General features: G+C 40.0%; 1 protein-coding gene across 7 annotated transcripts; it reads left to right on the forward strand.

Annotated features, from left to right (window-relative positions):
• Nucleotides 1-31,551: 31,551 nt before the first annotated feature.
• On the forward strand, nucleotides 31,552-60,213 carry LOC121853320 (tetraspanin-5-like). 7 transcript variants are annotated; one of them, XM_042347372.1, is made up of 10 exons: nucleotides 31,552-31,755; nucleotides 34,158-34,278; nucleotides 37,035-37,108; nucleotides 38,301-38,375; nucleotides 40,656-40,754; nucleotides 43,410-43,538; nucleotides 44,587-44,637; nucleotides 48,185-48,310; nucleotides 48,818-48,931; nucleotides 56,370-60,213. In XM_042347372.1, exons 1-10 carry the CDS (start codon nucleotides 31,669-31,671, stop codon nucleotides 56,436-56,438), a joined length of 945 nt encoding a protein of 314 aa, XP_042203306.1. In that variant the 5' UTR covers nucleotides 31,552-31,668; the 3' UTR covers nucleotides 56,439-60,213. The 7 variants fall into 7 exon arrangements, with proteins under 7 accessions (XP_042203306.1, XP_042203307.1, XP_042203313.1 ...); XM_042347373.1 differs by having other exon boundaries at nucleotides 48,194-48,310; XM_042347379.1 differs by lacking the exon at nucleotides 48,818-48,931 and having other exon boundaries at nucleotides 48,185-48,387.
• Nucleotides 60,214-70,758: the final 10,545 nt, after the last annotated feature.

The following is a 70,758-nucleotide window of genomic DNA, read 5'->3' on the forward strand; positions in this document are numbered from 1 at the left end:
ATATTCCAGCCTAAATAAGGTATAAATAAATTATACAAATAAAACCGCAGCAAGACTTGATAAACTATTAATTTATGCTTAACAAAATGAGTGGCAAGGCTGCACTTCTTGATGATGTCTCTACTATACTGTACTGTACATTATTCCCTCTTAGTTTGTTTATACTGGGACTCCCGTTTGCGTCTCTCCTTACTTTTTTAAAAACACTTCGCCTCCACTGTAGTGCTTCATGTCTACCATAACTCACTCACACCTTAATAGTTCCAGCCTTCTCATTGTGAGGGAATTACTTTATCACCAAGACGACATTCTTCTGCAAGATAAAGCACAAGAGTTTACATCACTGGCGGCCTCTGGCTACACTGTAGTAGACATTTCGGAGATCTTCATTAAATCGTGACCTTACATCCCCTACATGACCACACCCAAACCTCTTATCAGGAAGGGTAGAGCGACAAGCTATTTGGGGGGGGGGGGCGACACCTGCTGATACTAACTTACTAATAAGGTAGTGGCAGGTTATCTTTTCCTACCCCAAGAAAGTGTTACCCTCCTGAAATCAGTGACCATTTTATTTCTCTCATTTTCTAGTATATACATCAGGTAAGTATCATTTCCTATATAATGTTAATGTAAGTCAATTTTCAGCACATATTATCCACATTGAACAGCATCCTTTATCCCTTGTCCATCTTAAACCTTTTCACGGTGATGAGTAAGATTGTATTCTTCAGATCTATTTCCTCTTTCCAGATGTGTCATTCGTTTTTTAAAGGTATTTATTTTTTTCTCATCAGTTAAGTGGGTACTGGATTTGCTGGATGATTCATGGCAGCAAATTGTAAAAATATATATATATATATATATATATATATATATATATATATATATATATATATATATATATATATATATATATATATATATATATATATATATATATATATATATATATATATATATATATATATATATATATATATATATATATATATATATATATATATATATATATATATATATATATATATATATATATATATATATATATATATATATATATATATATATATATATATATATATATATATATATATATATATATATATTGGTTTTGTAGTCATAAAATCACCTTCAGCAATGAGATTGATCAAGTTTGACCCATTATCAGGGGTATTTGTCACGTCATGGGTAAACAACACAATTTTGCAGTCGTGAGCTTAAAAATTCTGGGAGTTGCGTCGCGAGCAAATAACACCCGAGTTAAATAGCAAATGATATAAGCAATTTACTTATCATTTATGAATTAGAAAGATAACAACGCTTTTCTCCATAAGAGAATTCAATACAAATCTTCGAACAAGTGTTGTGTTGTCTTATCACTGCGTCAACAAGTTGTGTAGTGTGACCATAACAGCGCGCTATAATGTCCCACAACAACTTATATCAAAGCAGAATCCCTTCCCTCCTGAGCCGGCCAAGGACCAGGGGAAGACAGGGATCAGGATGAATCAATGGGGTCCCCAGAGAGATATATAACCTGAGAGGCCTCGTAAAGACAGCCTGAAAACGTTAAGAGTGGTGGGACGTGGTCAACAGTCCTAAATATAACGATAAAACGCTGATACCATGAACCCAGTCGCGTAGTCGCCACTAATGTAAGCAAGTGTCAGTCTTTTATAAGCGATGTTTCTTTTAATCAGTCATTTTCACTTAACCGTGTACACGATTCATTTTATAGTCTGCTTATTGCATCACTGTTCACCGTCTGCAGGTTACAGTACTTGGCTGTCTGAAACCATTTGATAACACCAGCTGTCACCATACTCCTTCCTCTCACTTATCTAATTAAACATCTTTCAAACCTTTCCTCTTCAGCCCTCAACGTCCCTACAACACCATGTACCTCCTCCCTCCTTGCCTCATAAACAACACCTCCCTCCTCCTCCTCCTCCTCCAGGCAATACAAGAATTAAACACTCAATCCTCTGTAAGACACAAGTGGAGAGCATTACACAGGCCTCGAGGCGTTGATGTAATATAACTCAACCAGAAATAACTCCTCCTCGCGCGTTGTTTTCACCTGAAATTTGGGAATTTTTCTCATTAACTTTCTAGTAAATCACCTTTTAGCATTCAAAGTTGATTAGGGAACTGTTATGATGGGTTTGTTCTTCTCTTTAGTGATTTAATAGTTGGTAAATTATCACAGTTTTCTCTCTCTCTCTCTCTCTCTCTCTCTCTCTCTCTCGCTCTCTCTCTCTATAGCTCTCTCTCTTCTCTGTTTGGCTCTCTCTTTTCTCTCTATTCTGCGCACGCTTAAACATAACAAGAGATGGAGTCAACAGCCTTAAAGGTGAGCGACCAGGTAGGTAGGTAGGTAGGTACTCTCCCGCACACCAGCAGATAACAGGGAGGTCAGGTGAGGCGTGAGACAGGCAGGAAGACATTATGTAAGATGGTGACTCTGGGTTAAATAATACACACACAAAAAAAAAACATTGTATCACCAGAAATAGTTTAGCTCCCTAGCTTAGTCTACCTTAAGATTAGCCTTGTCAATCCTAACCTAACCTAACCAGTCATGGGGGAACAACCAGAGTCAGAGAAGGAACAAGGAGGAACAACCAGATGATGTTACTTGGCGGATACAGGGAGGTTCACGTTGGAGGGGTGGTCGGATGTGAGGGAAAACAATAACCTGAGGTCAAGTAATGGACAAAGCCGAGGTCAAAGGTTAGGTTAGGAGGATTTTAGTTTAGTAAAGGTGATGAGGACAGGGACAATCCGGGGTTAAGATCAACCAACCAGGACTCACAGGTGAACGAGCTATAGAGGTCACTAGAGGTCAAAGATAAGACACACACAGGAGTAGACGTTTGCTGTCCCGACAGGTATTAATCAGGTGTGAGAGGGAAGCATATAAATAAATATAGGAAGTATAAGAGACAGGAGGAGGAAGAGGAGGAAGGATACAAGCGACTAACCCAGTTCTCAAACACTATATTCCCTTAAACTGCCAAACCAGTCAGTACTCAAGTGAGAAAATCAATACTGTACCTTGAACCTAATGACAGGATTGCCACTATATACAAAGTCATTATATCTTTTTTCGTGCAAATTTAAGAAACTTCCTGATCGCCAATTAAACCAAATTCATTTAGGGAAAATGAGAGTTTCTCTTACGCTCAAGGTAATAGCGAATCCGGGTCGTGAACAGCGATTGGTTGACGAGGGGTGACGTCACGCGCGTGGGAGGGTTCATTCACAAATCGTGACGCAGGCAGAGGCGGGAGTAATGACGTCAGCAGAGTGATCAATACAGCATAGGACCCAGACGAGGGAACGCAGCAAGACCCACATTCTACTACCCCCTACAACACCCTTTTCTTTCATTCTTTTACATTTCACTCCCCCAGACCTGACTTCCCTTCTTTCCTTCACAATTGAGATACAGTTCTCCTTTTTTCCCTCCCTCCATATAGGTCCAGATTTCTGTTCCACATTATTTGTTTTATCCTTTCTTCTCTCTCTCTCTCTCTCCACACCACGACTCCACGTTCTCCAGTACACCTTTCTCTCTTCTTTACTTTACCTGTTCTTACTCTTGTTTCCCCTCATCCCCATCAGCAGTTATCATGAACACCTCCATAAGTGTCCGGGTTGGGAGTACGTTACCGGGGTCTTGGCATTACCTAACACCCACAACAACAACGTGACATCACATCCGGGTCAACCCCCTTCAGTACCCTCCTGAACCTGTGCGGCGGAGGTATACAGGGTGGCGTTCCTCTCCTCCGTCAGTGTACAAGTAATATCTGGGAAATACATAATAAGTATCAACATTGGAAATACTGCCTGGGACAAATCGCCATAATCCGTAATATTGGAAATTATATTTTTAAAAGGTGGCGCGCGCACACACACACATATCCGGGGCTAAATCTTTGATGGTTGCCACTTGTTCGACGACAAAAAACGCTCGTCCTGGACTTTGGGGCTTCCGGAATCTCCTCAACTCTTTCACAATTTGTTATAAGTTATCATTATTATTTGGGGTGGACAGGTTAAGTTATTTTGGATGGAGAGGTGACTCCTTCATACGCAAGTGGGTGACTCATTTACGCAATTACGCATCCTCATACACCTCGCTACCTATCCATTTGTTCCCTATACCTCACTACCTACGTGTCTGTTCGTTATAAACTTTCACCCACAAGTGACCCAAGTGAGTGTTTCAACGCAGGTTAGGACGACGGAGGGGAGGTGGGCAGTGTGGCTTTGACCTTTGACCACAGTATTTGTGAATGGACGGTAGCAGCGTCACGATCCTCCCATGTTACTAGGCTTTGTGTGTGTGGGATGGGGGGGGGGGGATTAAGGGGTTGTGCAGTGTGTGTTTTCATTCTTTACTTCATTCATTCATGTTCGCCTCACGTGTGTCCATGTATCAGTCAAAGGTCTTTTCCGGATATTTAATGATTCCCATTACTAGTTTCATTTCTTAATCTTTTGTTCTACTTCCATATATGTTTTAATAACAAGTCTCAGTCCTCTGGCGTCTCCTTTAAGCTGCAATGAGGAGGCCAGTCTTTGGTGTGTTCAGTGATGCTATACAGTACAGTAATATAATTATAACAATAATGAGATAATGATGATGACCAAGGCAATAAAAACATCATGACCTGTACTGTACTGTACCGTACTATACTGTGCCGTACCGTACAGTACAAAGTAGAACTCGGGTTGTGGACGGATCCCAGAGTTTTCTCCAGCACACAGTAAGACTCAACGTTAGTCCGAGATTATTGATTTAGACAAGTCGACAGATATAAGCCTGACCAACAATGTTTTGGTCTAAGACAAGGAGACATACCATAGCTTAGGGTACAGTATACTACTGCACCACTGTAGCTTAGGGTACAGTATACTACTGCACCACTGTAGCTTAGGGTACAGTATACTACCGCACCACTGTAGCTTAGTGAGGCACTATTAATTCTATCAGCAGCTACACACTTCTTGTGCTTCAGTTACTTATTTTTGACAGCCTACAAATTCCATCGTCCCCACAAAATACTACGACAAAGACAACAGAATATTTTTTTTTAATAAGATGTGACGTGAAACATAAACTGTAGTATTGTAACAACACTGAAGTCGACTAAAGGTGCACGTCACCCACACATTTCCCCTCAGGCAGTTGCGTGAACAAGCTCTCTGCATGACGACTTGTGATGGTCAAGGTCACTCGAGCTCTACACACAATATTGTTTGGAGTTCACGTTAATCATATCTAAGATGGACCAGTCAGTGTTACCCGTGATGTGAACAAGAATGGGTCACCATAGCTCCTAAAGTTAACCCCATCAACATGACACGTTAGTTTTACCCTGACTAGATTAACAGTTCACTTTTAACCAAAGCGAAAGACTTACAACATAACACACAACCTTCTCATTGTGTGTCAGTGTTACCCAGATTAAGTTATTACAGTTCATTGAAGAGCAGAGCCTGGCTTACTCCATACGGGCGGGAGGGGCACATGAAACTATCCACTGCAGTAACCTAAAGGGAAACACTCTAAACCCTTACATGCGACAGTCTGGTTTAGAAGAGAAAAAACGCAAAACGAGAAAGTGTGGAAATAGCCTAAATGACGCGGTAAACACACGGGTATAAACTAGTGCAATATTGAGGAGAAAAAACCGAATGAGACCAACACTGCTACTGAGGATTATACGCAGGTTCCTCATTATCATCATCATCAGCCACCTCACCCGCCATAGCAACGTCCGGAGAAAGGGCAGAGTTGAGCGGGTGCCATGAGTTGAAGGTGAGAGATGAGCGTGAAGAGTGGCGCAAGGTGTGGGTGGGTGGGGGAACGAGGTGACGAATGTAGGTGGGTGGGTGAGGGGCAGGGGGACAGGTATTGGTGGTGGTGTACGGGATGATAGATGAAGGCAGAGGTGAAGGGACACGAGGCCAGCTGTTGGTGTAGGTGGAGGAAGTGGTTGACAGGAATAGGTGAGGAAGAACTCGGGGGAAGGGAAGAGGTTTGAGTGCCCGACGTGGATTTATAACATGGGGGATATACATGAATGGAGACGCTGGAAGAGGCGTGGGTGTGAAGCATGGGTAGGCGCGTGTGTGTGTGTTGAGACGTGGATGAAGAACAACGTGAGGCAACAGAAACGAAGGAAGTACAGCAGTAGTGAGAAGCGTGAAGGAGAGGAACAGTATCCCAGTCAGATATAATGGTGAAGGTGGAGTTAATTTGTGGGTGTGGATTGAGGTTATGAGAGTTGGCACGAGTCAGGTACATATGGTTAAGGGGTTCGGCAGGCTGATTAAAAGTAGAGAGTGTAGCTGGCGGCGGGGGAGGAACCAAGGTGAGACAAGGTCATGATGAGAGTATAACATGATGCGCAGGAAACTAGATAGCTGGAAGCATCTACCCGTAACAAGCTTATCGCCTATAATCCTACTTTGCCTTATTATGCTTCCATTACTGAACCAAACATCTCTTCACTTAGAAATGATAACTGTAACGAAAAGTAAAAAAAATAAGAGAGTTGTTTACACTACAGAGAAGCAATAACAATAACAATATCTCACCAGAGAGTAACGAAAACAACCCTAAAACTAAGAACCTTCCCAGTTAAAGTTCTAGAATCAGTTCATGATTAAGAAGTAGAATATATATTACAAAGTGTACATTGATGGCAACAAATTTAAAGGTAGGACAAGGGTTATACACGACACACTAGTTTACTATTAGAAAAAATAAATAAATAAACAGTGGAAATTATTCAGCCCAAACGAGGTCCTCTGAGGGCAATAAAGGTCTAAGTACTGCCCCAAGGAATTAAAAATAAATAAATTAATAAATAAATAAATAATCTTGGTAAGCTTCGGAGGCCAGCCAACCCACGGATGGAAACCTGCGATGGAAATGAGAAGAAAAATAAATCTGATAATTCATTAAAATAAGAAAAAACCTCAAAACTATATATAAATGACTTCCTGGGACCTTCTTATTAAGTCTTAAGTAATATTCTCAGTAATATTTTGTGGATGATTCGTGTGATGTTTCCAGTAATATCTTGTGGGTTTTTCGTGTGGTATTTGATTCGTGTAATATTCCCAGTGAGCTCTTGTGGGTGATTCGCATGGTATTCACAGCCAACTCTCATTGGCGATTCGTATGTGAAAAGAACTGACCTTATTGGCTTCACAGATACCTTACAACAAGACTGCAGCTGAACAGATTATAAATAAATAAATAAAAGTAATAAATTAATATATAAATCCCTCATTAACCTGAAAGGTTGCGGGTCAAGATCCATATTATCAAAAAATGAATAAGGTTCTTCATTCAATAATTATAACATACAACATTTGACCGTGAACTTTTTAACAACATACTGACTGACAATATCTATGTTAAATACTGTACAGTCACACCCAAAGCTTAAAGAATCTGGTGAAAACTTTCAGGTAAATTTGACATGTATACATCACATTGAATGTAAATGGAAGTGTTTACTGTATTCCATGTAGCAATTGTAATGGAAATTATGTAGGACAGACAGGGAAAGCATTGCAACTCAGAATTAAACAGCATAAGTACAATATTAGAACAGCATGTGAAAGCAGTGCCCTGTTCGTTCATAACCCTGTATAAGGAACAATAATCATCCCATTGATTGGGAAAGCAGTTTAGAAGTGTATAAATCTTCATGTGTCACAGAAAGACTTCTAGTTGAACCAAGTTTGATGAGAGAAATATATTCTTTAAACCTTAGTGATGGTCAGTACAAAACTGATAATATGTTACACAAATTTATTTGTCAGTGGCCCAAGGTTAAAAATGCTTTGAAAGCACGTAAGGTAGATGTATGATAGATGATTAGTGGGTCTCATATTTTTTTTACCTGAGGTGACATGACTAGTTATGTCGCCCGTTCTAATAATATCTTCTTATGTTTGCTGTGTGGATTAGTGAATGTCATGTTTTTTGACCTGACCTCATGTTTTGTAAGGTCACCCTGTGTACATAAGTTCTCTCTGAAGATGTCTTGAATAAAGACGAAAGGTAAGGTTCTCCATTGTTTCCCTTTTCCCTGTGTGATTTTATCAAGATTTATCTTATCCACGTTTCCATTGTGGATATATATATATATATATATATATATATATATATATATATATATATATATATATATATATATATATATATATATATATATATATATATATTCAAGAATCTTGAATAAAGAATGAAAGCTAAGGTGCTCCGTTGTTTCCCTTTTCCGTGTGATTTTATTATATATATATATATATATATATATATATATATATATATATATATATATATATATATATATATATATATATATATATATATATATATATATATATATATATATATATATATATATATATATATATATATATATATATATATATATATATATATATATATATATATATATATATATATATATATATATATATATATATATATTTATATATATATATATATTTATATATATATATATATATATATATATATATTAGTGCTTAAAACTCCAACTCGGTTTGGTTAGTTTAGGTAAATTTACTGGTAACATAGATAATACTGCACTCAATGTGACAGACAGACACTAACTCTGAGAGGCTGTGATACTGTACCCGCCATCAATTCATCTCCCCTAGAGGATGGAAATATCAAACACAATGACACAGTATGCTCAGGAAGGGAAAAAATGGTGATCGTGGAAGGAGTTAACGGCGAAAGAGGACAAAGGTCCGAGGGATTATCAGAGGTTGGGGGAGTATGGGGCGGTCGTTATAATCCCTTAAAGAGGACCGTCCCAGTGATCAAGCGAGTGAAAGGTGAAAGGTCGGTGGAAGGTAGCGGCGGTAGAGCGGTAGTGGGTGCAGGAAAGCGATTACAACATACTAATTTTGAAGGTAGTCTAGAGATAATATAGAAAGGGAGGTAGGAGACGGCGGCCACTATAAAGGGGAAGAGGTGCCTGAAGGGTGATCAAATACCTCACTTGCTGCTCTTGCGTCACCATTAAAGGCGATCCACATAGTACAGTATTGGGGTAATTTCCTCAGGTTCAAGTACACACATTACCTGTCACCTCCCACCCACGTCACGTATGTCTTATCAATTGGGGATACCTAAACTTATCAGCAATAACAAAGTAAATCCTGTTCTGAAATAAATTGGTTTAGAATATAATATACATACTGCAAACTGTATCTAGGCAGCATTATTTTCATTTATACAAAATAATATCTCTTGCTTTTACATTTACAGCATGACGGTAAAGAGTCAGAAAGTGTTACAGTTAGACGTGTCAGACTGTACAGTATATATGAGATTTTTTTCCTTGAATGTTCAAGTAGATTCAAAGTTTTGTCGCCCTCCACTATATTTACAATGACATATGTGGTCCAGAGCCTACAAAAGGTTGGGGACATAAGAATGGAGGAAACTGAGCTTTAAGAAAAATGCTCTGCTGTGCACAACACGATGGAAACATAATTATAATGATCAGAAAATATTTGTACTGTATATTGAACTCTGATAATTTCTTTTCTACATATCATTAACTTTTAAATTATTTGGAATAATACGACCAAGAACATAAATTGGAGCTGAGACTATTGTTTCTGCCAAAGTAAAGCATTTGACCTCGAAGTCAAAGGTAACTGCCAACACTACTTCTGAACAGCATATATGGTGTTCTGTCTCTCCCTCTTGATCATGACACTTGTCTTACGTGTGGTTACAGTAAAACCCCGTCTATTCACTCTCGTCCAGTGTTTGACCTGATAAATTTTACCCGTTACTTGTTTCACATCTGGGTCTCGCATTTTTTAAGAATTTCCATCTTACAGACAGAAAAAGTTAAACTCCCTGTAAAGTTTCCGGTCCCCACAAAACTAAGAGATGTGAAGGAATTTGAATCGTAACTTTCTTTGCGTCCATAATTAAGATTCATATTAAAATCTGTTCAAAACGTCCATATAAACAAACGAAAGAGGTCAATCTAGGTTTTGTTCCTTAGGGAATCTCACGATGTTTTCAATAATGCCGCAAGCAAAACCATCGAGTGAGGTCTTCGAGAATATCTATGGGGCGAGAAGTTAATGAGAAAACGCTCATGTAAGCTAAATGACAGTGCCATTTGTCTCTAATTTATCATATATCAGCCCAACCTGTTTTTAAAGGCACCATAATTATGAGTTTATTTTTTTTCTTTTTTTTTCTTTTTACCTTAAAGGGTTTATTAACTGGAGACGTCATAAAAGGAAGACAAACGGACATCAATCTATTCGAAAAAGATCCATTTAATCTTTATTACCAATACATAATATTGCATTATCATAAATTATAAGGAACATTATACTAACAGCAATTATAATCCAGTAAATCAATGTCCTACAGCAGATAATGTTAGGTTAGGTTAGGTTAGGCCACCTTTCAACGCATTATCGGTCCACTGAAGATCACTTACTGCAGACCCTTAACCATTCTACAAGTTACAAATGTGACCTTGAAATTTGACTTTTAGATCCCGATGACTTGAGCCTCTTTCTGACCCCCCCCCCCCAACATGAAATCAAAACAGTGTGAACTAAATATATTTCTTACGTGTGTTTGGACGGCCACAAGCAGCAGGTCTTCAGAGTTATAACTGAAGTTTTCTGGGAGATATTTTCCAACAAAATAAATGGGAGGAAACACCGTCAACATCACCTCCACTGCCAGGTACTCCACCATCACCGACAACAAGAACATCGTCATCATGTGGCTGGTCTTCATTTTGACTCACAAGGGGAGGTCCTGTGAAGCGCATAATAATTACACATACATCGACTCTTTTTGCCCATTATGTTCCCGGTAAAAAAAAATAAGACCCGGTCAATATTATTCACAAATGAAACTTCCAGAACACTACAGTTGTATTTGGTTGTTTCTGGCTGATTTACACCATAATGTTCGTGTTTATTTAACACGAACATTATTTCTTCCTGGACAAGCAAACTCACCTGGAGTTGTGCATCTCACCAGTTTTTACTGTTAATAGTAACCTTCAGTTTTTAGTTACAACACCACTTACACAGGAAATATGAAAGTTAATTTCATCTTCTTGCTTTAGCTTAATATTATTACGTTACTCTTTTAATTAAGGTAGACCTTTAATATATACGTATGTATAATGACACACCATGACATACATGCGAGTGGGCGTCTGGAAAAAAAATCCTAATAGTCTTGGTAATGATGATGTTAAATATTAAAACAGACAAGTCATTAATGTTTGACCTACGGTATTATTTCTCATTTGTGTCTTATCTTTCCCTCGTTTGTTGTAGGATCAGCACTAGACCGCAGCGTATGGCTGAAGATCTACTTACCTGTGTGATGTACAGTATACTATGGGTGTGTGACCTTGGACAATATAACCAATTTGCGGTCTTGTTACATTGCTATATATATAAGCATGATGAAGCAGTAGACTGAATAGAGCGAGCAAGAACGATTTGTATAGGCTGATGTTCACCCTGCAGTTAGCCTCCTCAAATGGGAAATGTTCTGCTGCCACTGCAACAGCTGCATATCCTTTCCTGGTATTGTTAAAGAAGGTAAAACAGCTTGCCTATTTTAAGTTGCACAACCACTTAAATCTTGTGATTCTCTTGTCAGTATATCTGTTAATGTATTTAAGAGAAAAAGTCACCCGATAAATATCGTCTTATTCTATAATGTATAATTTACATAAACACTACCTGATAAAATCACTTGATAGTTTTACACGTAGAAATACCTGAATTAGATATAAATTCCTGTATTTAGATACTCACATTTCCTGTGTATTCCAGATGGTAAGTATATATCACAGGCACATGCCTTATCAAGAACCTTTAGTAACGAGTACGTGGGATGAACCAATCCCTCCTCATCTCCCCATGTTAAAATCTCTGTTCCCGGCCGCCCACACACACACACACACACACCCGCTACCCACATGTGCAGCACCTACGCGTGCTCGTACTACCCACAGGTTCATGCTGCCCACGCACCCAGGGCACTTCTACCTGTCTGTCCCTGCTGTGCCCATCATGGTCATGTTTAACACACGCCACACTGCCCGCCAATACCATCTTTCCCGAACAGATCACTGCATTTCTCCATTAGTCAAAGATCCGACGTTCACACACAACCACTTTATATAGACAAATTACGGTACTGCTTCGTCACGACTCATGCCTCCCACCGACACACAACCCTAGACTATCTTATGTACTATATTGGCCTTAACACCTCCAGGGTCACTGTGGTATTATTTCCAAAGTATAGAGTTAATGTTACCGAGTACTTGTAAACTAAACATTAACAAGAGAACTTTCCTAGAAAATATCAATGATAACTGCAAGTACCTCAACTACTGTCGAGTTATATAATCTCTGTTTATGGTCTTCCGCGTATGTCCCATTAACATACTGTATATTGTCCCGGAGTTAAACATCTTACTGCGGCTTTAGCGTTTTCATGTGTATCAAGAAACATGTAAATGGGTTAATGAATACAGTTAACACATATACTGTAATGTGGTTTAAAGATAATATGAGCACCCTTGGCCAAAAAAAAAGCTAGAGATCTATGTATAGAACCAGAAATTGCCTTTATATGCAGATAAGTGGACAAGAGCGGCGATCAAACACGTGTAGACGAGTAGACACTGAAAGTCAACCACAACCCAGCACTCTATCCCCCCAGCAGGAGCCCCCCTCCCCAATGTAGCGTTTTATCCCCTAGAAGGAGTCCCCCCACCTACCGTTTCTCAGTACTAGGTACAATATATCTATTACTAAAGGTTTCAATACTTTAAGACATTTCACATTAAAAATATTTAACTTTGATAAATTAACACTGTACATGTAATTAACAAATGATAACATCTCCCTTCTTGGTAACGCTTGGGGTCTCTTCCTCTCATTAACAATACTCACTGCTGGAAATATGGCAAAAATACAATGAAAAATAATGAAACAACGAAATATAAATTTTTTTTTCTCCGGAAACACTTAGAGTAGAGATGTTTTTATCAATCAAAACTAACAGTGTCAGTTTACATCAACACGTTCACTAATCTTATCAAATTGTCAACCCACACACATTCTTAAGACCCAAAGACAACCCAAAACTTTCAAGGCACCATTTATGCACCGCTTATGCACTAACAACAACGCCTACGATACTGACAACAGCCACCACCACCTACTTGGTTTCCAGACACCCACCCACATGTAAATCGTCCTCGCTCACCCACTCCTTCAACAACATAGCCCACTGGAGTCAGCCACGCCCAAATGCTCATGACATGCCCGAAAACTAGCCTTACTTCCCCATACCTGCAATCACTCGTAACCGCCAACCACATACTGTAACCATGGTCCAACACGGCTCACCACACTCACACCCAACACGGCTCAAGACATTCACACCCAACACGGCTCAAGACATTCACACCCAACACGGCTCAAGACACTCACACCTAACACGGCTCAAGACATTCACACCCATCACGGCTCAAAACACTAATCCAATGCACGTTCACAGATCCCACACGTTCAACATATCTCAAACATCAAATCCAGACCACCGATGTACCGTAGTTAAGGCAGCCGCACTAAACATGTTCACTTTTCCATCCTGTTACTCACAAATCCAGAAATCACCAATATCTTTACATGACCCACACTCTACAGCACACCCACCACAGCCATCACACCACCCCGACGTTCCTCATACCTGCATTTTGTATAAGTTCAACAGGACACATCACACGCCACACCTCACACTGATACCTACACAAACCATTGTCGCCAATTCAATCAGTACAAGTATATTTGACACCGCCCTCGCATTCCCGACACCAGAGTGTAGCCCTCACGTTCATAACACCTACACAGTCAACCTGATACTCAAACACCGATGAACCACCAATATATGTGTAATATCCATATACCACCCACACGCTCAAGACACCATACCGTGACACCCACGCCACAGGGCTAAGCGACATACAAGTTGCCTAATCACCCAGAAATTAGCAACCAAAAATTAATAACCCTTATTGAGAGAATTTCAAGTTCACTCAAACTTCATTCTTCAGCTGAACATTGATTTGTTGGGCGTCATTACGTTGGCTACTAAATATACTCCCTTGATAAATAAACCCAAAGAAATCTAATTTTGTACTGGGGTGGGGGGGGGGAGGGGGGCTTGAGGCTTGGTGCCAAACGACATGACCTGAGCGACTAACGTGTTCATAATACACACTCACTGCCCACACGTTTATAACACGACTACACCACCCACATGCTCATGAGACCCAAGACACTTCACAAATGTTTGATATCTACAAAGGACCAACACGTTCTTGGAATCCACACGGTCTACTTATTCGTTCATGACACGCAAAACCTTACACCTACTCATCATCCAACCTTACTCATCTCCTCCCCCACACACCACCCAGTATTTTTGACAATCTATTAACACCACACATTTATAACCCCCCCACACATACACACACAACATGTACGTTTCTTAATGTCATGAACACCCACACACACAAAACACAAAACATAGACATCCCCATATCACACCACACATGATGGTAACACTCGTATATCACTCAAATGTAAATATCAATTACTAACACTTACACACTGAACGAAGGCTCCTGATGCCCACGCACGGACTATAAGTTTTGACCTACCACCTACAGCCTGGCTACTTGTTACTACGCATGTATGGTCAAATTTTTTTAATGAAATTCACACACACTATAATTTACGAACAGTATTCATAACGCGCTCAAAAACACATATATCATAGCCACAAGCAGGACACCCACGCCCACCCTACTCCTCAACACACACACATACCCCACCCACGTGTACCTGACACCCACGCACCACCCACACGCCCCAAAACATTTACGGTTTAGTTCAAGCCATCCAATTCGTCCCACACAGTCACCCACACACCCACAGTGGACATACATCCATCTCTCGCTAACACCTACGAAATGCCAATTTCACCCACGCAATGACACTTTTAAAAACTCAAACATATTTTTTAATGATACTTACGACAAAACAACTCAAGATGGTGCAATATGGTACACTCTCATGTCCAAATTTGGCCATCCCAAAAGTGGATAAACTGGTTTTGGACGTCACACGCCTTGTAGTAACTGGGCTCTTGGTAACGTAACTCTGGAGGCTCATCTACACTTCGTGAAAATTTACTCCCATTTGGCAAAAACCTATGGGCAGGGATCGACCAAACGCCTAGTAATGCATACCCTACCATGTGTGCACCAGCAGGTTAACCCGGTATGTAGCAACAATCTCGCGTAAATCCATCTTACCAATGTAGCTAACACCAATGTCTGAATACCCACAACATTCATGTATTGCGATATAATATAAATATATCACAAAACATCAAACAAAGAGTACCATAGATGCCCTTAATCCCTGTAATATGAATCAGTATACCAGAGATATATCAATATCTAGCTGTGCACCCACACTATGCACATCACCCACCCACATACACATCACCATGATTGCCCGTAAGATTGACCTAAAAAGGCACAAACATATCAATTTCACTCAATCCTTTTATATGGCAAAGACGAGGGATTTATGTACCTACGTTTCCATTACTGTATTGGGATATTTCAACAGTATTGGGAAATTGTATACGCCACAAAAAACAGCACCACCACAATGGTTACAAGAGAATGTTACAATACATCACAAAATTAACTTGAGATTGGAGAGACTTAGTACCGCTCAAGTAAGTGTTTAATAAATTTATCTTGCATTTAATCTTTGGAGTTGTTATATGTAAATGGTTAGTCCAACAGAGGCGTCCCTTCAATCTAATATCCATCCACCATTCACGAATTAACTAGAGTACAACACAAACATTTACAGACACTGGATCGTCATTTTTCCGATCACTTTACATTCCTTACCTCCTGTATACAACTGTCAGCATGTGTCTCACCCATATCATCTACGGTTCACACTGTAACACAAAAACACAACTCACACCACTAACAATATATTAGTACTTACATATATCAGTACCTAAACCACAGTTTTATGCACCATACCAAAATAAAGTTGGGTTGCAAGCCAGATCAGATCAGTTGACAGTTTACTGACGACGCTTCGAGTACCTATCACCAGCAGTAGGCCTACGATGTCCTGACACCCAAATATTTCACTAATGTTCCATGTTCTGTTCTGGTGCACAAACATATAGGGAGAAATTCCATGGTTGGTCAGCCTAACGTTCCCAACAAATAAACATTAATATACACGATAGACAACAGAAATAAATGGAAACGCCCGGACGACGCCTGCACTAATAGGCTATGTATTAGTTCACTTTATTGAAGTTATATACTGTAGTGTAATACAGTACCTACTCACTGCATGGAGATAATGAAAATAAGTTTATGCTACAAGAATTATTGTCTCTGGTATTTTAAAGGAAAGCCTATTTATATTTATAGGACAGGTAGAGTCAAAGGTGTAGTACCGCGTATTGTGATGGTCGGCGAGTGTTGGTTTTCAAGTTTGTTCCCGGGCCATAGGTCGGTCACTATAGAAAGAGTGCCGTTTATATGTGATTACGAACGCTTACCAAAATTTGTACTTAGGCCTACCACAAGTTTAACTTGTAAGTCGTAGGTAGACCGATAATTCTATAAATTCTCCTGCAAACCTATTAGTGCAGCTGACTTATATTGGTTCCTTCATGTTTGTTTTAATTTTGTATTATTTCTAGTTGAATGATTTTATAGTTTTCTTTTTTAAATTCGTGTTTTCCGTATGAGAAGGATAACAACCATATCTCATCAATATCTCGGTACCTTATACAGCAGTGGTTCTCAAACTGGGGGAGGGGGGGGGGGAAGCCATGTGGGGAAAAAAAAAGTCGAATTCAGCATTACCTCAATCCTCTCTATTGCCTATCTATCCCTCCCATATTCTTCTCCATTCTCTCTCTCGTCACCACACAACTGGCAGCTTTTTACTTGGATAACACATTTTCTTGTCTGCTTCCTTTTGCTCCCATTGTTACAAAAAAAATCTAGCCTGAGGGAACATGACAGAAGTTGACCTTTTTTTCTTTATTGTGAAATTTTCAATAAAAGTGTGTAATGTGGAAAAGAGGGCGATGACTAATTTTCCTCTTTTATTTTATTTATGCTTCCTTTCGAGTATTTTCTTTTTTTCACTATATAAATTTCCTCCTCGTCGGTGTTTAGATAAACTTCAACAAAATAATTACTCAACATTAAAAGCAGGCAGCGTAGCAAGGCTATTATAGGAAGATTAATAGCTAAGAGAAAATGCATTTTCCACGAAATCACGTGATAAAAATTGTGCTACGTATTATTTTTTTTAGTTAACTACCAAAATTTTAAGTGAAATTTAACCAATTGCACTGTGAATTATGACGACCTTATTCTTACCTGTAATTAACGACATGTTTCTTAATGAAGCAAGGTACAGTATAATTCACTTATCCAATCATTTATTATTTTTACACATTCAAACTTTTAAACTTTCATTGTTTGTGTTCCCTGAAAACTTTGTTTGTGCAGATAGTTTATACAAGTCTGGGTAAGCAAGGTCTGACGTTACTTGTTACTTTTGCTTCAGCGCTGTTCACTGTTTTGTTACTAACTAATCTCACATAGTTACAATCTTTCGCAAGTTGATCGAATTGTCAAACATAATCAAAAAATGTACTCTGGAAAATGGCTCGCGAGGGGATACCTGATCCACCCCAGCCAATATAAACAGAAGCACATCCGTTTTGTAGCGTTAATATAACTCCACTATAAACATGTTAGACTGCACCATGCACTATCCATACCACCATACTCCACACTGCTCACACCATCATCCATGACGGAGAATTACACTAAACCAGATTTGGGTTCACTCTCACAATTACAGCACTCTGCAGTAAGTTAAACACTAAACCATTATTCTATCATCGCGCATGACTCACAACACCTATACTATATCACCCTACTGTCCCCTAAGGCAAAAATTTCTCTTGCATTACCACCTTCTAGGCTTGTCCTCTCCTTACACTACATTTTTTACTCCTATACATCAACATTGTACCTACCACCCTAACCCTACACCTTATCTATACCGACTCCCACCACACCCAATTATCTTATCTCCCACACAATGAAATACCGAAGATCTTGTCCCAATATGTCCACGAAACATCAACAGTCAACCCACGTGTTCATCTCCGTTACCTTGTCGAGTAAATGTTCTTACTGGCGCATTTACCCTTCTCATATTGCAACATTACTTACTATCTTGACACTATGTAAATATGCAAGGTTCACGACGCCTACATCATCGTGATACCCCCCACGCACTTACGGCCACTCGCACCCGCAGGCATTCGCGACTAAATCTAACTCCTAAGCCACCCACACACCAACAAACCTAAGCCACCCACACTCTAGGACATCCAAGCCACCCACACGCCAACAAACCTGCGCCACCCACTCTTAGGATATCCATGCCACCCACAATCTGGGACATTCACACCTCCCACACTCCAACAAACCTGCGCCACCCACTCTTAGGACATCCACGCCACCCACACTCTTAACACATCCGCACCACCCACACTCCAGCAAACCTACGCCACCCACACCTACAAACCTACGCCAACAATACCTCAGGAAACCTGCGCCACCCGCACTCTTCAAGGATATCTACACTCGTCAAACTACGCCACCCACACTCCAATAAACTTACGCCACTCACACTCATAAAACTACGCTACCCACACTCCAGCAAACATACGCCAACCCACACGCTCGGACATCCACACTCGTCAAACTACGCCACCCACACACTAGCAAGCTTACGCCACCCACACTCATAACATATGCAAAACGCCCAAATTAAACCACTCCCGCACTACACCATACCCGCTTCTTCCATTCTAAAATCCATCGCGTTACCCACTCACATAATGCAACGCCAACACACCCATGCCTCCCACTCTCTTAACACACCCATGCCTCCCACTCTCTTAACACACCCATGCCTCCCACCCTCTAACACACCCATGCCTCCCACTCTCTTAACACACCCATGCCTCCCACTCTCTTAACACACCCATGCCTCCCACCCTCTAACACACCCATGCCTCCCACTCTCTTAACACACCCATGCCTCCCACCCTCTAACACACCCATGCCTCCCACCCTCTAACACACCCTCTAACAGCATGACATTTCTATTAAAAAAAAAATGGGTACGTAGGTTATTTTAAGGCGCAAACTTATTTAAGGTACAACAGCAAATCTAACAAAGCACTGAAATAATATTTTTGCTATCTTAACCTTGTAAAATATCCTACTCTCTCCTGGTTAACATATCGAAATAATGAAATCGAAATGCCTTTAAGTTCTGATTTGTGATAGTTTTATAAATATGGTGGCTTCCTCCTCCTCCCCCTTGTATCAACCTCTTTTCTATACAGAATCATCATTTGTGTTTTGAGTAATAATGTATTCTGTATAAATTATAATCCTGATGCATATTATTTTGGAAGATCATATATCGTGATATTCATAATAATCGCTATTATCTAGGGATTATCATGGGTAATTGCCATCACTTAGCCGACACACACCCATTCCTCCTAGCTAAGCCTAAACTCTCAATCTACCTTCTCACCTAACAAGCCATACCCCCTGAAGTCAGAAACCCATGTCTCCCACTTCTAACACACCTACACCTCGCCTACTCTACTGTATACAGTATACGGCTGCTACTTAAAACCCAACCATCGTACAACCACTGAAATATTATAAAAAATAAGTAGATAATTAACAAATACAATTATTTAGTATTTCATTTTCAAATAATTCAGGACACACACACACACACACACACACACACACACACACACACACACACACACACACACACACACACACGCACACACACACACACACACACACACACACACACACACACACACACACACACACACACACACACACACACACACACACACACACACACACACACACACACACACACACACACCTTGCCTGTTACTTTATAAGGGTTTCAAGGGCAGAGTCCCTGTGCTATACACTTTATGATGATCTGATAATCTCCATTAAAATTTCTCAACGCTTGTCTCTAGGTGTAACTGTTTATTTAGTGTTGCATCCCTAAAGCAGGTTAACTAATTTATACCTGCCAACCATGGTCTCTCTCGACAAGTTTATTGGATAACCTCTGAAAAAAAAAATACCCATTTGTTTTTCATATCTTTCATTTTCGTAATGAAATTAGTATATAAATTTCATTACTATGATATAATGGAATGGCTCACTACTGCTAAGGTCCCATACATCAGCTGTTTAAGGGAAATTCATGCATCCAGCTGGAAACGTTTACTGTACTGCGCTAGTTGTAGGTTATATATTAACACACTTGATGAACACTAATAAATATGTTTTGTTGTACAGATAGTTGAACTAGTTTATATCCGCTACACCATCGTAAAATTGCCCACTTTCTAAGTATTGCAGACTAATATTTTATCATACTGCATCAGTATTGTTCACCAAATATGAAAGAGAGCTTTTAAGTTTTCTTTCAACGTAGCAATACTGTACCTGAAAGAATGCATTCCTAAAATGTATAAGTAAAATTATTTCCCCACCAGTCTTTTAATTCACGTAAGTAACTAAAGTAATTAAATCATGGAAATAATTCTGTTTTTCCTTCAACTCTGTATAACAAAGAAACTAAGAAGATTGTAAATATTCATGGCTGCTTTACCCCCACTATAGATATTAACGCCACAAGGTACATACAGTATATCATACTGTATTGTGTACTGTATATATATTCTGTATACTTAATAGACCGAGGCTGTTCAAAACTAAAGACAATTAATGAAATTTTGCACTAACGGTCCGGTACAAAGTAATGAAAATATGGTTTAATTAATTAAGATTAAACATAGATCACACAGTCAGTGCGGAAGGTCAAAACGGCCGGCATTGATTAGACTTCCCTGTTCGCAGTTCCAATATATAAGAGCAATATTAAATTACATCCTAAAAACTTAATGTTGAAGATCACGGTAATCTGCTGAGTGGGTGGAAGAATAGCCTGCTAGCCACTCTCAATACCTCGCTGAATAATGTTCCAACATAGTAATTAGCCGAGCTCTTTTTCTTTTACTACATCGTGTTTTGAGTACGAAAATTGCAGTAATATTTTAACTGCACTCGACAAAGCCGGTCAATATAAGGAGCAGTGAATCTTGTTATATAAACTACACGTGACTGCTGGCCTGCATTAGGACCAACCATTTCTGGTTTACATCCCAATCCAATCTGGGTAACATGTGGAGTGGATAAAAAGGTTACGAAGTACTCGCAGCTTGTTTTACTGTGCATTAAGACCTCTAAATTATCTATAAAAAAGGTTCATATATCCCTTAATGGCCATTTAGAACAAATACTGTACTTTAAAATGTACTACTCATAATCTGTCCATAAACTGAACTATATATTCTACGAAAACTAAAAATGAAGATATTCATTCTCGATTCAGCATTGATGAGAAAAAAAACAAAGAAAATATGTTAATAGAGAATTAGTCAGTTCTACAAAGAAACGAATAAAGTCTACCCAAAGGAATTCTGTCCTAAATGATACAATCTAGACCAGATGCAAAAATAAGATTTCAACAAAGTTCAGGGAAATATAAATTATCCAGATAGTTTGATGAACATATTTTATGATCTAATCTTAATAAAGAACAAATCAACTTTTCAATCAAAGTAAAGAAAAGGTCGCCTTGAAAACTTCAGCATAGGAAGACTATGAAGCTGATGCGTGTGTTAAGTTAAATAGGGATAATTGCCGATTAGCGATAACTTTTGTATTTATCGTTTGGGGAACTTCTGACTGCCCATTTATATTAGCTAGAGCTGGATATGTATATATCCTGCCCTAACACAGAAGCTAAAATCCAAGCTCCAAATTATCTAAAACAAGGCGGCGAGTTTCTTGACACGATACCGTGAGTTCACGTTCGTCACGAAGTGCTTCAATCACTAAACATGTTAAGTGAGGCGTATAGTGAAGCAACTGAGACTGAATCATACTTACAAGATTGTCAATGAACTGTGCCCAGAATATCCAACAAACCTTGCAAGAACTACGGCTATGAACCGGCAGGGCGCTAGAGGTAATGAACATAATTTATGGTACCGGGTGTCCGTGGTCAAGCGAAAAACTCTTCTTTACTACTATAACAGACTGGAACAAGTTACCAGACCACATTAAAATAAGTTACAATAAAGCAATTCAAAGCTAAGACAAATAAATACAATAGACGAAGCTACAGCAAAAGAGTGAGCATTCTATAACTGTGGTAGTGATACCAGACCACATTAAAATAAGTTACAATAAAGCAATTCAAAGCTAAGACAAATAAATACAATAGATTAAGCTACAGCAAAAGAGTGAGCATTCTATATTAAACCCCAGAATCTATAACTGTGGTAGTGATCCGCAAGCCACGGGTGGTCCAGGAGCAATGTAATGCTTGTGAATGTGGGTGGTATTATTATCATTTCAGTCATCCGGGGAATCAGTAGTTTAAACAATTCTAGGTCCCGGCGAGTCATGAGGCTGATCAAAAGGTGGAGTAAACTCGACCCATGAAACGGCGTGTCAAACTTACCTCTCCTCTAACCAAACTGGGATCTCCAAGTGAGTGGTAGGTGTAGGTGTTCCTTGTTTGCCTACCAGGCTGTCAATACAGACTGCTGTCAAATTTTGAAGAAAAACGATACAGTATTCGTCAACACTCAATCCTCATCCAAGCACAGATTTTGACACACCCTTTAAAATATCACGAGTTCTTAATCGACCTCCAGCTGCTACCAATAATGGGACCAGTAACCCTTATATCCATTCATGACCATCATTATCATTCATAAGTGAGGAGCGTTATATAAAACATTAAATTTGAAAAAGATACGATTGAAATCAAATACAGTAGCCTACTAGCAGAAGCAGTTTACCTACGTCTTTTTGAAAGGGATTCCAGGCAAGAAATTAATGTCGTCAACTTTACCACACAAACCGCTTTTGAAACAACCTAACCAACACAATGGGGAAAATACAAAAATTTCATGTGAGGTAATGAGCTTTTCCACCCAAGTCTACAAAAAAAAGGTTAAAAAAGGAGATACAGTGTATGAATATTAATCTGTATTCATTTATATATACCATTCATCTTAGTCTATTATTGCTTGCAGGAAGTTTGTCAGCAAATACGTGGAAACGAGTTACCAATCACATCCTTCTTCGTTCAAAATTACTCTCGTTATTTATCCTTTTATAACATTTATAGAAGGAAACTAAATCTACGAGAGACTACATTAGTTTACAACTCTCAAAATAACTCGAGGAAAATACAATAAAGAAGACGAATAAGTTGATATACTTTATAGAATGTACTGTACCATCTCTAAGAAATATTGGAGACAGCAATGTTCCTCAAATATCTATTGATGGAAGGCAATATGGGCGGAGGGAGGGAGGGAGAAGGTAGAGGGACGGTGTGGGTGGAGGGAGAGTGAGGGTGGACGGAGAATGAAGGTAGAGGGGCGGCATGGGTGGAAGGACAGTGGGGGTGGACGGAGAATGAAGGTAGAGGGACGGTGTGGGTGGAGGGAGAGTGAGGGTGGACGGAGAATGAGGGTGGACGGAGAATGAAGGTGGAGGGGCGGCATGGGTGGAAGGACAGTGAGGGCGGACGGAGATGAAGGTAGAGGGACGGTGTGGGTGGAGGGAGAGTGAGGGTGGACGGAGAATGAAGGTGGAGGGGCGGCATGGGTGGAAGGACAGTGAGGGCGGACGGAGAATGAAGGGAGAGGGACGGTGTGGGTGGAGGGAGAGTGAGGGTGGACGCAGAATAAAGGTAGAGGGGCGGCATGGGTGGAGGGGTCGTGTGGGTGGAGGAATAGCATGAGTGGAGGCATGGTATGGGTGGAGGAGGTATGGTGTGGGTGGAGTAATGGTGGAGTTATAATGTGGGTGGAGGATGTGGGTGAAGGGAGGGAGTCAGGGGAGGATCCAGGAATATCAAAATGGGGTCTAAGAAATTTTGGGTGGGGGAGCATGGTGAACAAAGCGAGCCCACCTAGCCATATGCACTTGATGTTAGGAGATATTCTGAAGTCAATAGTAATTACTTTTTACTGTACAAAAACGCCCGAGTACAATACTGCATTGATAGTATTGCGGTGGTGTGGGTGGAGGGGTAGTGCGGGTGAAGCGGTGGTGTGGGTGGAGGGGTAGTGCGGATGAAGCGGTGGTGTGGGTGGAGGGGTAGTGCGGGTGAGGTGGTGTAGGTGGAGGGGTAGTGCGGGTGAAGCGGTGGTGTGGGTGGAGGGATGATGGAGCGGCATGTTAGTATGGCTGGAGGGGAGGCTGAGAAGGGGGAGTAACGAGTGCTACAATATCGATGCTCAGCAATACATCACTCGAAATATATATACAGTACTGTAAGTATCACATGTATCGTGATTTTAAGATGGTTACCCCGTCAAAGGAATTCGTCCGTTTTCTCTGAATCACTCATGAAGAACACTCTCTGTGTTCCAATTTTTCATGCTGTGCGTTAGAGAAAGGTGGAAGGCAGCACTAACTGGCCTAATTTCTTGCGCTATAACATCACTGAGGATATGGTGAAATATTTGATGGAAAATTAATTATCAACACCCAAGAACAACTATGAACCTCTTATACATGAACCAAGCGGCACTTACAAACGAAGAAATCTCAAAGAGTTTCAGGAGATGAGTCGCCGTTTATGTGAACAGAACAGTGATGTCTGTCAGGTTCAGAAACTGTTTTAAGGCAGTGTTGAAGGATAGAAAAGGTGTTCTAGGGACGACTCGTAACCAAGGCTCAGTCCAACCCCAAGTTCTCTACCATTTCGTTATATAAACATTAAGGACAAACTTGGGTGTATAATATGTGAGATGATTGTGACTCGGCTCAAACAAACCATGCTTTTGAGAACAGGCAGATGATACAGCACTGTGGTATACAGAGTTCTTAGAAGAATGTATTAGAACTAAATTATTTTAAATCAAAGGCAAAAACAGCCGGGATCATAACAGTAGACATGCTTGAATATTAAGAAAGTTGTTTAACGAGCTCTCAGAATTCCTTTTTTTCTTCCTCTACAAAAGTAAAGACAAACAAAAGAACCACAATGACTGGAAATTAGCATTTGTGATTCATGTATTCAAAAAGGGTGATCGTCTCTGCACGAATTATTACAGATTTAACTCTAAATCTCCATAGCTGCAAAGTACTAGAGAATATTGTGCGCGGCGAACGAGCCGATCAGTGGTGAAGAGGATAAAAGAAAAAGGAATGAACCATATAATGTACTGTACATAGTACATCGGAACAGCCTAGTTGAGGCTTGCCAACGTGGTGATAATATTGATAATTATATACCTCGACTTTGCCAAGACATGTGAAAGTGTGCCTCACAAATCACTTAAATTGTTTTGGAAAGTTATGAAATAAAAGGGAATGTCCTGGCATGATGTGAAGACTTTCGTTACGATCGTAAACAATATGTGGTAATTAACGACACGAAGCCATCACGTGTAGCCATGACCAAGGTATGTCATACCTTGCCCGTGACATGCGGTGTGCTGTTAGGCAGTGTGCTGGGACCGATTTTGATTGTTTCGTTAATGATATACCAGACGCTATTCATTTTTCTTTATAAATGTTTGCAACTGACGCTAAGTTATTCAGGGAAATTACAAATCTAAGTACAGACTGTGAAGCATTACAGAGACGCGAGTACACGCAGACAGTCAACAAACACACAAACACCAGCGTACGCAAGGTAACAGACGTGACCATTAAAACCTAGAAACCGGCGGGACATTGAGAGAAACAGACATTCCTGGTCCGTGAGTCACGTTGTGATTGGCCAAGTCCCCAGCCGAGTGTACGTGGCTACCTGCCTATTATCTTTTAAACTGCAATTGTTCTTATTTAATCCTTATGTCTCTGTTTATATAATGAAATAATTCTCTTTATTTGTAGAATTTGTAAGTCAACTGATTAATAAAGACATGTAAATGAACTATTAAAGAAAATTAGGTTCGCTTCGTCTCCTGGACACCTTTGTCGGCCAGAATCTTGTACTGTACATCTTTTTTTCCTAGAATAAACGGATACAGTACGCTGAAATGTGATTAATATAAAACTGTGCTTACCCTTACTTAATCGGATAAAACAAACAGTCAAACGTAAACACTTTTAGTTCAATATTCAGCGAAACTTAGGAACTCTGATGTAATGGACTCCGGGTAAAAGCTGGTGGTGTTTATTTTCTTCCTGGAAGTAACAGACCCGTGCACCAGACACGACCAGACCAGACCACACTGGCGACAGCCATTAAACGTTGAGACCGAGATTCTGAGCAACATGTGGGGGAGAAAGCGGAATGTAATACCAAGACTGTCATGACTGTCACACACTATCACGCCCGGACCTCTATCACAACGCATTGAAAAAAGCAAGCTAATTTAATTTTGGCGTCTCCTGTCAACGCCTCTCCCACTTGAGCGCCAAGCGTTAATTCGTAACAAAATAGTTTAGCAACACTGTTCCAAGGTATGTGATGAAATGTGAAGGTAGCGTGAGTCCCTGCACAGACTCCCAACGGTAACAGAAGGGTCAAAGGTTTCTAACCACTTTTTGTCCTGTTGTGTATCCTCAGCGCTTGATGTAACAAACTCTTCCTGTATCTTATGGCTTCAGTGCTCAGAAAAATCAGGTTCTGACCAATATTTTAAATATTTTCGGCCAATGGCGGCGAGGGCGACTGATCACAGTCGTGAATGAGTGACTAAGTTACCAACATAGCCGTACAAATTATACTACGGACGTCGGAAGCCATTTATTGAGAGAGTTAGATTTTAATGATGTCATTGGCATAATTAGCAGCTAATGGCTGTGTGAAGATTCAACAGGATAACTGATCTGAATTAGATATATATATAGACCTTTGCTATGATGATGGCAGGTGTACCTACAGTATAACCTAGAATACCGTTGTTGTTAAGGTATATTATGACATTAATACACAGAAGACCTATAAGCAAAATGTCCCATGTTTTGGATGGTGTTGTGATGTCAATGGAAGGTCCATGTTTTTTCCGATGTACTGATCGATAGTGCACCGGAAGTCGTGCGAGGCAGCCACTACAGCTGAAGTTATTGTTAGGATTAGATCGAAAATGCGGTTGCTTACAAGGCCGCCGGAACTAGCCTAGTGATGACTGGTGAGGCGCGGGGGGCGTTCGCTGTTCAGTGTAGCCACGGCGGGTAGTGAGTGTGTTGCTGACGCTCTCTACCACAAGTGATAATCAATTTACTCTTCTCGAAAGTAATATACCGATCTCTGCTTTAGTTTATTTTTTAGAGAAAGAGAGATAATTTTTAAAGTGAATTTCGAGTTATTATGACTCAAGTGTTTTTGTCATTCAAAAATTGTGTTTTACTTCTGGTACTGAATATTGAATCTTATTTTGTGTGTATGTAAACAATGTATACAGCTTTGGTATTTCTGAAGTGATTTGGTGATTTCTGAATACAATACCGAACTTGGTGTAATGTAAATATTGTAAGTGATTCAAAACGTATTGGACTGCTGCTGGCTCGTATTCTTAGTGGGATATTCAACAGTGTGTGACGTGATATATAGGGGATATAGTTATAGACCCCAGCTAACCTATGGTGATAAGAAACAGTAGATAATGCCCAGTGTAGAGCAAGAAAATTGTTTAAAGGTTTTCTATTAAACAGTATCTCAGAGATGCTTCACCAACTTGGACGTAAATTCAAGTGAATATTCCTCATTTTGCACGGCATGCTGTAAGAACACACCTAACTGGTTAATTTAAGGTAAAATCCAACAAAGTTACAAAAAAAAAGCATAGAAACTACTCTTACAATTTACCTCAACTAGATGGATATAGTTATGAAACAAAATTTAATCAGATAATCTTTTGGAGGTTTTCTACATTAATTTTATCAGCTGACTTATGCTAAATTGATTTATCTACTTGAGGGAAAGTTTAAGCGTATTTTGTCGTATTTTGGTGTTACTTTTGTGTGTTACATTAATTCAAACTAATTAGGCACATTTGCATATCTTTGTTACAAGAAAATAATATTAACTGTGAGAAGCTTACTGATCCTGGGTCCTTTAGTTTGTCGTCAAGTTTCTGGTAAAATTAACCTTAACCAATGCAGCTCTTAACAAGGTAATTGCTCCGTTACGCCCATTAAGAGAGCATTGACATCTGACCCGCCAAATTCATTGTGAAAGGTCTGGGTCGTTCTATTATAAACACGTGCTGTGATTGGTCGTAACTACAGGGTTAAAGCTGACAATAGCCAATCCGCCATGCTGGCTGGTGGAGTGGGTGGCAGCACAGTAATGTTAGCATAAACAAACAAGAGTGTGATAACCTCAAACATGTATATTATCTAACCGATGAAAAATTCACAGAAGAGGCTTCAGTTAATTTGTGTTAGAACTCACGTGGATGTTTCCTGGACCTATGGAGAGGCAAAGAAGATCGAATTTAATTGTATGATAAGAATAAAAGCAGAGTTACTGTACTTTGTATCCATAACTAAATTACACTGAAGTGTGGGACCTATTGGTACCTAGTTCCAAGTTGTAACTTTGACAGTTGACCCCCAAAAGCAAAGCTGATTTAGGGGCTAATGTGCTTAATGTTTGTGTCATTTAGTTTAAATAATGTACAGTAGCTGTGTACCGTACGTTCTCGAGTCAGGCAGCAGACACACTGGCGTAGACGCAGCACTGACCGTCTTACACTTCTCCATCGGCGTGAGTAATAATAACATGACCAATGTATAAAAAATCTTTATATAATATGTTGTTTATACGTAGATCAAATAGTTTCTTACACACTCTAAAGAGGGGATACAACTCTATATTTTTTCACGAGTTTCCCCCCAGAGAGGATGACATTACTGCACTTTATGCTCACCGCCGAGGAGTTTTACAAGCATATGATAACCTGGTGATCCCTGGGTGTGCGGAGCCAGTAAAAGCAGAGCTAATTGGTGTCTGCAGCCAGTTAAAGCTGAGGTAATGATGTCATTGGTGTCTGCAGCGAGTTAGAGCTGAGCAAATTATGTCACTGGTGTCTGCAGTGATGTCATCAGCCAGCAAAAGCAGAACTAATTATGTCACTGGTATCTGCAGCGAATTAAAGCTGAGCTAATGATGTCAGAAATTCATGTAGCCACTATAATTGCAAAGATATAATGGATTTCGCGCATACTTGTATTCAATAATGATGTCATAGAAAACTGCAGTAAATAGAAGAGCAGGACCTACAGACGAACATATCCAGTAGGTGACGTGTACAAGGACGAATGGCGTCATGGATTCCCCCTCTCCATGCCTAACAAGGAAAATATCTGATGATACCACGTATGGTTGTCAAAAACCGATGGGAAAAATTTCAACCGCCATGGATCCCTGCAACCAACAGAAAAGCAGGGATCTGTGTTGTTAATCACCAAAAAATATAATAACAGACAAGAAAATATCAGTACCACTGGTAGTTGATGGTACAATGAAGATGAAATGATGTCACAAACACCATTAAGCATTATCAGATAATGAGCTGATGATGTCATTAATACCTGTGAGCAGCAACAAAGGCAGGAGATGTTCAAGTCATGCACAATAGCGGTCGAGGGCAGAGAGGAGAGAGATTGGCTATTGTCAGAACAAGAAGTTATTGAGAGCAGTGTTGTGTGATTCAATGCCATAGTAAACTGGCGTTATCAGGGTCTCCAGTAGCCAATGGCAAAAAAGAAGCAAACAAATTATCGAGAGCCAATAACAGACATAAAATCAAACCACAACCTTGTTCCTTCCGGGAAGAGTAATGGTGCAACCTATCCGGCAACTTCCAGGTGACACGAGATTCAGAGTAAGAGAGGTTGTAGCGTACATTATGGGGTCCACCACAAGGTTTTGAGTTATTTTTCAAGAAGCAAAAATTTTATACATTTAGGATATATGTAGCATATTAGCTATGTAGTATATAAGTTATTATACATTCTTATTTGGTGGATCACACAAGTAATTGAACACAACGCACTTCCCAGGGAGGTTGGATCCAAGGGCGGAGCGCGCGTGGGAGTCGGCCAAGGTTTCCCGAGTTTAAGCGATTCTTTCCAACAAATATACTGTATACTGTATTCTTATTTTATATATTCTGGTATTTTCTATTAACTAATACTGTGAAGGATATCTAATATAATTATTTATTGATAAAGTTTGTCTGTCGGCCTGTGTCCTTTATACTGTACACTTCCTGGAGAAAATTCTGTGTTGAGTTGTTTCTTAGGTTGTGTATTTCTTTTTAATTTATATTTATATTTAAATGTATATTTTTCACTACCCAGAGTATGAATTTGTATTCAAATAGTCACACTACAGTTTCAGTATGATATCCGATCTAGTAAAATAGCTATTATGTAATTCAAAGTAAAGTAAACTAATAATTCTGTATTTTATGAAAATATGATTTTTCCGATATTTTATTGCTTTTCAGAAAACGTCCAATCAAATGGAATATTTGGAACATTTAAAGAAATTTGTCATAAAGATATGAATAAGTGGTTAAAGTGTGTTTTGTTCACACACACACACACACATATATATATATATATATATATATATATATATATATATATATATATATATATATATATATATATATATATATATATATATATATATATATATATAGTGTGTGTGTGTATTATACTACTCTAGGTGTGTTGAATGTGGGCGCCCCCCAATGAGTGTAGGAGTATGTGTGGGGGTGAAGAGAGAGTTTATTTGTGTGCATGTGTGATTTCTGTACAATTATTATTAAACATTATATATTTACATGAACATTGTCAGCCACACACGTACTCTTGTGACTCCATTTTTCTTGCAAGGAGCAGCAATGATCACGGGAACGATCGTTAAACCAGTGAAAGTTTGTAGTTTCACCCTTGTCGTGGTACACCCTGGGCGGCATCTGAAACCCTCCCTCCCTGCAACCTCTGTTGGAGTCACATTGCTAAACAGTGTAAAACCATCATTTAAAGGAAATATATCTTTTAAATAATACAACCATTGATATGTATTGTAAATTACTGTGACTTGTTCCGTGATTTGCTCTCTACGGGATCTGTCACTAACAAGGGATAATTAGCGTAGTTTGCCTTGAGCCGTTCTCTGTGTGGTGGAGGCGGCGTCATCTGGTGGCCACTGAGGAAAGTGGTGCTGCGACCAGTGGTGGGAGATTATGATGTCCGTTTTATCGTAATTTACTGCTTCCAGGCGGCGGATCTGATCAAAATGCCAGTCAAACGGTATAGGCGGGATCAGAGTGAAGTCAGCTGCTGCCTTAAATATGTAATATTCGGCTTCAATGTCATATTTTGGGTGAGTACTGTGCCTCTGTTTACATGTTAACTGTTGTTGTTGGTGACCTTTCTCCCGTCAGCTGTCAACTATACCACCTTCCTCAGCCTATTGTCCTCCCTGGTAATTTTTCACTGGATAGGCCTTCATGAATTAGGAGCGGGTTTATGTTTTTTTTAGTAATTCCATATGTAAGTATGATAGTAAGTCATTGAACGGGAAGTGTGAACTCGGACAAAGAGACACTTCCCCCCGTGACATCACTTCCTGGACCTGCACCAGTTCTTTATTGTTCCACCGTTATAGGACAATTAAATACTTACATGGTATAATTACACCTCCATCTTAAGTCATTATCAGGATAACTTGGGATTTTCCTCTTAGCCAGGAGTAAGGATCATTCACCTTGATGTGAACCCAGTTTCAAGGATTCAGGCTCCATAGACCATGTCATAAGTCACTTCCTTTTTGTGTTTTACTTAAGGAAGAGTTCATTAGTCTGTATTTGGTGTTGGTTTCGATTAGACTATCTAAATATATGAAATAATTTTCTTTTTAGCTGATTTACAGATTGGCTGTATGTTGTCCTTGTTAGTGGTTATGGGATGTTGAGATATTACCAAATTTTATTAAGGCAGTGGTTATTTTTGCCATGACCGGCTAAGTTCCTTATAATGCTATTTTACTGTGTGTGCACTCTGATTGGCTAATCGCCCATTACCGGCGAACAATGCGAGAACTGTATTTGACCGTTACTTGTTGCATTTGGCATTTATTTTGCCATGAATTAATCGTTGTTTAGCTATAAACATACCTAACCGTATTTCTGTTGTGCAGAGGCGGGAAAAATATGAAGTTGTTCGCAGTCATATTTCCCGCCTCTGCTGACAGTCGTGTAATATTTCAATGTGATTCTGATCTTTTAAAATGTTGTTTTTGCATAATGTAGTATTACTGATATGTAATTTGTCTTAGTATGCCTTATTGTGGGTAAAAATAAGTATATATTAAATGTATCTTCCGAAAGCGTGAGTTTACTACCAGAGTTTAACAGTTAATTCATGTATAATACTTCTGATAAACTTCCTACGTGCTTATGTTTGAAATAATAATTGTATGTATCTTTATATAATTTAGCTAAATATCTTTCTCGTCAGAAATGGTCATCCTAACAATTATGAATAAACTCATTTAGATATACATCATTACTTCAGGACAAAATCAGACAGGTTTGCAACAGCCAATCAGCTGTAAATTTTGAGGAGGGGCGAAGCATCTTTTCTCAGCTGAGAAAAGATGCTCTATAACAAAAATAGAGGTAAAGATTCTTTGTGGTCAAACATGAAATTTCATATTTCTATTTATAAGGGAGAAAGCAAAAAAAATAAATAAAAATAGAAAAAACTATTTCGTTTTCGGGACAAATTTATATTTTTCGAATACAGTATTTTAACCAATAAGAACTCCCCAATTACCAACAATATTGGTTGTTCAAAGTGGGCAGTAGAGGGAAAATGTGGAGTAAAATATTAAAAAGAACACCAAACATGCCTCTGAAAACCTTACCTAACCCTACCTAACTTGTAAAAAGGTTAAAAATACAGAAATGCTTGAGAACACCACTACCTCCAGAAGGAGTTGTTCGATTTTGTTCATTTTTCCACAGACGCTCTTATCATTATAAAAGGGGTGACATTTACTAGAACCTAATAGAACCTGACCTAACCAACCAAAGAAACCTACCTAACCTTACCTAATTTCCTAGCTAGGGGGTGGTCCCCCTGTCATATTAAACAGAAAGTACTTACAATCAGAGCACACTCAGGGTAAAATAATGCTAGCAGGATCTTAGCCAGTCATGGCAAAATATCCACTATGTTTTATTAAATACAGTACACATGCAATTAACCTGGTTACACTTGCAAATGTCTTACTGCTTTTAATAGCACTGCTATCCCACACGTTGGTAGAGATACAGTGTAGTTGCACAGTGTTATTTCCTCCTGTTTTTATAGTAGGTTTATCATCAGTATATTTATTCTAGTGCATAGAATACCAGTACAAATACAGTATGGGAGCACAGCTGAGGGTAAAATTTTAGTTTTGGTCGTCCCTGTATTTAGATATCCAACCTTATGTAACTTAACCTAAGCAACCTAACCTAGCCATAGAACCCAGAAACTATATCTAACCTCACCTAATGTAGCGTGAGTGCAATACTGTATTAAAGAAAAAGTATTCAAATTTTCTGATGAAAATGGGAAGGTCCAAACCCCCAGGACCCCCCCTGGATCTGCCCCTGACCATTATCTACTAAGTGAATCAAATTATCTGGTAAGATTGTCATGTAAAAAACTGCCAGAATTTCAAAATGATCAGTATAGTACAGTACACTTAAATTTATATTCTTCTCTTTTTTTCAGTTGATGGGATTAAGCATCTTAGCGATTGGAGTATGGGCATGGACGGAGAAAGATACATTTAATAACCTCAGTCGACTCACCAACATCGCCCTTGATCCAGCTTTTGTACTCATTGTCACTGGTAAGTTTAATTTGTATGACCATCATTTTACTGTATCTGTAGTTTAATTTTAATTTATATTGGATTAGATTTCCTGGTGCTGTACTGTACAGTCAGTCCTCGCTTAACGTCGGGGTTACGTTCCTGAAAACACGACGTTATACGAAACAACGTAAAGCGGATCAATTTTCCCCCTAAGAAATAGATAAAATATGGGAGTTATGTTCCTGAGCCTCCCTTTGCTCCATGAAATACATTACATATACTATGCAGAAAATCATTGCCATTTCTATAGAAAATAGTGCATGTATATACAGCTACTAAGTTTGTATTGGTATTCACCTATGGGCAGAGGTGGTAGAGAAAGTGTGTGGTGGGTAGTGAAGCAGAGGAGGCAGATGGTGGGAGTGGAGGAGGAGGGTGGTGAGTCACTGAGACTGCGGCTGTCTCCTCCTCCTCGTGCTCTGACTGGGGTTCCTCCGCCACTGTTTGCCCCTCCTCCGTTGATGTTTTCTCCTCCTCCGTTGTTGTTTGCTCCTCCTCAGCTGCTGTGTTTTCCTCCTCAGCTGCCGGCTGTTGTGAAGAAGTTGCTTCTGCCATCCCGCGACGAAAAAATTAATCCAGTGTTGACTGCTTGGTGCTACTCTTCTTCTTATAGATCTCAGTGTAACAACCGAGACTGTCATCAGTGCTGCGTTGAATCTTTGAACTACGTTCTCTGTTTGGGTCGTCATCTATAAGGATTTGCATTCCTTGCTGGATCATGTTGAATGCTTTTGCCATCCTTTTGGAAGTTAGCTTTCATTGAGGTTCTTCTTCTTCGTCGTCGTCTTCAATGGGATTGTGTTCTGTTAACAGCTGCAGATCTTCGTAGTTGAGCTCTTCTGTATGGGATGCCAGGACGTCCTCAATATCCTCTGATTCCAGCTCATCAAAGCCTGCCTGCCCAGCCAAGCTGAGGATATCCCAATTCACAGCTGGGACTAAGTCCGTGAATCCTGTAAAACTGTTGACGCACTCGGGTCACAATTTATGCCACACACCATTCAGGCAACTTTCTGAAACCTTTTCCAATGCCTTGCCAATGTTGTCAATTGCATGAAGCATGTTGAAGCTACGCCAAAATTCTCGGATCTTAGGTTTAAATTCTCCGTCTGTAGCCTTGAGCAGCTGGGCCATGGTACGGGGTAAATAATACGCCTTGAATGCGGCGTTGACACCTTGGTCCATAGGCTGCATCAGAGCTGTCGTGTTGGGGGGCAGGAATACAACTTTTAAACTGTCATGCAAATCGTCGAGATTGGGAGGATGAGTTGGAGCATTGTCAAGGATCAGAAGAATTTTGAAGTTAAGGTTCTTCTTGGCATAGTATTCCTTCATTGCAGGGACGGCGTACATGTTCAACCACTGGCTAAATATGGCGCAGGTTATCCATGCCTTCTTATTTGCCTTGTAGATCACTGGAAGGTGATCCTTAGAGTAACCTTTCAGGGCCCGTGGGTTGGCAGCACGAGAAATCAGCATAGGCTTCAGCTTGAAGTTGCCGTTCGCGCGAAGCAGCAGTGTCAAGCGGTCTTTTGCTGCTTTAAAACCTGGTGCTCTTTTCTCCACCTTAGAGATATAGGTCCTCTCAGGCATCTTCTTCCAAAGGAGACCAGTCTCATCCACATTGAAGACTTGCTTTGGTGAGTAGCCTCTTTCCTGGATAATCTGCTTGAATTCAGGCGGGAATGTCTCGGCAGCAACCGTATCTGAACTAGCAGCTTCACCAGTCATCTTTAGGTTGTGGAAGTTATAACGACGCTTAAATTGTTGAACCTACCCTGGCCGTCTAGGTCTCTTTCTTCGATCCTTCACCCTCTGTTTCCTTCATGTCATCAAACAAGGAACTGGCCTTATGCTGGATAACCATAAGGTTCACAGGCGCATTGCGTTGATTCTGGTCCTCTATCCACAATGCCAGCATCTTTTCCACTTTTTCTATCACAGTACTTCTAGTACGAGTTGTTTTAGTTGCGCTGAGAGTAGAACCACTTCCAGCACTAACCTTAATCTTGTCAGCGTTGGTCCAGATAGTACGCACCGTTGTGGGGGTTAGACCTAGCACAGCGCGTTCCCCTTTTTCAAATCGGGTTAATACATCCATTTGCGTAGCAAGGGTAATGGTCTTCCATTGTCTCTACACTACATTACCATCAGTAGCACTTGATGGGCACTTGGAAGCCATTTCGAATGGTTAGAGTACAATTTTAGAGCAAAGGCACTTAAGCACACACGAGTAATGTGAAGTCGTAACAAAGACTAGCTTGGCGTCGCTTGGGGACGCTGTGACGTTTCACGAGTGAGGGTAGCGTGCTGAGCCGAGAGAGGGTGATGCGCCATAAAAAGTAGTCCATGACGATGCAAAACGACGTTGTACCGAGTCACCGGGACGTTGAACGAATTTTTGGTATCTAAAGTTTAGCGACGTAGTACCGAAACAGCGTTAAGCTGGCCAACGTTAAGTGAGGACTTACTGTACTGTATTTCTGTTTGTATTAATAGGAAAAATTTAATACTGTACAAAATAATTTTAAGCAGGATTTCCCTCAAGGGACCTGATTACTACCTGCTTCTGAGAATATATTATATGCAAACTACTCTATGTACTAGACTTATCATGGGTCAGTTTGTACTATTGTTTGTGCTGTCAAGTCTTGTGTTTCAAATTAGTTTTAGTATTTACGAGCTGATAGTTCCAAATGTTCTTTAATGATATTTATGTTGTGTGTCTTCAGGGTTGATAACTTTTACCATTGGTTTCACCGGGTGTGTTGGAGCCCTGAGGGAGAACACTTGCCTCCTAGCATGTGTAAGTACTGTAATCAAAAGTCATTTAGTATTTCAACATTCATAGAATTAGTATAAGTACTGATTGAATGCATAAGAGAAATGTTTAATGTGTATGAGATAAAGAGGATTGCAGACATAATGGTAGTTGAGTATTTATTCGGATGAATGATACATTTAGGAAAAGATTGCAATAGCCATAAGGTAGGAGTTATTGATACAAGGATGGGTATAGATTAAGAATGATTGACATAGGTGCTATACAGTACAGTACTGTATATAGGGGAGTGATCTGCCCAAGCTTTTCCTTGAGGTGAGTTTTATGAATACCAGGTACTGTACGAGGGTCATTCAGTAAGTAACGAGACAGGTGAATATAAATGCAGAAGTAATGATTTATTATTAATGATCACACACCTATTTTTCAACATAATAACCCTCTACTTGCCCCATCTTTGTACGAGTTTCCTTATTCCTAAGAAACTATAAAGGGAGAAGGGGGGATACACGGGGTAACAATTACTGTGCAGTACATGCAGGGGAAAAATGATAAATACCTGTACAATAAAGAAGACTGATGTACTCTAACATATGATGAATCTTATGTACAGTTTAGTAAAAAAGGTCAATGATGAAAACAAAAATAAATGGAAGTTAAAGAAATGGTTGATGCTTAATATAATTTTACTCACCAGGTAAACATTACTGTACTCGCAAGGTGTTCTGTACAGGCTTAAGACATGGGGTACTGTACTGTAAACACCACTTTGTCTCGCCCAGTGTGTAGTTTTCTTGATGTAACGTAGGAATTTCAGAGGTGAGAGTGAATTAGTACTTTTGTTGACTTAGTCTTTAAACAAATGGTCTGTGTAACTAGTATATTAACTACTGTATTTAAACATGCTAATAATGTACTGTATTGTCAACAAAAGCTGTTACAGGTACAGTACAGCATTTGGTTTTATGACAGATTGTCAAATGTTTGTATGTACAGTACAGGTATGTAGAGTTTTCTTCATAACCAAACATGTAAAATGCATCTCACAGGGTCCTAAACTATGACAAATTTGTGGTAACCTAACCTAAATGGTGTTGGAATATTCTCTTGAGACATAAATTGAAACTAGATATGTTCTCTTATACACAGTAATAGAAAAGTTTGAGAATCAAAACCCATGCTGGTAAATGTTAACATGTGATATACTTGTCCACAGTATGCTATCTTTCTGGCCATCTTGCTGCTCCTGGAGATGACAGCGGGCATTCTAGGATTTATATTCAAGGATTGGGTGAGTTTCTAGGGATTCTTTTCTCTGGTGTAGTAACAGACTACTTAATAGGATACTTACTATATTATTCTTCATATTAATACTGTACTGGTAATGTTTCTATTGCAAGTTTATTTGTAGAAGTAATATTTTTGTTTTGCATAGAAACAAATCATCATTATTATTCTCTGGCCATTTTCCACACTTGCATGGGTTATCCATGATTATCTGATGTTAGCACTCCTCACTCCTCTATTGCAGCCCTACTCATCAGGTTCTTATATAATGAAGTTATTTCATACAGCCTCTCTTCTTTTCATTCTTGGCCTACCCTTAGCTCCCCTCCCCTCCATTTTCAAACTTGTGCATCTCTCAACCCAGTCAGTCTTTTTCATTCTCTCCACATGCCTGTACAATCTCAGCCTACCTTGCTAATGCTCTCAATACCCTCTATCACATTACAAATCTATCTCACCATTTTCATTTCAGCTTGCTTAAATTAAGCCTCTCTCTGACTTGAGGTGTGAACTCTGAAGTGTGAATTTGAAGCATTCGCTAGTGAGTGGAAGGGAGAGAGGAGGGGTGTGTTGGGTCATGTAATATTTCAATGTGATTCTGATCTTTTAGAGTGTTGTTTTTTCATAATGTAGTATTACTGATATGTAGTTTGTCTTAGTATGCCTTATTGTGTGTAAAAATAAGTATATATTAAATGCTTCCTCCGAAAGTGTGAATTTGCTACCCGAGTTTAACAGTTAATTCGTGTATAATACTTCTGATAAACTTTCTAATTGCTTATGTTTGAAATAATGAATGTATGTATCTTTATATAATTTAGCTAAACATCTTTCTCGTCAGAAACGGTCATCCCAACGATTATGAATAAACTAATTTAGAAATACATCATTATGGTACTTCAGGACAAAATCGGACAGGCTTGCAACAGCCAATCGGCTGTAACTCTTGAGGAGGGGGCGGGTCATCTTTTCTCAGCTGAGAAAAAATGCACTATACAGTAGGAATGAGGACAAAAAATGTTTATCAGTTGGGAGAGATTACAATGTAGGATAACGCTTTGACATTACCGATGGGTTGCCTAGCCAGATGAAAATACTAAAGTTACAATAGGATGACGGGGATGAAATCATGTTCTAAGTAAGGTATTCCTTTGCAAATGGGGGCATTTATGACCAAATGGATTATGAATACTTTATGTTTGAATAAACTCCTCAGGTGGTAGCCAGAATAAAATAGATAAGACTACATCATAGTGAGGGGATTAATTAGCTGAGGAAACCCCGTTGGTATTGCCAAAGCGTTATCCTACATTGTAATCTCTCCCAACTGATATATACTTAATGTACTCACCCATAGTATCTACTGGCCCCCCCTCCACAGAAAGACACCTACCCTGACGCACCCTTCCCCGCTCACTAGCAAAAGCTTAGAATTCACATTTCAGAGTTAAGGGTTCACACCTAATGGAGAGAGAGCATTGGCAATGCTAGGTGGTAAATGCAAAAGTGAAGCCAACTGTACGTGTGCACATAAAGTTGTAGTCAAATCATGTACTGTACTGTGCTGAATCTTAGACCATAAAAAAATTGTGTGATACGACCATCATGAACCCATAATATCAAGTCAGAAAGGGGTATAGATAGAATGTTAATGTCCCGTGAGGCCCATGTCTATAAAAACCAATGATCCAGTCACACTTCCACAGGGTGTTGAGTGCCTCAGATCCTGCTTTCATATTATAGACAGCTAAATGTTATATCAATGATTTACATCGGTTGTGTTCTGCTACCGTGCATTCCTAGTGTTTGTACTGTATTGCAAGTGTGTTAACTGTGCTTAGTGACTCAAGTGGCTGTTAAGTTCACGGTGATATCTCCATTAGCCGGAACAATTGGTGCAGAGCACTTCTGGGAATGAGAGATTTCCGGGTAACAGGATGACTCTCTCAAGTCCGGAAAAAAGTCCCTCATCCCCTGAATTTTTCGGGTAACGGAAATATGTTCTTGGTAGTTCCAGACATTGTGCATTACATCATCTCTCGAACCCGGAAAAATCTCCCCCATCCCTGGAATTTTACAGGTACGTTCTGGAAAATTTTCTAAAAATGTATAGAAAATGGACGCCTCAAAATACAACCCTCATCTCTCTCTCCCTCTCTCCTTTTCCTCCTACTGCATCTCATGTCCCATAAGATGCGGTAACATTACAGTATGTAAAACTTGGATGCTAACAGACACACATAATCTTCATTACAGTATTGAAAGGTTTTTTACTAATTTTCAGATAAAATCCCAAGCTACCAATGGGTTCCAAGCATTCATTGTCCATTACCGTGATGACCCAGACCAGCAGAATCTTATTGACTGGATACAAGAGAAATGGGTGAGTTTCAAAAATATGCTGTACATTATTTTGAGTAATTTTGTAGATATTATACTACTGTATATTATTAGAAATTTAGACTTGTTTGGTGGGAAAATGTTAATTTTTTTACTAGTATAATTTTTAGATGGAAGACAGATTCTATAGTTATGTCATGAAAGAGAAAATTAGTGGCTCTAATGTATACGTTTGATTATTCTGTGAAGGTTCTTAGTTGTCCTATGTAGGTGTATTTTTATTAATGTAAGTCTTTAATTATTTTATGTAGGAAAGAAGCTGGGAGATGCATCAGCCTGTCACAGGCATCCCATGCAGTCACATGACAGCATTAGCCTATTGCATTTCACAAGCTTATGGCCCAAGTTACCCAGACAGTCTTCCTACCCATGCATACAGTACGTGAGGCCACGGGGAAGCATGATGCAACCTTTTGGAGCTTCTGAAACTTTTGTCCCCACACCCGGGACAAAATATTTGAGAGATTTTCTGGAATTTTCTCCATAATTTGTCCACAAATTGGGCATTATTTCATCTTTGAAATTTGTTCCCAGACCTGGAAAAAAAATCTTGATATTTTCCGGAGACTCGTTCACAGACCCGGGATTAAAAGTATTCCAGAAAAATTCTGGGCTGATTTCAATTTCAGCAACAGGAAAGCCTTCGATAACGACGGTTCTACCAACGATGTTTCATATTTTAAGACCCGGGTAAAATTAGGTCCCAATTCAATTTACACCATTATTTTCTTCGTATTTATGACGGAAATAGAATAAAAAATAAAATAAAATTAATTTTTCATGTAAATAATAACTGAATCCTGATATGTATTATACAAATAAAAAAAACCATGCCTTGCGCTAGGGGGCTGCCGGGATTGTGAAGTTGTGAGTGGTGATGCCAGCATCACTAGTATAAACAGTCGCAGCTGGTGGGCCTTTTGTTTCACGCATCTGAACAGGAAAAGGAGAAAAACTTTCTCAGGTTTCTTACGGGATTTTTGTGTCCCTATTCAACATGAGCAAGAGAACCAGTGATGGTAGTGCTGGTTCAAAAGCTAAAAGAAAGTGTTTAAGCTTAGCCGAGAAACTAGATGTGTTAAAACAATATGAAAAAGGCGAGAGGTCTGTGAATATTATATGGAGCAAGCAATAAACATATTTTCTGAAGTGGATCCATTAAACAGAACAAAGCATTAAAATTACAGGGACGTGAAAAATGCATATGACGTCTACATAAAGATATATAATGAGAAAAGAAAGCAGCTGTACAAGGTTCTTTTGACAGCTTTGTTATTCGAAGGCTTAAACCATCAAATTCAGCATCATAAGCAGCTTCAGCAACAACTTCAGGTTCAGTAACAGTTTCAACAACAGCTATGATATCTTTATGGAAAGCTACAGCTTCAGCCAGAGTTGAACCTGATGACTTTGTCATATGAGTAAAAACTCACACAACATTGGTTGTCCTTATGTTTTAGACTTTACCACCACTGGTGAGTTTAATTTATTTTTTTACATTTGTAAGTATTATTTAAAACATATATGAACAGTAATAAGTGTTGCTTTCATATTCGTATGTTGAGAAATGGCGATATGTTTTCATGTGTATGCAATTACATACGTTGGCGTTCCCAATACGTCTCATATTTTTTTTTTACCGATAGTGGTTAGCTACTTCTAATGTTCCATTTATTAACATTACTTAAAACATACTGTATATTAATTTTTTTACTTTAATTTTACTGCAGCTACAACCAGGGTCTTATTTTCTTCAGTTTCTTATGCAGAACCATTGTCACGGGTGTAAACAATAACAAAAACAATGGCATCCCATCTCCTCTTGTGTGACCATATTATTATTGATTTACATTTTATAAGGTGCATTCATAAACATTATTTAAAGAATATAGTTTGCATTTTCAGTAGTAATTTTATTGTTTTGGGGGGAAAAGAGGGTAAAAGGCCACACAAAAGATATGAAAAGGTCAGACTTTGGAACGTATCTCATTATTATTGCTTTATTTTAATGTTATAATTAATGATTCATGATACGAGGATTCACCTTTCACTGTGATATTGGAGGACACATTACCGTCATTATTCGAAGCTTTACTGTGATATCTCCATTAGCCGGAACAAATGGTGCAGAGCACTTCCGGGAATGAGAGGTTTCTGGGTAACAAGACGACTCTCTCAAAGCCGGAAAAACCCTCATCCCTGGAATTTTCCGGGTAACGGAAAAATTTTCTCGGAAGTTCCAGAAATTTCCCATTACATCATCTCTCAAACCCGGAAAACCCATCCTCTGAATTTTCCAGGTGTCAGGAAAATTTTATCTGATTTTTCTGGAAAATGTGCCCCTCAGAAAATTTCAATTCCAGCTATCAGAGAGTTCCTGTCCATGAAACTTCTTTACTTACTAAATAATTTCTCCAATTGTGAACATGGTTTTGATAAGTTTGCAGTTACCCGTTAAGAAATATTTTCTGTCCAATATCAGTTGACTGAGTTTACATTTTAGTAACCTGTGATCATATTTAACATTGTGACAACACTTTGTGGGGATCACTTGTTGATACATTAGCAGATGGTTGTTCAGCTGTTGAAACACCTCTGGATGACTCAGATTATTAATCCATTTTATTCTTAATTCCAGTTAGAGTGTTGTGGCATTGAGGGCCCCAAGGACTGGGACCGTAACGTTTATTTTAATTGTTCTTCGGAGGCTGTTGGCTCTAGGGAGGCCTGCGGAGTCCCATTCTCATGCTGTAAACAAAAAGCTAATGTAGGTGAAGACTTTGTACCATCAGTGTAAAGAAATTACACAGGTAATAATGTGAATGCAAAAATTTTAGTCATTATAGGAAGATGTTTTTAAGAGAACAGCTTCATTTCATTAAGTGTTGTGTGTAAGTTGGAAACTGTGTACAGTACTGTATGACAAAAACAAGTCATGGCTAATTGTATTCATTACAAGATTAAGGTATCATAAATAATGCTTACTGAAATATCTAGTTTTAGTTTGGGGTTTCTTCATTATTTTTATTAGCTTAAATTGTGTTAAGTGAAAGTTCTTAGAATAAAGGCATTCACTTAAGTGAGAGAATGTATATCAATTTACCTGCAGGACTGCTCTTCCTTTTCACATTGCAAAGAAAATATATGTTACCTATTGAATTATACAATAATTTGTTTAAGGGAATGGCAATAATGTTAGAATTTTTAATACTCAAATATGAAGTGTGAGCAGCTAGATACATACACCAGAATTCTTCAAGATTAGGTTCTGGATGAGGGTTTTTTAATGCTTTGGAAATACAAGTTATACTCAGTACTGGATATGATAATGCTTTTGTGATAGGTTTGATAGAATTAAAGAAGGTTTCCTGTAATATGATTAGAATAGATGCATACATACTTCTGAAATGTAGTCAGTCATGATTTGGCATTACTGATGTTAATAATCTAACACTTGGTGGTTTGCTATCCCAAACTCTAAAAGAAAATAGTTATTATGAATGAATGAACTGTATGTTTAATTAAATGTATTACTGAGATAACACAATAACAATGCTGTCTGAGATGCAAATCAATATGGTCTCATTATATTTTTGGACGAGGTTGCATTGTAATTCATTATATTATCTGTCTTGTTACTTAGATATGATGCTTTCTTTGTGTACAGTAGCATTTTGGGTAGTTGGTGGGCCAGTTTATTGTTTTAATCGAGGTTCATAGATGATTATCGTTTGGTCTAACAGTGTCTCACTCTTCCTAGACATATCCACCAGTGACCATCTCTGCTTGGTAAACATTACATTCTTCTTTTTCAGGAAATAATAAAGAACAAACAGTGTGGTTATGATGTGAGAAAGCAAGACTATGTGAGTATAATGAAATATTTAATGTTGCTGGTATAATATATTGTTTCATAAATTTATTTAATTATTGAGTTGGTATATTTGAATACGTAGTTCTAATTGTTGTCTCGGTTCTCTCTGGTTATTTTATACTGTTCTCTCATTTTACACCATTCTCCCTCATTAATTGTCTCTTTCCTTAAGGTTTCTATATAATATATCTTGATCCATTTTATGAAAATTGGTGAGAAGTAAAGATAATGAATATATATTGGGTAATTTGTCTCTATATAACTGAAAATGATGCTCATCAGTTGGCAGACTTTTTTACAGTTTATTTTGAGGTACAGAATATGTTAAATCAGATTTTTATATCACATAGTATACAGTATAAACCCCAAGTACTGTACTGGACTAATTAAGGCACCGCGATGTCGTTAATCAGATGGAATCCATTATTCGGATGTCCATGTCAGCAGGGAGGCACAACTGTTCAAAACAACAGGCAACATATTACACTAACACAGGTTGGCTTATTTATGCTCATAATAATAAATTAGTTCAATTAAAATAATCGTTCTTGAGATAGACAGTGTTACCTCTCTATACCGAACTTGTATATAACAAAATTTATAAACTGTACTGAACTGTTGCATAGATTCCAGTACTACAGGTTTTATTTTATTTATTGGTATTGTTTTTATTTATTCCTCACATTTACAGTATACTGGTAAATATTATTTTATCTTCTTCCTCATTGGAGTTAGTAACTTGTGGGAATTCAGTTTCAGAGTTGGTAACACTATTCATAGTGTCAGCTGTTGTGGTGGTGGTCGTGGCTAAGATGCTTTGGTGTGAATCCGGTGTCTTGCTACAAATTATGTCTAGGACTATACCTAATATTTCTCAAAAGCTAGGGTTGAATTATACAAGAGATATATGAAAAACTCAGGCTTATTTACTAAAAAATCAGGGGTCAAACTATATACAATATATGAGATTGGTTGTGAACGAGTATACAGCACGACATACAAAATGTATCCTTTATTTCTAAGTCACATTAGTGTACTAAATTATTTTCCCACTGTGTTTACAGTTTTATTACATGAATCAGTGGCAACATGCGTTAACCATCTCAAGGCCACAGCTGCCTGGCAACGTGTGTTATATAGTTAAGATTATGCGAGTGTATGAGACATACTATCAATGGAGATAAAGTGGATCACCCTTATGATATGCTGTCAGTAAATTCAAAGTTCCAAATTTCTGTATTATCTCGGGAACTGAGCGTTTATTGGTGATGTGTTCTTATTGGCATTACTCGGGTGTCCAGTACTCAGGGTTTTTACTGTACTGTTGTAGTAATTACTATAAGAAGGGTAGATGTTGATGTCATTTGAGAGAATGTTTATTTTGTGGACTGATAACTCTATTCCTTAATCCATAGAAACAAAACATTTCCTTGCAAGTGTGATGAAGTGAAACAGGTTTTTCCAGTAAGGATGTAATGATAAAAGAGGATTAACTGATAGGTATATAGTAATACTGTACGGGTATTCCTCGGTTAACATTTGTTTTGACACCATTTACCAATTAGGGAACACTTTCACAAAACATGATTTGTTTCCAGTTTAACACAGTCGGTACATGACATATTGTGGTTCTATCCTGGACAAAGTTTGAGTCCCCAAACTCCCCACAACAGTAATCAATTCTGACCCTGTCACCTCACATGTTTGTAGCTAACCTTTGTTTTTAGAGATTTACCAGTGGCACCCTTAATAATCACGAATGTAAAGTGAGCATTAAGGTACAAAAGTGCATCTGTAACCAAAAAGCAATGGATAGCTCTTTTGGTAAAAAGCAAAAATGGAATTAATTGAGCAGTATGAGAAGGAAGCTGTTCAAATGTTGACTACCAAAAGACTGTCAACAGCCTGAAGCCACTCTCCACACTGAGACACCAATCACACATGCAGCTGGTCAGGTCTCTATACAAAGGCTACCAAAATTTTTTGTGAGAATAGATAATGAATACTGTACTGTACATAAAGATAAACACCACCACACCATGTACACAGCCACACACAGGAGTGACAGCAGGACATGGAGTGGGCAAACTCATTCTCAAATCTTGGCGCCCACTTTAAATCTGAAACCATGTGGATTCTTGAGCATTGTGGATCTTTGGATTTTGGGGTTTTGAAATTTTATTTTATTTGCATTGATAATATTTATTTTATTTATTCTCTGCAGACATACAGTACTGTACTAAACACCGAAGACATTAATATTGTTTCACAGTTCTCAAACACACAGCCCTCACCTTTTACATGTTTTTCTTTAGGATAATTATTTTTACTCGACACATTTTCACTAAACTTAATCATTTTTAGGAACGTAGCTATCGTGTTAACCGAGGAGTGTAACTGTAAAAGAGAGTTTACCAATTAGAATGTGGACATAGTTTTGTACAGTGTACTATGGTTCCTATCACCATACAGCAACGAGGCTTTACTGTATATACAGTATTCTAAAATTTTCAGAATCTGTAAATTATGGCATACTGTATATACAGTACTGTATACAGGTATACATATATATATATACAGTATATACTGGTGTATTTTCTTTGCTTAATTCATACATATATTGTTCATATTGCAGGTAACTTGTGATGGTGATGGGATTTTCAGGGGTTGCTTTAAGAGGCATGACATAATAGGTGGCTTCAGTGTTATGAGTTTATGACACAGTAAAGCACAGCGCTAAATTTTAATTTTCTGCCTGTACAGCCAATCCAAAATAATTTTGAGACCCCAGGTGTCCAAAAGAATATGAAACCGGGTGAAGACCGGCCCAACGGACACATGAACGTGTCTGAGGTTATCGTTCATTTTCTGTTCCATCGGACTCCGAGGTCTTGATACTTTTTGGGTTGGCTGTCCCATCATATGTGCTGTGGTAGAAGGTAGAATATTCTCAGTTCTAGATCATCAGGGGGTAATCTGCACCTAACCCTATTTTCTCCAGAAGCCCTGTTATTTTTATTGCACAAATTTCTATAGCGCTAGTTTTCACAAGAACGCAACTATCGCGTTGTAGCAGAAATGACTGTACTGGATATGTGTGTGTGAGCCTATGAAATAGAAATGGAATTTAATCTCAGGGCATGTCAATATTTTATGTGATATATTCGGAAAGCTTATTGTATATACGCTCAGTTCTAAAGCTTGTGTTTCTTGTTTTGGAAGATGCCACACCATCCTGAGGCAGGCTGATGGGATGAAAATATAATGGCTTATATTACTGTGTTGTAGACTCATAACACTGGCTATTTTTAAATCTTGTTTGATGACTGAGGCTGTTGGGGTTTAATTGGACATGTGATGATACAGAAAATGGAATAATCAATTATACTCTTAACAATTAAAGGACACAGTGCAGGATTACAATGTAAATTTTATAGTTATTGTTTATATCCTGCAACATTACATTGGGTATTATAAATAAACTCACTTAGTTTTGCTGATAAACGAGTATTAACTATCATGGGTGTTGGGACATATGGGCTCCACAGCATGGCGATCGCTCCCTGGTTATTTACGATCGTGGATGTCTACGAGCGGGTGAAGAATGGATAGAGTCGAACCTAGTGCCTGTAGCAGGGGTAGCAGTGGGGGTGGCGGTGCTGCAGGTAGGCGGTGGCTGGGAGTCCACTGACCACTCACGATATTTAACAATCTAATCTTCTGCATGATGGTAGAGCTTGCTGTAAGTGGCATGATTTTATATTGTGTTTCTTCAATGGACTTTCATATAAATGGTAGATATTGATAAAGGGCATGCTTGCACTCACATACAAGTATAAATCATTGGCTTTGTAAAATCTTAATTTTTATATATACATGTCCCAGTGTATCACATTTGCATACTGTCAAGTTCATACAATCTACTGGGAGTTTGGATTACACTTTTCACAGAGGCTTCATAGTAATCTGCATGCATTTAACCTTTAAGATCCTTAGTCTTTTATAAACTCATATTGCACGGTTAAGTCAATGGTTTAATGTTCCACTCACAGTGTAGATTCTCAGCTTGTAATTCTTATATGGAATTTGCATGGACAATATTTAGTTACACTTTAAATTGTAATCAAAGGTAATAGTGGCTGTATTATCATTTGCACTCCCTTCTGCTTCAGCGACTCGACGCATCACATATATATGAAAAAGGCTGTTTACAAGCAGGAGAGGAGTGGTTAGAAAGAAACCTGCTCTTTGTTGCGGGTGTAGCAGTAGGAGTGGCCTTCTTGCAGGTAAGTCAAAGGCCAGATGCAAATTTTGACAATCAAAAGATGCCCCTTAGAGTGTCTTAAATACAGGCTGTACTTGTCTTTGTTATTACTGTAGTAAAATAGTGTTTGATTTATGTTGATTTGCCTAACATCATGTTGTCCAGGAACACATCCTTATTGTACAGTAAATAGAGGATTTACTGCACTGTACCATGTGTACTTTGTGTCTTATCCAAGAAACACTGTACCAGGTACCCACTGGTAGCTACAGTAAAACCTTGATAACTCGGCACGTATGGGGCTCTGACCTTACCGAATTATCCCAAATACCAAATTATCGAGGCATCCCCCACCCCCAACAAAAATGCAATAAAAAATTATCGGCCCATGTTTGTGTACATGTAATTACTAATTTAAAAAAAATAACACTTACCATCACTGCAGTTGAAGAATGAAGCATTGTAGTAGTTGACACAGATGCATGGTAGGTGATGCAGGTGATGGAGGGGAAATGCTATATAATCAATAAACAGTGCGGCACTTATGTATACTATCGTAATTTGGTCACTTGTACAAAATAAAGAATAAATTTTAGCAAAAATAATTTTCTCTACGTATACGTAATTAAAATCTAAGTACATCATGCCCTTCACATTTGCGGGGATTAGATTCTGAAAATGGCCACGAATCGCCAAATCCGCAAATATCATTTGCTAACCGGGGGGGGGGGGGTACATTTTAACTTGTGTACAAAGAAATGTATATTCCCTTTATATGTTTGCCCTTAAGACAATTATTTCTTTTATCTGTATTATACATGTGTGTGTGCGCGCGCATGTGCGTGAGCTCACAAAACATTATTATTAATTTGTATGTGTTTTGTGTGAGTGTGTCTACACACAAACTGTATATACAATACAGGTAAAGGAAATTACTGTCTCTAGAATGAGTGGCTCCCTGTCCTGGCTACAAACATGCCAGTAACTTTAAAATTATCCTTAGACATTCTTGGGTACATCCAGGGTGTCATCCGCGAATAATCGAGGTCTGCAAATTAAAAATCCACAAATTTGAAGGGCAAGCTGTACAGTATGTTAATAAACACGTAACGTATATCACTCAGGATATTAGTCCACCCTAGTAAAACCGTTTTCTTTATTACAGAACAAAAGAGTATAAATTAAAATACTCTAATGTGGCTTAGAAATAAAGAAAATACTGGGTATAATATGAAACTATAAAATGAGAAAAAAGAAGAGCATGGGTGTGTGTATGTGTGGAAGGTGAACATATGTGAAGGCCACCCGGTGACTTGTGGCTGACTCACCCGCCTCCCTCCCTCCCATGTGACGTCACGGCACACACACACACACACACACACACACACACACACACACACACACACACACACACACACACACACACACACATACATACATATGTCTCGGGCAGGTGGTTGACTGCCTGGCTGAATTGTGGCATCACTTTGATGATGGTTTGAATGTGGAAGGAGCTATTTTTTTGTAAATAAAATATGTGCTCTTATATCGTTACTGGTGTTAGACTCGAATAAATGACTTCAGTTGCTTTCGGATTATTGGACTAAATTAAATTTTTTACCAAAGGGGACAAAGTTGGGATACCTGGAAGATTCAAATACAGTAGTTGGAATTCATATAAAATGAATTGCACTGTAAATTTAATAACATCTTTGACATTGGATGTACCATAATAGAGGAGACGTTCTGCATACTTTGGGTGGCCTGACATGAATGGCGGAGGTTGTTGGGTGTTAATGGGTTAGTATGGCAGGAAGCAAATTTTACCAGGAGTGCTGAATATTAATTCTGGTGCCCTAGATACTCTGTGGTGCAATGTATAGTACTTTGTACCCAAAATATTGGGTTGCGAGAGCATCCTCCCTTCCCACATCCATGTGCTGGGTGGAATGAGTCGGCACACACCCGACCACAACAACAACAACAACAACATTAGACTGACCAAGCATGGAGCTCGGCACAGCGAGTGTTACCCACACGCCTAATATGTCGAGATTTTCCCAGATAATTTTATATAGCTCTGAATTTCCCGAGTTATTTTATAATAAATTCCGAGATGATGTACAGTAGCTAAAACAACTATCTGTGCAGGTGGGGGTCGATATGCTCCAAAATTATACGGGTGACTAGTGACAGCCCTCATATACCAAAATTTATCGTCCATGGTCTCATATTGTTTTCCACAAAGTAAGCACAGACACTGTAGTTGTTTTAGCTACTGTACATGCTGATTTATACAAAATTCCGAGATATCAAATGACGAGTTATCAAGGGTTTACTGTACAGTACAGTATAGTATATTATATGAAAAAGCATTGGATGTTTCTTCTTCTAATTGAACATTAGTCCCGCCACCACATTTCTTAAGTACAGTATTTGCCGGCATATAAGACGCATCACTATATTCCAAGGATTATTTTTATTTTTTTTTAAGTACAATTCATCAAGCATGAATTGAAAGTGATTTTATAGTGTTTTTAGATGAAAAACATTAGATTTTGTGCATATATAGTACTGGTAAATACATTACTGTATATGCTGGAATAAAGTAGGTAATCATAAGTTCTGGATGTATAATAATATTCACACATTTTCGTGGGTCATTTATGGTAAAGAATAGCTACCTAGTACATGCTCGTGGTAGGCTATCCTTACCAGTAAGCTGACTCTTTGTCCTGGGCTTGCCAACCATACCCCTAGATTCTATCTTTATGTTGCTACATGAACAGAACCTCATTCATTGTATATGCCACTTTAAATTTCTAAATACCTGATGCAAATGATAGATTTACAGGTACTGATAATTTTCTTTTCATTTGCATCTGTTAACATCACTGGTGGCATAGTTGGCATGTTGGACTAGTTATTGTAGCCACATCCCCAGGCCCTCTCCATACCAAGCTGAGCTGTGAGCTATGTTGTGGTTACGTACTTTTCATTTTCTAATTTCGGGTAGATATCCAGTACAGTACGTGACTTCCTTTATTTATTTATTTTTTTATACAGTTACATAATGTACATACACAATCCTACATACAGAATGTGCAAAAAAAATTAAAGAAATAATTATCAGGAGACCAAAAACATAAAGGGAATAAAAATTTTTTCATATGTGAGTGAGAATTAGCGCGCTGAGCTGGGGAGCAGAGTAATGGAGCCCGGTTGCTAGGGGGTAGGCAGAGGCAGCGTCCCAGAGGGGCTGCGTTACTATGGTTAGCATCAAGGACAGCCAACCAACCAGCGTCCTTGAGACTGATGCAATGTGTATTCACGAACTTGTATTATTATTGGGTTTTTTTATGCTCTCCTTAGGCTATTTATATGCTTTTGTTATAGTGGATTATATGCCTAGAATATAAGTTTTAGTACTGTACCATACATAGGTAGCAGGAAAAAGGAAAACAAAAATAGCATAAAGGTTTTATTTATCATCCTTAAAGGAATAATGTAAAGTTAAGGGTAAATAAGGACAATATCACTCCAATCAACCTGACCAGCTGTGCTAGCTTCCAATGTTTTGTTTTGGTTGTGCATCTGTGCAAATGATGATTGTGTTGAAAATTCATTTAGCATTTCCTTAATGGTTTTAGGTTCATTAATTTTTTTTTATCTTGATAGTACTGTATACAAATGTTGCTTGATGTAGCACAAGTATTATATAACATAAGAATGGTAGGTGGTATGGCGTATCAATGCTGGGGAAAGTAGTAGTAAGTTTGCTTCAGTCTTTTGACTTACCGTGTAGGTGGTACTTTACATCTGTAATGAGAGTCCTAATTTTTTATATATTTTTTCTGTTTTTCAGTATTTAAAATTTGTTATAGTACAGTAACAAAATATGAATGTGTATACTGTATTTTGGGTTCATTAGGGAAGTGCATGTTACCCTGGGCATGTCTAAATGTAGAAAATGGCCATCCCTTTCCCAGCATTATTCGGCAACACGGTTTGCATAAGAGACAGGCTTTTATATGTTTTTTTTTTTTTTTGTGGGAAAAAGTGCGTCTCATAGGCCGGCAATATACCAGGTGAGTCTTCGTAGATCTGCCTTGACCTATTACTGAAATGTAGGGTTTTTATTCCTTTAATTTGAAGAGTGGGGATGTAATCCTTCTACAGGTATCTCCTCTGTAAGTACTGTATGTATGTCTGCTAATTAACTTTTTGATTGCATCTTCTCCACAACCACTTGTTGAAACCATGATACAGTAATGTTGCATGTAGTACTCTGGTATTTTCCTTTAAAAGTAAGAAATTTTGTTTAAGTAAAATCCAGTTTGACCTTTTAAGATGCTTCACAGGATATGAGGATGTTCAAATTTTAAATGCTACCTGTCTGTAGGGAAGTACTTCTTAATGCCTGTTTAGTGAAAGATTAATCCATATCTCAGTGGTTTAGATAATTAGGGGATATGAGGTCTTCAATTGGTGCACTTTTTTCTGTGATGAATTCGTTGCAACCTGATAATTCTCCCAGGCTATCGAAAACCATCCAAAGATTGTCTGCAGGAATTTTTATATAGTATTATTAAGTCTTATGCTTTAATGAGGTAGGGTCTGTTATATGGCTCTTTTTCTTCCTTTTTTTTGAAATTTGAAAAAACTAATTTTAAATATTCTTCACATGAAACACAAAGCATGTACAGGTATCAGTGAATAATTAAACCTTTGAATCAATTTATTCTAACTTCTTTTTATTTGAGATATACAGAAATGCAGGTTTAGACCCTTAAATTCAGGACCCTTGGGACTAAAACCAAACTAGTTTTTAGAAATTTTCAGTTTCTCTAGTTCCTGGGTCAGTTTAAATTTTTTCTCCTGGGATCATCCATCTCTTCTCTTTTCTTCTTAATCTTTTATTTTCTTTCTCTTTGACTTTGTGTGTTAGGTGTGTTGTGCAATCATGCCTAAATGCCCCGGCAATACTTCCTCTTCTATTTAATCCATAAACGATGGCTAGTGCTGCAAGTAGAGTATATATACAGTAGTTGGATTTGATTTAGGCCAAACGAGAGCTAATAGATATGTGATGACACTTGATGTGTGGGACTGGCCATGTCACAATCTCAAGTTCAATGTTATATAATTATTATACAGTGTTCTCTTATGGTCAGCCTATTATGGTGTATGTTTCATAATACATAATATAGCATACAGTGTTAAATAATAGAACAAAATATGATACAGTATATAATTTGACTTCAAAATAAAAGACAAGCAAAATCACATGGAAATCCTGTTCCCTCATCACTCACCCCCTCCCTCATAAAGGAGGGGGGGGGGGTGACTGGCCATGTCACATTTGCCAGATTGTTGTTATATACAGTATTCATTACTATATTCTCATATGATCTGCCTCTTAAGGTGTATGTTTCTTCATAAATGATATAATATTTCAAATACAGTATTACCCCACTTTACACGGTTTCGGTTTCACTTTCTTCATTTTCCGCGATTTCTCATTTACCTGGTACCTGGCGAGAACCGGACTTTCACTTTCCGCGGTGCATCTACTCATATACGTAGTGAAGTATAATTTATTTATTTATTTTTTTTTATTTGGCTCATAAATTTCATACAAATTACCCGGCCAGAATATAATTTACATTGCTGGAATTCTTACAATATGATGATCATTTTGAATATAAACATCATGGATTTTGCATTAGACATACAAATTTTAGATCTAATGTAATAATTTGGTTTACACAAAGCAAATATTTTATCGTTTATGCAAAATATATGAAGTTTACATTCAAAATATTCCCTGACCTGCAAGGAATCCAGAAATGTCAATTATATTATCCTAACTTTAGTCTGAGGTATTATTTATTACTAAACGTTAAAATCTAGTATTTTCACCCAAACATTTCTCAGAGAGGTAGGAGCTAGTGAGCTGGGAAGAGGAGGGGGGGGAGGGATTTGAATCCATTATTTGAATGGACATTAACCTGGCTACTGTATTTCTCTTAAATATTAATTGTGTGAGCATACCATCATAAAATTAAGATGTTATTTTTACTACAACATAGGTATTGTGTCGGAAAAAGTGGAGTTTGGGGGTCGGGCCAGTCTCTATTGGAATTAATCCCATATGTTCTGTTGTTCACTTTCCGCGGTACCCCATGGGTTCAATTGACCGCGTAAATCGGGGTACTACTGTAATAGAATATACGAGGAATGATGACTCTACGTGGACCCAATGCTTCAACACTGGTGAATATCAGTCTCAATTTATGCTTACATTTCTTTATTAATGCTTATTATGCTTGTTTTATATGTCTACCTTTTTCTTGCTTGACAGTCTGAACGACAGAGACATATCAAGGGAAGATGTGAATTTTGGGGGGTGGCTGGTCCCTTCCCTCTTGAATCATTTATATTCTTGTAGGATTAATTGCTTCAAAAACTGTTGATTTTTCGCAGTCCACTTATGCGTCGGTTATCGAGGTATACCTGTACAGTAAGTCCTCGCTTAACATTGAGGTTTTGTTCCTGAAAACACGACGTTATATGAAACAACGTTAAGCAGATACATTTTCCCCATAAGAAATAGATAAAGTACAGGACTTATGTTCTGAGCCTCCCTTTGCCCCATGAAATACATTATATATACAGAAATTCAATGGCATTTTTATAGAAAATAGTATATATATAAATAAATTAAATAATTTTGTATTGTACTCACTGATGGACGGAGGTGGTGGAGCGAGTGTGTGGTGGGTAGTGGAGCGGAGGAGGGTGAGTCACTGAGACCCGGCATGGTGGCTCCTCCTACCGGTTTAAAACCTCCATTTTCATAGCAAGGCTAATGGTCTTATGTTGCTTCTTCACAACACTAGCGTCAGTAGTACTTGATGGGCGCTTGGAAACCATTTCGAATGGTTAGAGTACAGGATTTAGAGCAAAAACACTTAAGCACACACGAATGATGTGGAAGCGTAACAAAGACTGGCTTGGCGTCGCTTGGGGATGCTATGATGTTCCGCTAGTGAGAGTTAACGCGGCCAGACGAGAGGGTGACGCACTGTATAAAGTAGTCCGTGATGACGCAAAAATGATGTTAAATTGAGTCGTCGGGACGTTAAACGAATTATTGGTATCTAAAGAGTAGCGACATAGTACCAAAACAACGTTAAGAAGGGCGACGTTATACGAGGACTTACTGTACAACGATATTTTCTGATTTTGTTAGTTATGGAATGAAACAAACTTTCAACTGAATTTAAGTGAATGTGCATAAGTAAAATTTGACTTAACCTGGATGAACCAAGGAAAGAAAATTAACCTAACTCAGGGAAGAAAATATCTGGTTGTCAGAGGTCCGTATTTAAGGGTCTGTGCTTGTAGTTTTTTCCCTAGTCTGTTTACTGTCCATTTACTTCCTCCTTCACTTCCAGATCCTCGGCATCTGCTTTGCTCAGAACCTGCGAGCTGACATCTACGCACAGAAAGCAAAATGGAACTGACGGTTAGCTCCTGCTGCGGTTTAGTGATAAGTCTGCGCACGCTCCAGAACACTTCTACAGTAACTTTAGTTGATCATTCTCATTATCACAAAGCTGAATTTTTCTTGTTTGATCCTCTCATTGTCATGATATCTCATTTAGTTCCTCCTGAGATTAGAGGTTTGTTTTAAAATGTTTTTATTAGTTTGAAAAATGTTCAAATACAGAATAGATCTGTTTATTTTAACCACATTTGTATTGAAAGTTTAGAGTAGTATTGCACTTTTTTTTTTACAATAGTGATGATTTCCAGTACAAGAAAGAGTCAAACTGACTCACCATAATTTATGTATTCTCCACTACCCAACTTTGTCAACATTGTTTTCTCAGTTCTCATTGTGTAATCCATTGTCCATTGTTCACCTGATTTGTTAATCAAAATAGTGGCATTCTGTTACTGACGTGGTGAATGTCATGACATGTTTTCTGTAGATGATAATTTTTTCTGGAGTGTGTTAATTTGCCCTCCCCCAACCCACCACACCAGCCCTCTGTATGATTATTCCTCTTAATATCTTGAGAGGATGTCGTCTTTATTGTCCCCCAAGTATTTTGTTGGGTAATGGCAGAGGGTTGTTCTATCAACGGGGGCAGGGTGCAGCACACTAGTCAACATAACTACCACCTGTTGACTGTGATCAAGTGTGACGGGATCAGTTTGTCGTGAATTATGGGTACTGTAGGTAATACTTCCCTGAGACTATACTTTCCATCAGTTTCACTGGGAAGAATAATAAAGTTCTCACAGAAAACCCTGCATAATGCTCGATAAATTCTTGCAGAAAACCTGCATAATGCTCGTTATCTCTGATCTCGTCACCCATTGTACACACAACTGACTCGCCGCAGCAGGAATAGTTTTATTAGTAATGAGGAGTTAGAATCTCCTTGCCATACGTTTATTGTTTGTGAATGGAATCGAGGTGCACAAGAGTGTATATTGATGTTCAAGTATGATTGTCTCCGATTTTACAAGGTCTGCAACACTCAAACTCATGATAAGGTCTGCAACACTCAAACTCATGATGATGGAAAAGTTTGCATCCAGAAGGATGGTTCTGCTTGCCAATGGACACAAATATTTGGCTCTGGTAATCCAGGAAATTGCTTTGAGGGCATTGCATGTTGCTCTCCATGTACATGTTTTGAAGAGATTGCCTACAAAAAACAAAAACAATTGAAATTAGTAACAAGTACATGATGTTCTTGATATTTGTATTTTTTTACAGTCCTGGATAGTGCAGGTATTTGTGTATTTAATGTCAGACTTTTCATTAGGAGCTGTTAGGGCACACATTTCTCGAAGATTACAATTTTTATCGAGTGTGTTAAATTAGTTTTATATGAAAAACTCATAGTGGATGATAAGGCATTTGTCAGATAGGTCTTTTATATTATTATTTGTAGGAACTTATTCAAATTACGTTTGTGTTACAGTGTAAGTTTTATACGGTGTATGTATCTTTCCTAATGTAATAGTATGTATTGTATTCGTCTTTTTGAATGAATAGTCTTAGGGTCAAGTGAGACCTCATTTAACCCTTGGTAAATGTGAGCCTTCGTTCCACTTCACATGAGGCCAAATATTAGACCCAGTAATGGGACTTCAAGTTGCCATATCTATTTTGCTCTCTCATGTTGAATTCATCATGGTACAGTATTTCTGGAATATTTAAACATGGGCTCTGTGCAGAAAATATAATTTAATCTACATTTTCAGAAGATTTACAAGTCTGTCACTGTATAATGTACATTCCATATACATTAGTGTATGCTGGGCGGTTGTGCTCATTTACAGCTGTACAATGTTGTTTTCAGTAGAGCCATCGTCTTGCCAGCCCGTGTCTAATGAAAGTGACCGAGAGAAGTGACTTGCTTGCATGCTGTTAGTGTTTTGCTGCTAGTCCCATGCCATGATTTTACTTTGCTTGTATGTAATAAGAAGGTTGTTATGCCCGGAGTTTTAATCACCCTCTTCTGTTGATGGGGATATTCGTGTTTACAACCAGAGTTTTAAAAATTTTGAGTCATGAATGACACTGCACTACAGTGCTTGACAGGGAGATGTGGTGGTAAAATTAACTAATAATGTTGGAATTAGTTTATTTTACTGCCGCACCTCCCCGACAAGTACTATAGTGCGGTGTTATTCTTGACTCAAAATTTTAAAACTGGTTGTAAACACGACTACCCCCATCAACAGAAGAGGGTGATTAAAACTACGGGTGTTAACCACTTAGCAAAGTTAAAAACATGAGTACTGTATTGTAATAAATAATATTTCTACATAGGGTATTACTAGTTGGGGATTCTTTTCCTAGTATTTTAGATATTCATAGAGATATTAAAACAAGCCAAAAATATTGTTCTGTGCTAACTGTTGATGTATGGCTGCTGTCTGTGTATTTAGTCAAAGTTCATTTTAAGATTTTATATAACTTTTAAAGTGGCTCTCTTTTCTTTCTTTCTTTTATACTGGTAGGTATATATTGAGAGTTTTGTATATAAGGTTTATGCTTGGGAGAATGCTTTGCACAATGTAGCAGTCATGATGCATATTTATCATAATCTACCTACTATAACAGTTAGAATTTTAAGGAAGTGGCAATTATTCTTCTGTTACTAAGAAGGATTCACATTAATGTGAATATTAAGTTTGTAAATCACACTCCCATAAGTGTTTGTCATATCATGTAGGTTTGATTTACAAATTGTTATATTGCTATGTAATAAAGTGACAAAACTTAGTGTTGTGAAGGGTGAGTGAAGAGGTACACCCAAAGAGTTTCTTGCTACTTACAGTGTATATCATTCCTACAGACAGATTTACTGTATGTATCAGTATGGGTTAACCCTGTAAATAAGCCAACTATATGTATTACCACATCTTTTATATCAACAGTGTGTAGCATATTCTTTTGCTCCGTTATAATGTTGATGTGAGATCTTGCTTTTGTTGTGTAATGTGCAAGTCAGTTCTCATTGTGCTCTTTGAGTGTACTTTATTGAAGGTTGATTAAGTAAGAAATACTAAAAGATTAGACTATTTAGTATCTTACTTTATTACTGACCAAATTTTAAAACAAACTCTTGAAGTGAAAAAACTCTTCAATTTTTTTTCATGGCCATGTTGTTTGAAAAATAAATATAATAATTTGGGGGACTAAAATTGAAACTTTCCAGAACATGAATATATATAGTAGTATCACAGATGGTTTTAATGTGTGAAACCTTGATTTAGTATTTTATAAATGTTCTGATGAAATTAATGAGCTACACTTCTCAGGAATAGTGTATGAATGTTACACTGAGGATTAATTTCCTGGTGTCCCAAGTTTTTGGATGTGGATTGAGCCCAGTGTCAGTCAAGCAGTAATCTTTTCTTTTGTCAGCATTTTCTTTTTCATGATATTTGATATTGTGAACTTGGTATATTAGTAAACTTGAACTGTAAGTGAATGAGCATTGCATTCCAAGGATGTACACTTTTTTTATGAGTATGTAATCATTTCTTAGCCCTATTTGCTCAACAGGGTACAGAGGAAACTAGTATCAAATAACTCGTTCCAATGTGGATTTTTGAAAGATTTCACCATATCTTAAGAAAAAATTTGCACAATTATAAAACATTGAGAGCGCTTTATGCCAATGGGTAATTCTGGTTGTCTTAACTTTACAATGAATTGATCAAGCTACCTTTCCAATGTTAACACAAATAAATGTTTGTTCTTGTAAAGCTTTGTATCAATAACCCCTTTTAAGTAGTGCAAATACAGTAGTATACTCTCGATTTAATGGAATCCAATATAACAAATTCTCGATTTAGCGGAAGGCATTTTTCCATTATTTTTCACTTGATTTAGTGAACTAGTTCACTAAATCAAGATTAATTCCATTAATACATTCACACCTACTGAGACACCTCTGGCACTTCTGTCTAGAGCGACCGACTGATCAACCAGCACCCATGGGCCTAAAATGTTCTTTATTTTTACTAGGGGGTTTTGGGCTAAGCAGCCTCCCAGAAGCATGCCTAAGAAGCATTCCCAAAACAGAGCAAAGAACATTTAAGGCCCGTGGGCGCTGGTTGACCAATCGGTCGCGCTGGACACAGGTGCCCGAGGAGGTGGGAATCATAAACAGTTGTCAATTGTTGTGGGAATATTTCATTCACCCTCGTAATGATACAATCTTTCTTGTTAAGTTATCGTAAGTAAATGCATGGTTTCTATAATTTGTTTATCACTGTGCCTGTCACCGTCTTCAAATTAGACTACAAGATATATATTTCTCCCATACGTATTTTGATCGTACGCCTGGCAACGGGTGTGGGTAAAGGGAGTAAGTCATGTAACTGCTCGTTAATGTATCGTCTGCACTTAACTCTCCTCCCTCCCTGCCATATTTCACTGGATTTGCTGTTATTATTAGTGTTTACTGATATAATTATGCTTAACTGATTTATCATGGCATTGTAGCCAGGTTAGACTCATCACAGCAACCACCAGGCTACTGGGCCAAGCTGTGAGGTGTTATTGTTGTTTTTCACCTCTTATTTTCGAGTAGATATACATAACTTTCTTAATTTATTTTTGCTCATTTACATGCACACACCGTCCTAAATACATATTGTGAAAAAGTAAAAGAAATAATTGTCCTAAGGGCAAACTTGTATTCAAATGTACAAAGTTAATTAAAAAAAATTTATGTCTATTGCAAACTTTGGGATGTTTTTACTCAAATTAATCACTATCTTGCAAGAATTCCAGCAATGTAAGTTATTTTCTGTGAAGTCAATTCAGTGACATTTGAAAAGTGAAAAACATAAATTCCCTCCATTTAACTGACAACTGCGCACTTGGTAACCTCCCAGCCTGGCTGTTAACACCTCACCTCACCCCCTCCCCTCAGCCACAGTGAAGGTAGTTTTAGGCTTTAAGTTTTTATCTTATATAATGTCACAGACTAAACTTAGCAGAATATAACTTAAATTACTGGAATCTTTGCAAGATAGTGATTCATTTGAGTAGAAACATCACAGTGGGGTATGCTATAACGAATCTAATTGGTTCTAAAACCTCGTTCGTTATAGCATTAGTTCATTATAGGATTAATCCGTTCCAGGCCCCCAAATACAACCACTTAACACTGAACAATTTCTGTGGAAATTGTAAAAAATACGGTACTTTATCTTACCTTAGTGTTGTTAGTATGCAGGACAGGAGGCAGAGGGGGAGGGGGGAGGAGAGAATTATGGAGAAGAGGTGGAAGGAGAGGACTCATCCTTCCTAGCCCTCTTTGGTGACTGTCTTACAGGCACTTTGTCTGTTTATTTATAATTTCTTTCTTAGTTTCAAGGGTTATTAGCTTTCTCACTCGCTTTTGACGATTCATTGTTACAATTGTACACTTGTTTAACAAAATAGTTATAAAAATAACACGAATTTCCACATCAAAAGACGAAATTTCAACAAGTTCAGTGGTGCACTGACTACACAATGAACCAATATGGCGCCTGACGCTCTTTATGTGAGCCGCGGTACAACAATATTCATATGCCAGACGAAATAGTCCTGTATTCATCCGCGTTCGTTGTAGGAGTTGCGTTCGTTATAGCATTCTCAATTTTATAGGTAAAACCGTTCATTATAGGAATATTCGTAGTAGAATCCGTTCGTTATAGCATACCCCACTGTAGTTTGCACAAGAGATCAAAATTTTAGTCCATTCGAGTAGTACATTTGAGTACAGTTACAAGTTGCTCAAAATTATGGCTTTTAATCCGGATCTTCGAGGATTCACTGTATGTACAGGAGGTCCCAGACTTACAAACGCCTGCCAATACAAACGGGGTTAAACTTGAAATTTACAGTATTTTATTGACCCTATGAATTATTTTTTACTTTCATTTACTGTATTTTGTCATTCTATTTTTTCTTTTGTCTTAAATTATGTAATGTATATAAGGACTTAGGCTATGATATAGTGGGATTTTAAACATACATGTAGCATGTGTTCCGACTTACTTACAAGTCCAACTTAAGAACGTCCTCAGGAATGAAACCCTTTCGTAGCCCGGGAGCCCCCTCATTGAACCTGATAGAACCCATGGAACCTCATAGATCCTCAGAACCCCTTAGAACCTCATAGAACCCCATAAAACCCCATAGAGCCCTATAAAACATAATAGAACCCCACAAAGCCTCATAGTACTCAATAAAACCTCATAGAAACCCCATAGAACCTCAAAGAACCCCATAGAACCTCACAGAAATCCATAGAACCTTGTGGAACCCCATAGAGCCTCGGAAAACCCCATGGAACCCCATAGAACTTCATAGAACCTCGTAACCCAGTAGAATCTTATAGAACCCCATAGACCCTCAGAGAACCCCATAGAACCCCATACAGCCTCAGAGAACCCCATAGAACACCATGGAACTCCATAGAACCCCATGGAACCTCATAGAACCTTGTAGAATCCCTGGGGGATCTGCTGCACCTGGTAGGGCCCTAGCGGTTGCTGCTATGAGGTTCTTAGATTGAACTTTTTGTGCAAGAGATAGGAAATGTAGGACTAGGGTGTGTTTACCTGGGATAGGGCATGGAGCTGAGAGGATGGATGGGGTTTTGTCAGGGGAGGGTACCAATCCAGTAGTGAGGGAGGTAACGACATAGGAAAGGTTAGGAGTGAGGAACTTTTCAAGAGGCATAGGGAGGCGCTGAGGACGGTTAGAGATAGGGGAGGGATCCTGATAGTATGTGGTGTCTTGCCTAGAACAGGAGTTGGTCGTGAATGGCTGTCCAGGGCAATTGCCGACTGGTAAAACATTGTGCAAGCAATGGGTTGGGCATTCACTGATAACTGGCAACCATTCAATGGCAACGACTACCTGTGCAGTCGTGACGGAGTACACTTGTCTCCCGGGGAGGTAAAGACGTTGTCTGCATCCGTGGAGTGTGAAATTGTCACTCCAAAGGGGGGGGGGGTTTCGCCAGTAGAGAGAGGTCGGGGTAAGTGGGAGTCAAAAAACAAGCAGGTCCTGGGAAGTAAAATTGGTTACTCAGGACACGGGGTAAAACAGTACCAGGGAAGGGAGCATTAGAAATAAAATAGACTTGCTGAGAGCGGTTGTATGTATGGAGAATGTAGACGTTATAGCAATCACCAAAACTTGGATGAATCTGGCGAGCAAGAACTTTTTATCAGAGTAAAGGAGAATAAATATCCAACAGGAAAACATAAGTTGGGGTGTTGTGCTGACTGACTGCCTTGTTCTCCTATTGGCTGTTATTTGGATTTATATTTTAATCCACCAATCACAGTAAAGTAAGGGATTGGTGGACGTATGTAATATGTACGACACCACGACCCAGAGCTACAGTTCTCTCGGCAGGTGGCTCCTCTGGGAGGGCCCCTGGGAGGCCCCCTTAGGGTCTAGCTGGCCCTTGGGGCCCCACTGCTTCTCGAAGATCCCCTGGGGGCACCGCTGACCCTGAGGAGAGCCCCTGGGGGCATCGCTTCCCCTAAGAAGAGCCCCTTGGGGCGACGTTACCCCTTGGCGGGCCCCTGGGGGTGACGTTCCTCCTTGGCGGGCCCCTGGGGGCGATGGTCTCCCTTGGCGGGCCCCTGGGGGTGACGTTCCTCCTTGGCGGGCCCCTGGGGGCGCCACCACACCTGAGAGGTCCCCTGGGGGCACCGGTGCCCCAAGGAGAGACCCTGTGGGTGCCACTGCACCTGGTAAAGCCCCTGGGTGCACCATCACCCATGGCAGGGCTCCTGGGTGCGCCGCCACCCATGGCAAGGCCCCTCGGGGCACCGACAGCCCTGGGAGAGCCCCTAACGGCGACGCACCTGGTAGGGCAAATAGTAGGGCCTCAGAGGGCACTATCACTGGATTGGCCGTGGGGGCAGTTGTTTTTTTGCACATTTAGAACACTGGGAGATATGAATAAAAACACCACCCATCGCATATCCAGTATCATCACACCATCAACAATGTAAAGGAGAATAAATATCCAACAGGAAAACATAAGCTGGGGTGTTGTGCTGACTGTCTGCTCTGTTCTCCTATTGGCTGTTATTTGGATTTACATTTTAGTCCACCAATCACAGTTAAGTAAGGGATTGCTGGACGTATGTAATATGTACGACACCACGACCCGGAGCTACAGTTCTCTCTGCAGGGGGCTCCTCTGGGAGGGCCCCTTAGGGTCTAGCCGGCCCTTGGGGCCCCACTGCTTCTGGAAGATCCCCTGGGGGCACCGCTGACCCTGAGGAGAGTTCCTGGGGGCATCGCTTCCCCTAAGAAGGGCCCCTTGGGGCGACGTTACCCCTTGGCGGGCCCCTGGGGGCGACGTTACCCCTTGGCGGGCCCCTGGGGGCGACGTTACCCCTTGGCGGGCCCCTGGGGGCGCCACTACAACTGAGAGGTCCCCTGGGGAGCACCGGTGCCCCTAGGAGACTCCTGTGGGCGCCACCGCACCTGGTAAGCCCTAGTGCGCCACAACCCCTGGCAGGGGCCCATGCGTGCACGCACCGTTGGCGGGGCGCAAGTCACCGACACCTGGGATAGCCCATAAGGGTGACGAACCTGATAGGGGCAAATAGAGGGCCCCAAGGGACACTATCACTGGGTTGACCGTGGAGGCAGTTGTTTTTGCACATTTAGAACATTTAGAACAATGGGAGAGATATGAACAAAAACACTGCCCATCGCATTTCATGTATCATCGCCCCATCAACAATGTAAGGAAGAATATCTCAACAGGAAAACTAGATGGGGTGTTGTGCTGACTGACTGCTCTGTTTTCCTATTGGCTGTTATTTGGATTTACATTTAGTCCACCAATCACAGTTAAGTAAGGGATTGCTGGACGTTTGCAATATATGTACGGCACGACGACCAAAGCTATAGGTCTCTTGGCAGGGGGCTTCTCTGGGAGGGCCCTGAGAGGGCCTGAGGGTCTAGCTGCCTTGGGGCGCCATTGGCTTTGGAAGATCCCTGGGAGCACCGCTGACCCTGAGGAGGGCCTGAGGGCATCGTTTCTCCTAAGAAGAGCCCCTGGGGCGACGTTACCCAGACAGGCTCCTGGGGCGTTTTTCTTGGTCGACCCTGGGGGGCTTACCACACCTGAGGTCCCATGGGAGCAGCGTTGCCTCTGGAGAGCCTGTGGGTGCCACCGCACCTGGGAAAGTCCCTGGGTGCGCCACCGCCCTGGAAGGGCCCTGGTGTGTCGACACCCTTGGCATGGCCCTGGGGGTACCGACACTGGGATAGCCCTAAGGGTGACGAACCTGATGGGGACAAAGGAGGGCCCCAGGAAACACTATCACTGGATTGACCTGGGTCAGTTGTTTTGCACATTTGGAACAATGGGAGATATGAATAAAAAACACAGCCATCGCATTTCCAGTATCATCGCACCCATCAACAATGTAAGGAGAGTAAATATCCAACAGGAAAACATAAGTTGGTGTTGTGTGACTGACTGCTCTGTTCTCCTATTGGCTGTTATTTGGATTTATTTAGTCCACCAATCACGGTTAAGTAAGAGGTTGCTGGACGATTGCAATATATGCGACACCATGACCAGCTTTAGGTCTCTTGGCAGGGGCTCCTCTGGTAGGGCCTGAAAGGGCCCCTGAGGTCTAGCTGGCCCTTGGGGCGCCACTACGTCTGGAAGATCTGGGGGTGCTGACCTGAGGAGAGCCCTGGGGGCTCCTTCCCTAAGAGCCCTTGGGGCGACGTTGCTTCTGGCCCCTGGGGGTGACCTTCCTTTGGCGGGCCCTGGGAGGGCCAGACACCTGAGAGGTCCCCTGGGGGACTCCGGTGCCCCTAGGAGACCCTGTGGGCGCCATCGCGCCTGGTAAAGCCCCTGTGGCCCACCATCCTGGCAGGGACCCTGGGTTGCTGCCACCCTTGGTAGAACCCTGGGGACACCGACACTCCTGGGAGAGCTTCTAAGCGTGACATACCTGGTAGGGCAAATAGTAGGGCCTCTGGGGACATTATCACTGGATTGACCGTGGGGCAGTTGTTTTCGCACATTTAGAACTAATGGTAGATATGAATAAAAAACACGCCCATCGCATATCCTGTATCATCACACCATCAACAATGTAAAGGAGAATAAATATCCAACAGGAAAACATAAGTTGGGGTGTTGTGCTGACTGACTGCCCTGTTCTCCTATTGGCTGTTAGTGTTTATATTTTAATCCACCAATCACGGTTAAATATGGGATTGGTGGACGTATGTAATATGTACGTTACCACGACCCAAAGCTATAGTTCTCTTGGCAGGGGCTCCTCTGGGAGGCCCCTATGAAGGCTTATAGGGTTTAGCCGCCGCTGGGCGCCACAGCTTCTGCAAGATCCTGGGGGGTGCTTCCCCTAAGCTCTAGGTGCGACGTTACCCTGGCGGGCCCCTGGGGCGATCGCTTCTTCGGTCCCTGGGGTACCACACCTGAGAGGTCCCATGGGGAAGCACTGGTGCCTCAAGGATAGCCCTTCTAGCCACCGCATCCTGGTAGTCTCTTTGCGTGCTTGTTTGCAGGGCCCCGGTGCGCTCCCCACTTTGTAGGCCCTGGGGGCACTGACACCCTGGGATAGCACAAGGGCGGGCACTCAGGGCAAACAGTAAGGGTCTCCAGGGGACACTATCACTGGATTGACCGTAGGGAAGTTTGTTTTTTGCACATTTAGAACAATGGTGGATATGAATAAATACACCGCCCATTGCATATCCTGTATCATCACACCATCAACAATGTAAAGGAGAATAAATATCCAACAGAAACATAAGTTGGGGTGTTGTGCTGACTGACTGCTCTGTTCTTCTATTGGCTGTTATTTGATTTTTATTTTAATCCACCAATCACAGTTAAATATGGGATTGGTGGAGTGGGCATTATGTAATGACACCACGACCGAAAGCTATAGTTCTCTTGGCAGGGGGCTCCTCTGGGAGGTCCCAGGGCTCCTCTTGGTCATTTAGCTGCCCTTGAGTGCTCTGCTTAGATCACCTGGGGCACCGCTGACCCTGAGGAGACTGGGGGCATGCTTCTCTAAGAAGAGCTCCTAGGTGCGACGTTACCCTTGGCGGCCCTGGGGTGATGTTTCCCCCTGGTGGTCCCCTGGGGTGACGTTCCCTTGCGCCTCACACTACACTGAGAGGTCTCCTGGGGGCACCGGTGCCTCAGGAGAGCCCCTCTGTGGGTGCCACCGCACCTGGTAAAGCCCCCTAGTTGCGCCACACCAGCTCCTTGGGCAGGCTGCCACTGCTTATAGGTTCTAAAATGACACTCCTTGGGATAGCCCATATGCGTGATGACCTGGTAGGGCAAACAGGAGGGCCCTCATGACACATCATCGATTGATTGCGGAGGCAGTTGTTTTTAATATTTAGAACATTTAGAACAATGGAGATATGAATAAAAACACTGCCCCATTCCATTTCATGTATCATCGCCCCATCACTAAATTTCCAACAGGAAAACATGTTGGGGTGCTGACTGACTGCTCTGTTTTCTATTGGCTGTTATTTGATTTACATTTTAGTCCACCAATCACAGTTAAGTTAAGGGATTGCTGGACGTTTGCAATATGTGGCACGACGACCGAAAGCTATAGGTCTCTTTGGCAGGGGGCTTCTCTGGTGCTCCCTGAGAGGCCCTGAGGGTCTAGGCTGCCCTCTTCTTGGGGGCGCCATTGCTTCTGGAAGATCCTCTGGGAGTACTGCTGACCCTGAGGAGAGCCCCTGAGGGGCATCGTTTCCCTAGAAGCCCTTTGGGGCGACGTTACCCAGACAGGCCTTGGGAGCTGATGTTTTCCTGGTCGACTTCTGGGGCGCCACTCACACCTGAGAGGTCCCATGGGAGTGCTGCTCTAGAGAGCCTGTGGAGTTACACCGCACCTGGGAAAGTCCCTGGGTGCGCCACCGCCCCCTGAAGGGCCCTTGGTGTCGACACCTTGGCATGGCCCTTGGGGGCACCGACACCTCTTGGGATAGCCCCTAAGGGTGACAGATCCTGATAGGGCAAAGAGGAGGGCCCCAGGAACACTATCACTGGATTGACCCTGGGTCAGTTGTTTTGCACATTGGAACAATGGGAGATATGAATAAAAACACCGCCCATCGCATTTCCAGTATCATCGCACCCATCAACAATGTAAAAGGAGGAGTAAATATCCAACAGGAAAACATAAGTTGGGTTGTTGTGCTGACTGACTGCTCTGTTCTCTATTGGCTGTTATTTGATTTTATTTTTAGTCCACCAATTGCCAGTTAGTGAGGATTGCTGACGGTTGCAATATGTACATATTGGCGATGAAAGCTTTTTAGGTCTTTGGCAAGGGGCTGTGGTGCCTGAAAGGGCCCTGAGGGTCTAGCTGGCTTGGGGCGCCTACTGTCTGAAGATCCTGGGTGGCTGACCCTGAGGAGGTCCCTTGGGGCATCTGCTCTAAGAGCCCCTTGGGGCGTGTTGCTAATTGGGGCTGGGGGGTGACCTTCTTGGCGGGGCCTGGGAGGGCCAGACACTTGAGGGGTCCCCTGGGGGAAGTTCCAGAGACCCTGTGGGCGCCATCGTGCCTGGTAAGCCCTGTGTGGCCCACCTCTGGTAGGGATCTTGAGTGCTTGCTGCCTTTGGTAGAACCCCTGGGGGCACCGGCACCCTGGGAGAGTTTGTATATACCTAGAAAAATAGTGTGGCCTCTGGACATTATTCACTGGATTGGACCGTGGGGCAGTTGTTTTGCACATTTTAGAAATAATGGTAGATATGAATAAAAACACAGCATCGTATATCCTGTATCATCACACCATCAACAATGTAAGTGGAGAATAAATATCCAACAGGAAAACATAAGTTTGGGTGTTGTGTTGACTGACTGCCCTGTTTCCTATTGGCTGTTATTTGTATTTATATTTTATTGTCCACCAATCATGAGTTAAATATGGATTGAGGCGGCATGTAATATGTCGACAATTGCTTCGACCCAAAGCTATAGTTCTTCTTGCAGGGCTCTGGGAGGGTTCCCCATGAAGGCCCCTTAGGGTTTTAGGCCCCTTGGGGGCGCCAGCCGCAGATCCTGGGGGCATTGCTTCCCTAGAAAAGCTTCCTAGGTGCGGCGTTACCTCTTGCGTCCCTGGGGGATGTTTCCTCTCTGTGGGCCTGTGTGCTACCACACCTGAGAGTCCCATGGGCACTGGTGCCTAGGAGAGCCCCTCTGTGCACGCACCTGGTAAGCCCTGTTGAGTTTTTGTCAGTTTCTGGGGCAGGGCCCTGGGTGTGCTTCGCCATTGGCATGGTCCTGGGGTTGACACCCCAAGGATAGCCCTGAGGGCAATGACACCCTGTAGGACCTTGGGCGACATGCCTGGTAGGGCAAATAGGAGGATTTGGCTTATCACTGGATTGACCGTGGGGAAGTTGTTTTGCACGTTTAGAACAATGTGGATATGGAATAAAGACACCGCCCGTTTATTATCCTGTATCACACACCATCAACAAATATCCAAGAGGAAAATATGTTGGGGTGTGTGCTGAATGGACTGCCCTGTTCTCTATTGGCTGTTATTTGTATTTATATTTTTAATCCAATAATCACAGTTAAATATGGATGGTGGGCGTAATATGTCGATACCACGTATTCAAAGCTATAGTTCTTCTTGGCAGGGGGTTCTCTGAGTCTCTTAGGCTCCTTATGGTTTAGCTGGCCCTTGGGGTGCCACTGCTTCTGCAAGATCCTAGGGTTGCTTCCCCTAGAAAAGGCTCTAGGTGCGATGTTGCCTCTGGCGGGCCCTGGGGGGATAAGCCTTCGGGCCCCTGGGGGCTAGCACACCTGAGAGGTCCTGATGGGGGCACCGGTGCCTGAGGAGAGCCTCTGGTGCCAATCAAGCCAGAAGCCCCCATGCCACCGGCTGGCAGGGCCCCTGGTGCGCCCCTTTTCAGTCCTGGGGCACGGACACCCTGGGATAGTCATTCCCTATGCGGGAGCATTCCTAGGCAAAGTAAGGCCCTTCATGGGGGCAGCTATCACTTGATTGACTGGGAGTTTTTTTGCACATTTGTTTTTAGACAATGGGATATGAATAAAAACACCGCCTATTGCATTTCCTGTATCATCTAATTGTTCAACAATGTAAGGAGAATATACAACAGGAAAACATAAGTTGGGGGTGTTGGTGCTGACTGACTTCCTCTGTTTCTTCTATGGCTGTTATTTGTATTTTTGTTTTAGTCCGCAATCACAGTTAAGTGGATTTGTGGACGATAA

The sequence above is a fragment of the Homarus americanus genome, unplaced genomic scaffold (assembly GCF_018991925.1).
Source record: "Homarus americanus isolate GMGI-L3 unplaced genomic scaffold, GMGI_Hamer_2.0 scaffold12810, whole genome shotgun sequence".
NCBI classification, from domain to species: domain Eukaryota; kingdom Metazoa; phylum Arthropoda; class Malacostraca; order Decapoda; family Nephropidae; genus Homarus; species Homarus americanus.

Bases quoted from the DNA above. Each gene is read 5' to 3' on its own strand.
- LOC121853320 (XM_042347372.1), top strand. From the start codon at position 31,669: ATGCCAGTCAAACGGTATAGGCGGGATCAGAGTGAAGTCAGCTGCTGC. The intron at 34,279-37,034 runs GTAAGTTTAATT...GTGTGTCTTCAG, and splicing joins TTTTGTACTCATTGTCACTG to GGTTGATAACTTTTACCATT. The intron at 37,109-38,300 runs GTAAGTACTGTA...ACTTGTCCACAG, and splicing joins ACACTTGCCTCCTAGCATGT to TATGCTATCTTTCTGGCCAT.